Source organism: Salvelinus namaycush, chromosome 24, assembly GCF_016432855.1.
Source record: "Salvelinus namaycush isolate Seneca chromosome 24, SaNama_1.0, whole genome shotgun sequence".
NCBI classification, from domain to species: domain Eukaryota; kingdom Metazoa; phylum Chordata; class Actinopteri; order Salmoniformes; family Salmonidae; genus Salvelinus; species Salvelinus namaycush.
In genome coordinates this window covers 28,204,695-28,276,783 of record NC_052330.1, presented here as the reverse complement: position 1 = coordinate 28,276,783, position 72,089 = coordinate 28,204,695, and the positions used below count along the sequence as shown (strand labels likewise).

Below are 72,089 nucleotides of genomic sequence, written 5' to 3'. Positions count from 1 at the left end.
CTCTTTTTCTAAAATGATCTGCCAAAATTGTTGCAACCCCTATTACCAGCCTGTTCAACCTCTCTTTCGTATCATCTGAGAGGTTCCAGATTGTCTAGCCCAGGTAGAACAAGAAAATAGCTTCAAGTGTTTTGTCCAAATACTGGTGGAGTCAACAAATAAAATAATGGATGACCTGACCAGAGAGGTCCAGAACCTGAAGTTTGCAGTTCTGCCATGGTCAGCTCAAAGAGTTTAAATAGGAGAACAGCAAGGTAAGAGCAATCTGTATGTCATTGAGAGAGGACATCAGTTCTGTATGAGAATCCATGATTACAATGACAGAGAAATCAGATTATCTCGGGGGACAGTCAAGGCGGAACAACATGGTTGTGGACGGAATTGCAGAATCTCCGCATGAGACCTGGACGGAGTCTGAGGACAAAGTGAGGGAAATGATCTCAGAGAAACTGAATATGGACCACAGGAAGATTGAGGTGGAGCCAAGAACTATATCTTCCTCAACGAGGACTATCCTGAAGCTATGCGCCAGAAGAAGAAAGATCTTGTCCAAGACATGAAAGCTGCCAGAGCATGTGGGGACATTGCTTACATCTGCTATGACAGGCTCATTGTCCACCCTCCCTACCTCCCAAAAGCCTGGAAGGGATGTGAGAGCAAAGCCTATGGGTCCCTAGCTTCAACCCCGCAGCACACACTCACACCAACTGACTAATGCACTGCTGAATGTATTTTTTTCTCTTGCTTTATTTGCTCCTTTCCATCAAATCAATAACTTGTTAACATCAGATAACATGAATATTTTAGCCATTTCTGAGATTCACATATAATTCATTTGGTGATACAGCAGTAGCAATACAAGGATATAACATCTATAGAAGAGACAGGAATGCTTATGGGGGAGGTGTTGCTGTATATATTCTGAGCCATTTCCCTGTAATTCTTAGAGAAGATCTTATGTCAAGTGTTTTTGACGTGTGGTTGCAGGTTCACCTGGCACATGTAAAGCCGTTTCTTTTGGGGTGTTGCTATAGGCCACCAAGTGCTAACAGTCAGTATCTAAATAATATGTGTGAAATGCTTGATAGTGTATGTGATGTAAACAGAGAGGTCTACTTTCTTGGGGACCTGAATATTGACTGGTTTTCATCAAGCTGTCCGTTCAAGAGAAAGCTTCTCACTGTAACCAGTGCCTGTAATCTTGTTCAGGTTATTAATCAACCTACCAGGGTGTTTACAAACACTACAGGAACAAGATCATCCACATGTATTGATCACATTTTTACTAATACTGTACCCATTGGACCCATGTATCCGTACCCATTGTATGAAGTGATCACAAAATAGTGGCTATATCCAGGAAAGCAGAAGTTCCCAAAGCTGGGCCTAAAATAGTATAGAAGAGATCATACAAAAGATTTTGCTGTGACTCTTATGTGGGTGATGTTAAAATATTTGTTTGTCTGATGTGGTTAATAAGGAGCATCCAGACACTGCACTTGACGAATTTATGAAATTGCTTCTTCCAATTATTGATAAACATGCACCTGTTAGAACTGTTAAGGCGCCATGGATTAATGAGGAATTGAAAAACGGTATGGTTGAAAGAGATGAGGCAACAGGAGTGGCTAATAAGTCTGGCTGCACATCTGTGAAAGTGGGTGCGTGCTGGTAGCAGGGAAGTAAGGCACAGGAGATCGAACTTGGTATAAAACGGAGCAGTTTAATAAGTGCTCAAAAACTCAGAAAACCAAAATGTACAAAATAATAAGTGGGTACAAAACCCGTAGAAAGAGGAGGAAGGGAAGCGCTACTAAGGTACACAATAGTACATTTTGGTAGATAGAAGGTGCTCTTTGGTAAAAGGGATAAATTGGTCATCAAAAAGAAAGGAGGACCAAGGCACTCTTCATATAATTAATTAAAATGCCTTTATTAGTATGGCATGTTCAATAGAAACAAAGTTATTTTAAACCGACGCATTTCGGCTGCATGGCCTTCGCACACCAGAACATAACTTGCACATAGCTTACAAACAAACAATCACCGACAAGGACATGAGGGGGAACAGAGGGTTAAATACACAGCATGTAATTGATGGGATTGGAACCAGGTGTGATACAAGACAAGACAAAACCAAAGGAAAATGAAAAGAGGATCAGCGATGGCTAGAAAGTCGGGGACTTCGACCGCCGAACGCCGCCCGAACAAGGAGAGGGACCAACTTCGGCGGAAGTCGTGACAGTACTGAACTAGATAGGCTCTAGTTCAATCTTATCTTGATTATTGTCCAGTCATATGGTCAAGTACTGCAAAGAAAGACCTTGTTAAGCTGCAGCTGGCCCAGAACAGAGCGGCACATCATGCTCTTCATAGTAACCAGAGGGCTAATATCAATGCTATGCATACCAGTCTCTCTTGGCTAAGAGTTGAGGAAAGACTGACTGTGTCACTTCTTGTTTTTATAAGAAACATTGTGTTGGAAATTACAAATTCTTTGCATTGTGAACTTAAACATAGCACTGACACACACACTTACCCCAACAGACATGCCACCAGGGGTCTTTTCACAGTTCCCAGGTCCAGAAGAAATTCAAGGAAACAAAGTATTATACAGAGCCATGAGTGCATGGAACTCCCTTCCATCTTATATAGAGCAAGTGAATAGAAAAACTGGTTTTAAAAAAAAACTAATAAAGCAATACCTCACGGCACAAAGCCTCTCCCCCATGTGGCTTACTTGTGTGTATGTACTGACATGTATGTGTAACTGATAGATGCACACAAACACTACATGTTAATGTTTTAAAATCGGTGTAAATTGTAGTCTTTGGACTGTAAAGTATTTTTTGTTATATGTCGGACCCCAGTAAGATTAGCTGTCGCCACAACACGTGTGGCCCTGTAGAAAAGGTCCCTCAGCACATTGCACCATCAATATACAAACACATCCACGCACACACATAATGCAAACCTAGACATGCACATATGCATGTACGTACGTGTGACAGGTTAAAGGAAATACTAATAGCCTGTTATACATTAAAAAGTATTAGTAAATTCCAAGTATGTGAGGATCTTAAAACATCTAAGGTTAAGAAGATCATGCATTCAGTATTAGTTGATAGATTGATAACATTTATATAATTGTGTTAAAATCCGTCAAGCATACAAAGGGTACGAATTGTGAGAGGAATGTGTAAACGTTATGTTGATTACTTTATGTTGTCGTGGGTAAAAGTGTTAATCTGTGATCTACTAAATGCTCTTAATCTATGAGCCTGAGATCGATTGCTCTGGTCTCCACTCAAGTTAACGGAGAATTCGCGGACTTTTTCTCATTGCACTAAAAGTTCTCAATGAGTAAACATTAACCTATCACTCTCGTGATTCTTTCCCTCCTTGTTCAGGTACGTTATTGATGATTAAAAAGAGTAATTTAAATGGAATAAATTGCTAACATGTCAAGAGTGTTTAAGGTGTGTCTTAGTAACATATTGAGGAAGTTAAGTTTGCAGAGAGTAATATGAGCCGTGCTCGGTTGCAGCTAGCTTCGTACTGCTAGGTACTGCTACGTAGCTGCCATTTTATGTCGATTGTGAATGAACATGTGCTTTGTTAATAAGAGATTTTGCGGCGTTATTTGTGTAATGGTTTTTCAAACACTTTATTGCCTGTTGATAAATTGAGTTATGGTTTACTGAGTTAAAGCTTTGTGCTTGACAGTTATATTGAAAATAGTATTTGTTTCAGTGATGTACAGTGTATACTGTTGTGACTTGAATAAGCCTTGTACCCTACAAAACTCTATTTCCTGTAGATCTGTTATTCTGTAAAATGTGTTACTTTTGTAAAATGATTGCACTAAAAGTTCTCAATGAGTAAACATTAACCTATCACTCTCGTGATTCTTTCCCCCCTTGTTCAGGGGTGTAACATTTTTGGAGGCTCCGCTGAGATAGCTGCTCAGATGTCCAGTTTCCACATCCTGGTTGCTGAATTCCGAGCCAGCTAAATCCCCACATAATAACTCAGGCAGGCTGCAGTGAGGAAAGTGTTGCTGTTCGAGGAGAGCTGGAAGTTGGTGGTTAAGTACGTGTCACCTGAGGCCATTGATCGACCATCAGAGACAATAAGGACCATCTAATTCAGAGTCAACTCCTGCACAGTAAAAGTTCCTCCTGTTCTGTCAACATGACAACCGCCTTGGAAGAACTACAGGAAGAGGTAGTAGGGGAATTGCGCACCCTGACTAAAGACAAGTTACTAGAGATATGTGATTTCCTTGACATATCAGGCGAACAGAGAAGAGATGTTCAAGACAAATCCCGCATATCATTGATGACTCACATTATGATGTTCCTTGAAAGAGAGGAAGTTGCAGAGTTAGAAGATGGAGGCATGTCGGAATTGTTGCTACTTAAAGACAAAATGACAGAGATGATCAGTGGCATAGATAACAAAACATGGCAAACTGACCATGATATTGAAACAGCCGGAACACATCACAGAATAGAGGAACTGAGAACTGTAACCCCACAACAAAGGGTGGGAACTGAGCAGATTACTGCAGCCAAAGCCAGTGATTCTCTGCGTCAGCCCCAACCCCATGCCAATCTTCAGGGGAGCGTGCCGCTCTCACCCAATGCACAGCCCAGCTCATACTGGCGCAAAGAGTTTAAAATTTCTGGTCAGATAGGTGAACCGGGCCAGAAAGATAAACTGATTTTTTCCAGCCTTGCCCATCAGATCGAGAATGGACTTAACAGAGGCTATCCTGAGGTAGAAATAGTAGACGCAGTAGTCAGGGCTATTTCTCCAGGCTCACAGCTACGCAGTTACTTGGAAGGTAAACCCCAGCTAACTCTTCCCACACTTAGATGTATCCTGCGTTCCCACTTCCAAGAGAAGAGTGCCACAGAGCTTTACAAACAGCTAGCTTCAGAAGCACAGCATAGCAAGGAGACCCCTCAAAGCTTCCTGATGCGCGTCTTAGATTTGAGGCAAAAAGTACTGTTTGCATCCCAGGAGTCAGAATCAGGGCTTAAGTATGACCCTGCTCTAGTCCAGCGCATGTGTTTACACACAGTCCTTACAGGTCTCCAGAGTGACAGTATCAGGATAGACATGCAGCCTCTCCTGCTAGATAGCGAAACATCAGATGAGGTTTTGCTAGAGAAGCTTAACATTGCTTGTGCTAATGAGATAGAAAGACGAAACAAAAAGCGGTTTCATGCCCCACAGCCTGCTACAACTGTAAGTGTAGTCCAGTTAGAAGATACGCCATCCACAAAGTGTCCTGTGAAGGAAGCTGAAGTTAAGATACCCGCAGAACTGTTAACAGAGTTAGCTGAACTTAAGACAGGTGTAGCTTCTCTAAAAGGTATCAGTGCAGAGATTGCTCAGATTAAGGAGACATTACAGCAGCCTATGTTTCGGTCACCGCCTTGTGCCTATGCCCCACCTCCAGTTAGGAGGCCAGATAGGGACCCCCAGCCACCTGTGTCCCAGCAGCAGTATTACAGCAACTACAGTCAGTCCCAAGCACCTGACCCTGTGCAGCATCAATATGCACCTAACCGGTATGCCAACCGCTCTGCTCAAGCTCCAAGGAGGTGTTTTGTCTGCCAGCCTGCCAGAACAGATGCACGCTGCACACACTGCTTCCGATGTGGGAGTGGAGAACATTTTCAAGCTGGATGTAAAATCCGGGGAGTCAGACCTTCAAGGGAGGCCCCTTTAAACGGGCAAAGGTTACCGCTGAGGGACGAGTGTTAACCGTAGCTACCAAAAAGTCCCAGAAATGTGCAAATTGTGCCAGAGAAGATTCATTTGAGAACCTGAAACAATGTTCATCATGTAAAGAGACACTGTACTGTTCCAAAGTATGTCAAAACCAACATTGGATTAAACATAAGGAAAAATGCACTCACCTGAAAATTAACTCTACCAGTGAAAGGTTTTCCTGCACAGAGGAAAATACCCACTCCTTACCATCCCTAGCTCAAGGTCGCCACCCCCGTAAGGTCACCTCGCTAGTCGGCAGACAGTGCCTTATTGAGTGTCACCTGAATCGCCACCACCTCCAAGCTCTATGGGACACAGGCTCTCAGGTATCGGTCATTGATGAACGATGGAAAGAGGAATCTCTCCCAAACGCAAGGCTGAGAGATGTTTCAGAAATCCTGGACTCACCTGCTGATCTCAGGTTGACTGCAGCAAATGGGACTGAAATGCCGTACCTGGGATGGATTGAAACAACTTTTCGGCTAGCCTCTGAAACTGACGAAACAAAGGAACTGATCATCCCAGTGCTGGTAATGAAAGGCTGTCACCTATCTCATCCCATCATAGGTTTCAATGTTATCGAGCACATCCTGACAATGACTGAAAAGACTAAACGATACAGTACAATAAAAACAGCTTTCCCAAGCCTCAAAAGAAACAAGGTGAGTGCTTTTATACAGGCTGTTAGCGCAGAACAGACAGATGAATACGCTGTGAAAACCAAGAAAGAGAAGGTTGCTATCCCAAAACACAGTAGCATTCAGATTGAGTGCCGCGTAGCTTCCCAGCCTTTCAAAGAGGACATGACAATGCTTTTCCAGCCAGACCTGAACCCGCAGTGGCCAGACGACCTTGAGTTCTTTGACACTAGTCAGAGTCAGGAAAGGTGTTTTTCCAGTTATCAGCCTTGATGTCTCTAACCCCACTGACCACGACATTGCCCTGCTAGGACGGACAATAATCGGTACAGTACAAACCATTATGACTGTGTTACCTGCCCAAGTCTTTGAAAAAACTGTCACCCCAGCCACAGTGAATCACACCAGCGTTCGAACCCCATGTACTGCTACTGAACAGTGGGATCCACCAGTAGGTTTAACTCACCTAACCGAAGAGCAGAGAGAGGTTGTTAGGCAAATGCTTAGAGAAGAGTGTCACTCCTTCTCCAGATCAGACAATGACATTGGCTGCATTGAACGATTGAAAATGACTATTTCTCTAAAGGACTCTGAACCAGTCAAGCGCACATACATGTCAGTGCCCAGGCCACTGTATCAGGAGATGAAGGGTTAAAGTTAAAGAAACTCAGTGGCATGGCGGGGTCCAGAACAACACCCTACCACCCGATGGGGAACGGTCAAGTGGAACGCATGAACAGAACATTGTTGCATATGTTAAAGACACTAACTGAGACACAAAAGTCAAATTGGAAGGAGTCTCTGAACAAACTGGTTTATGCCTATAACTGCACCCGTTGCGAAGTGACTTTTATCTTCTGTTTGGGAGATCACCCAGGCTTCCAGTTGATATGCTCTTTGGATTGTGCACAGAGGCAGGTTCCAGTAACCATCGAGACTACGTGGAGAACTGGAAACGAGGGATGGAAGAAGCATACGACATTGCAAATGAAAATGCTCAGAAAGCCGCTGAAAGAAGTAAGAAGTACTATGACGCTAAAGTTAGGAGTTCAGTGCTACAGCCTGGCGAGAGAGTTCTGATTAAAAACCTGACACCAAGAGGAGGACCAGGCAAACTCCGTAACTATTGGGAAGATACAATTCACACAGTAGTGAGACAAATGGGTTCAGACCTGCCGATTTATGAATTGAGACCAGAAAAGGGTAGGGGACGCTCCAGGGTCCTGCACAGAAACCTGCTGAAGAGGTAAGTGGTGGTCCTGTGACCACTTACCTTTTGAGACACAACCAGAAATGACCAAAGATAACAAAAGTCAGAAAAAAAGGAGACATCAGCCTGCATCACATCCTCTAGATTCTGATGAAGACAGCGGGGATGAATATGACCTTCATCATGAGCCGCTCCCACATCTCCTACAGTACCTGAGGAGAGGAATGCTGAACCAGCGAGAGAGTGGGAACACAGGCCCCCACCAGTGAAACAGACAGTTGTGGTGCCAGTCCCTGATACGCTACCAGCACAGCCTCTTGTTGAAAAGCGGCTGGAGGAGACAATAACAGTTCAAGACCTGCCTGCTGAGGAGATGAACTTGCCTGCTGAAAATTTGCCTGATGATTGTCCACCAAGTGCCTTTCCTTCATTAACTGATGCTGCTGAACCTGAGGAACCAGCCTACCAGCTGCCACAAAGAGAGTGACACCCTCCAAGACGTATCACCTATGATCAGCTTGGTATCCCTTCCTGCTACAGTATCCAGCCACAGTTGTTCCCTGTCTACTCTGCACCAGGACTGGTTCCATGGCTGCCATCACTACAGCAATGTTACTTTCAGCCACCTTACATGTATGGGCTTCAGCAAACATGAGGCTACAGAGTTGACATGTTTGACCATGGACTACTGACTGATTTCACAGACTGTCACAAAAGACAATTTGCAGACTATGCATTTAGATCATTAAAATTGATGGACTGTTGATCAATAGTGAGAAAGGACTGTTTATGTTATACAGCTGGTCAACAGATGTGGACTGTGAATAACTTGTTAGTTATATTTGAACTGTGACCCTTGACCTCTGCTCAAGTACTACCTTACAGAAGAGGATTTTCGAGGTCCAGTGCATACAGACTGTTGAAGACAATGTTGGTAATGTTGGGACAACATTTATTTTGTCGGGGAGAGTGTGACAGGTTAAAGGAAATACTAATAGCCTGTTATACATTAAAAAGTATTAGTAAATTCCAAGTATGTGAGGATCTTAAAACATCTAAGGTTAAGAAGATCATGCATTCAGTATTAGTTGATAGATTGATAACATTTATATAATTGTGTTAAAATCCGTCAAGCATACAAAGGGTACGAATTGTGAGAGGAATGTGTAAACGTTATGTTGATTACTTTATGTTGTCGTGGGTAAAAGTGTTAATCTGTGATCTACTAAATGCTCTTAATCTATGAGCCTGAGATCGATTGCTCTGGTCTCCACTCAAGTTAACGGAGAATTCGCGGACTTTTTCTCATTGCACTAAAAGTTCTCAATGAGTAAACATTAACCTATCACTCTCGTGATTCTTTCCCTCCTTGTTCAGGTACGTTATTGATGATTAAAAAGAGTAATTTAAATGGAATAAATTGCTAACATGTCAAGAGTGTTTAAGGTGTGTCTTAGTAACATATTGAGGAAGTTAAGTTTGCAGAGAGTAATATGAGCCGTGCTCGGTTGCAGCTAGCTTCGTACTGCTAGGTACTGCTACGTAGCTGCCATTTTATGTCGATTGTGAATGAACATGTGCTTTGTTAATAAGAGATTTTGCGGCGTTATTTGTGTAATGGTTTTTCAAACACTTTATTGCCTGTTGATAAATTGAGTTATGGTTTACTGAGTTAAAGCTTTGTGCTTGACAGTTATATTGAAAATAGTATTTGTTTCAGTGATGTACAGTGTATACTGTTGTGACTTGAATAAGCCTTGTACCCTACAAAACTCTATTTCCTGTAGATCTGTTATTCTGTAAAATGTGTTACTTTTGTAAAATGATTGCACTAAAAGTTCTCAATGAGTAAACATTAACCTATCACTCTCGTGATTCTTTCCCCCCTTGTTCAGGGGTGTAACATACGCACACACACACAAATGCAAATCCACCCACCTGCCCACACACACACCCATCTACCCACACACTCAAACAAACACCCACCCCCTCCCTCCCTCCCTTAAGGTGAGTCGAGGCCAGTGTACCCATGTTTGAGGTTTGAGAGCCAGAAGACCATCCTGGCTGTGGAGAGAGGCTCCTCCAAGGGCTGAACCTCTCCCTTGGGCAGCAGAAGGAGGGAAGCCAGTCTGGGGGAAGCCGGGTGAAGTGGGAGGAAAGCCAGCCTGGGGAGGCATGGTGGAGGGGGCCGTGCCTCCCCTAGGCTGGCTTCCCTCCACCAGGCCTCCCCCAGACAGGTAGTATCGTACGTCATCCTCAGCTCTACAGAGTCGTCACGGAACATCATGGTGACCTCCACGGTCGACGACATGTGCACGTGGAAACGCCTGTTGATGGTGTGACGCCTGTAGAATGGATGCTCCGACTAACCTGTAGGCGGATGCAAATGCACTGTAGACAGGGTAGCCACCACCCGCTCCTCGGTTGCGTTCCCCAGTCCCATGACAGTGAGCAGCTCAGTCAGGGTGAGAGTGCCAGAGACCGTCAAGAGGAGACCAAGGGCCGAGACCAGGCCCAGGTGGGACAAGAGGAGGCTGTGGCCGGGCCGGCTGCTGGCCAGGTCATGGTAGGGGCTGAAGGGCAGGGTTGAGGGCCAAGGTGTTCAGCTGCTGCCATTGCCGCTGCCTGGGGCCCTGGTCCTCCTCTCTCTTCTCCACCTCTGGGAGGGTTCTCTGGCAGTGCTGCCACGGCAACGAATAGTAGGCCGGAGAGCCTAGCTAGCGCTGTTAGCCATGTTATGCTATTCATTACTAACACCTCCTACACTATATATACAAAATTATGAGGACAACCCTTTAACTTCTGCCACACATGTTGCTGACGGATGTATAAAATTGAGCACACAGCCATGCAAATCGTTCACTACCGGTTCCAAACTGCCTCTGGAAGCAACGTCAGCACAAGAACTGTTCGTCAGGAGGTTCATGAAATGGGTTTCCATGTCCGAAAAGCCTCCCACAAGACACAAGACTAGCGTTGGCTGGAGTGGTGTAAAGCTTGCCGTCAATGGACTCTGGAGCAGTGGAAATGCGTTTTCTGGAGTGATGAATTACACCTCACCATCTGGCAGTCCGACAAACGAATCTGGGTTTGGCGGATGCCAGGAGAATGCCACCTGCCCCAATGCATAGTGCCAACTGTAAAGTTTATCCTGGAGGAGGATACATGGTCTGGGGCTGTTGTTCATGGTTTGGGCTAGGCCCCTTAGTTCCAGTGAAGGGAAATCTTCATGCTACAGTATATAATGACATTCTAACGATTCTGTGCTTCTAACTTGTGGCAACAGTTTTAGGAAGGTCCTTTCCTGTTTCAACATGAAAATGCCCCCGTGCACAAAGTTAGGTCCATTAAGAAATGGTTTGTCGGAGTTCTTGTGGAAGAACTTGACTGGCCTGCACAGAGCCCTGACCTCAACCCCATCGAACACCTTTGGGATGAATTGAAAGGACGACTGCGAGCCAGGCCTAATCGCCCAACATCAGTGCACAACCTCGCTAATGCTCTTTTGGCTGAATGAATGCAAGTCCCAGCAGCAATGTTCCAACATCCTAGTGGAAAGCCTTCCCAGAATCGTGGAGGCTGTTATAGCATCAAAGGGGGAAGGTACTCCATATTAATGCCCATGATTTTGGAATGAGATGTTAGATGAGCAGGTGTCCACATACTTTTGGTCATGTAGTGCATACTAATCTATTCATCAATGTATCGCCTGGCCGATCCACAGAGGTCCGCGTGAGCTCTCATTCATATATGTAACTCTGTTCAAACTCCAGTCTCTGGTTGTTGTTTTCAAGCGCTGGCTAACTGGGTGGGTGTTGAAATGTATTGATCTCTCCGACCAGTCATTGACCCACAGGCTGACGTTAAACAAACTGCACGTAGCTTGGTTCTAGGAACAAAAGACCCAGGGACACATGGTGGTGGGTGAGTAGCAGAGAGAGGGTACACTCCGGACGTGTCCCCTTCTCATGATCCCTGCCTGCTGTGCTGCTCACACACAGAATTCACACACAAAATGTAATTGTGTACATTGTTTTAAAGTAACAGTCACATCAGTGGTTTATGTGTGTAACTGATGTAACACAAACTCTCAGCCAAAGAAATCTGTGTATCTAAAGTAAAAACGACATCTGTCACATACCATTTACTGTATTTTAAGTGAGGACAATAGAATATTTACCCAGTTTTTTAATTTTCACAATCAAAGGGGTGCTTAAAGTTTTAATGTTCACAGAATATATAAAGTTAATGTAATAAGGGGCGGCAGGGTAGCCTAGTGGTTAGAGCGTTGGACTTGTAACAGGAAGGTTGCAAGATCGAATCCCTGAGCTGACAAGGCACAAATCTGTCGTTCTGCCCCTGAACAAGGCAGTTAACCCACTGTTCCTAGGCCGTCATTGAAAATAAGAATTTGTTCTTAACTGACTTGCCTAGTTAAATAAAGGTAAAATATATATATTTTTAAAAAATAACACCTGATTTCACAGATAAAATAAGTTTCATTTGTAATTAATCCCTAAAGTTCAGCTCATTATGTGAATATGTGTGCAGCTTGTTAATGCTAGTATGTCTGTTGAAATGTCAATGTGCTCATTAATCACTGCTTGCATGAACTCACAATGATACCCATGCTAATTACCTGTCTGGCAGTCTGTTTGTAACCAGGTTTACGGCATTGGAACTAATCTGAGATACACTAGCAAACTACTTACCTGGCCTTGTGTTGCCATCTTGTGGCTAATAATATACTGGTGTAATAGACTTGATTCCGTTGGACTGTGGTTGCTTTATTGAAACTTAAGAGGTCTAGACTAGAGAAAGACAAGCCAGACATCCTGCAGCCCTAAATGAGGACTTAAACTGACAGCTCTCTCAGTTTTTAAGTTCATTTACACATGTACTTTAAACTGACAGCTCTGTTGGTTTTTAAGTTCATTTACACATGTACTTTAAACTGACAGCTCTGTTGGTTTTTAAGCTAATTTACACATGTACTTTAAACTGACAGCTCTGTTGGTTTTTCAGTTCATTTACACATGTACTTTAAACTGACAGCTCTGTTGGTTTTTCAGTTCATTTACACATGTACTTTAAACTGACAGCTCTGTTAGTTTTTAAGTTCATTTACACATGTACTTTAAACTGACAGCTCTGTTGGTTTTTCAGTTCATTTACACATGTACTTTAAACTGACAGCTCTGTTCGTTTTTCAGTTCATTTACACATGTACTTTAAACTGACAGCTCTGTTGGTTTTTCAGTTCATTTACACATGTACTTTAAACTGACAGCTCTGTTGGTTTTTAAGTTCATTTACACATGTACTTTAAACTGACAGCTCTGTTAGTTTTTAAGTTAATTTACACATGTACTTTAAACTGACAGCTCTGTTGGTTTTTAAGTTCATTTACACATGTACTTTAAACTGACAGCTCTGTTAGTTTTTAAGTTCATTTACACATGTACTTTAAACTGACAGCTCTGTTGGTTTTTAAGTTCATTTACACATGTACTTTAAACTGACAGCTCTGTTGGTTTTTAAGTTCATTTACACATGTACTTTAAACTGACAGCTCTGTTGGTTTTTCAGTTCATTTACACATGTACTTTAAACTGACAGCTCTGTTGGTTTTTCAGTTCATTTACACATGTACTTTAAACTGACAGCTCTGTTGGTTTTTGAGTTCATATACATGTACCTGAAACAGTTTAAGTTTCTGAGTTCATAGTACAGGTGTAACAGTAAGTTACTTGAGTCTGAGGTGTCTGTAGAAGAAACTGCAGAAGTTCAGATGGGAAGGATAAAGAGACCGCAGCATCAGCAGCAGCTCCATCGCTGATGTCGTTACACCACAAGGTGAGGCCACAGTCCCAGAAATAACACCATCACTAAAAGACCAGGCAGGTGTAGTGAAATGCTTGTGTTCCTAGCTCTAACAGTGCAGTAGTATCTAACAATTCACAACAATATACACATCTAACAGTAAAATAATGGAATTAAGAAATATATAAATATTAGGACGAGCAATGTCGTAGTGGCATTGACTAAAATACAGTAGAATACAGTGTATAAATATATATATATATATATGAAATGAGTAAAGCAGTATGTAAACATTATTAAAGTGACTAGTGTTCCATTATTAAAGTGACCAGTGATTCCATGTCTATGTACATAGGGCAGCAGCCTCTAAGGTGCAGGGTTGAGTAACCGGGTGGTAGCTGGCTAATGATGGACTCAGCTTTGATGCACCTGTCGTGACCTTGCCTTCTGGATGATAGCGGGTGAACAGGCCGTGGATGATGTCCTTGATGATATTTTTTGGCCTTCCTGTGACATTGAGTGCTGTAGGTGTCCTGAAGGAAAGGCAGTGTGCCCCCGGTGATGCATTGGGCTGACCGCACCAACCTCTGGAGAGCCCTGCGGTTGAAGGCGGTGCAGTTGCTGTACCAGGCGGTGATATAGCCTGACAATATGCTCTCAATTGTGCATCTGTAGAAGTTTGTGAGGGTCTTAGGGACCAAGTCGAATTTCTTCAGCCTCTCGGGCCTTTGGAACAACCTGCTGGAGGATCTGAGGGCCTCAGAAACTGTAGACATTTTTAAGACACCTTATTGGCCAAGCTTTTAGGGTGCTTTTTATTCATACTATTTATTTTAAGCATTAGTCTCTCAGGTCCACTGTTTATTGTTTTACTATTTTAATTTGTTTCTTTTTAGAAAACATTTCATTTTTATCTTTCTCACCTGGTATTTTTTTATTTGTTGAGCACTTTGTAATGCATCTTCTGTAAGAAATGTGCTCTATAAATAAAGTTTGATTTAATTAACCTAGAATTGACTGAAGGCAACTCCCTGAGACAATTGCAGTGTTTATGTAATGTTCAGAGTAAAGAATATTCACTGTAAATTAACATAACATGATGCCAGTGAATTTCCACTGTTTGCAGAAATCTATTTTTCTGGAAGAGTGAAGTCACTTTGTTGATGAGAAGGATGTCTGTCCAAATTCTCCATACTGTCTCCATGTGTGCCCTCCCTGAGATGGACTCCCTCTGTAGCCTCCTTCTCCTTTACAACTTCCCCCTCTTCTGTCTCAGTCTCTTTCATTTCCTCCAGCATAACCTCATCCTCCTTTTTCTCATCATTCTCCTCCTTCACAACTTTATCTTCTTTCTCCTCTTCGTTCACAACTTCATCCTACTTCATCCTCTCCCTCTTTCACAACCTCATCCTCCTCTTTCTTCTCTTCTAAGTCTTCATCTGCATTGACTTCTTCCTCCATAGCTTTTTGTTCCTCCACAACCATCCTCTCTGTAATCTCTACCATAGCTGTTTGTTCTTCCAAAACCATGCTCTGTAATCTCTACCATAGATGTTTGTTCTTCTAAAAACCATGCTCTCTGTAATCTCTACCATAGATGTTTGTTCTTCTAAAACCATGCTCTCTGTAATCTCTACCATAGATGTTTGTTCTTCCAAAACCATGCTCTCTCTAATCTCTACCATAGATGTTTGTTCTTCCAAAACCATGCTCTCTGTAATCTCTACCATAGATGTTTGTTCTTCCAAAACCATGCTCTCTGTAATCTCTACCATAGATGTTTGTTCTTCCAAAACCATGCTCTCTGTAATCTCTACCATAGATGTTTGTTCTTCCAAAACCATGCTCTCTGTAATCTCTACCATAGGTGTTTGTTCTTCCAAAACCATGCTCTCTGTAATCTCTACCATAGATGTTTGTTCTTCCAAAACCATGCTCTCTCTAATCTCTACCATAGATGTTTGTTCCTCCACAACCATCCTCCCTAAAATCTCTACCATTTATCTGGCACCATCTAACTCTACTCCATCTTCCTCCTCTGTCGTGAACTCTGCCCTCTCCTGATCAGGGACTGAGACCATTTCCTGTTGCTTCCTTCCTTCACTACCCCATACTTTTATTTTTCCTCTTCCTCCACCTCCTCCTCTTCAAAATTCTCTCCTGCTATCACTTCTTTATCTCTTCCCGCTCCTTGTCACTGTCCTGTACAATCTCCCTGAGATCCCTCTATACCCTCATCCTCCCCCTCAACTTCCATCTTATTTCCCCTCCTTATTCTCCTCCTCTCCAAAGTCCTGTGTACTCACCTCTTCCTTCACAACCAATGTCTTTCTAACCTCTGTTATTATTTCCTCTGTCACACTCTCCTCCATCCTGAACTCCAGCCTCCCCTGTCCAGGGACTGTGAGTGTTTCCTGACCTCCTCCTTCACAACGTCCTGTTCTTTCTTCTTCTCCTCCTTTACTTCCTCCTGTTCTTTGCCACTGTGCTGTTCATGCTCTCCTGAATACAGCCCAGTGTTCTTGTTTTAAGACTGGGCTCCCTCCTCTCCTTCCAGCTCAACAGCACCATTCCTCAGGGTGACTGACGACTCTATAAACTGGGGCTCACATTCAGATTCACTGTCTTCTATCACCTCTGATTCAGATCTAATAGCAACCGTGGATTTGTCTCCAAACTGCTCGCTGTCAGCTCTAACCCTGATACTACTCCTTAGTGCTGATTAATGATGGGGGGGGGGGGGGGGGGGGATATTTTTGATCATGTATCGTTTTGACAGTATCGCAATATTATTTTTGCAGTAGTTGGCTGTACCTGCACCAAAACTCCTGTATTTTTCCTTCATAGCTTGTTCTCTGTCGTCTTTTAAATTAGGGAGACAATTTGTTTTCAGCACTTATTTACATGCCTGTTCAAAACTTGTTTTCTTATGCCTCTCTTTGTCCCTCTGCAGCAGAAATATGCTGAGCAATATGTTTGGAACATCGAATCGCAATAAAATCACAGTATTGAATCGCAATACATATAGAATCATGATAATCACAATACATATCATACTGGCACCGTGAGGTCCCTGGCAATTCCCAGCCCTGGTGCTGATCAGAACATACTGACTGATGGCTGGCATCTTCCTTGTTCAGGTCCAGGATGTAACCAGATTTAACCAGCCATTTGGCTCAGGGGCACTCAAAGAGCTCCAAGAATCTTTACTCAGACCCAATGGTCTATCTGACATACTGGGAATCATTATATTCATGATATTTAAATTCATAGTGATGTGGCTGGCACTGATTCCAATCTCCACTATGGCGCTCTGAGGGGTGGTCTGGTTAGGGTTGGGAACAGTGGTTTCTGCTGGGGTGAGGGTCTCTGGTGTTGGTTGGTAGTACGGTCTCTGAACAGGATTGAGCTTATTTCAAAGTCAGAGGCACTGTCCTAATGAAAAATAAAGACAAGAATTGAAAGAACCCATTGTATTATTGTATAAAGGGGCACAATGTCTTGTCAAAAAAAAAATTAAGACATGACACTCACCTCATCCATTTGGAAATGTGGTTCAAAAGATTGGGGTCCCTTAGAAATGTCCTTGTTTTTGAAAAAGCAAATGTTTTGTCCATTTTAAAAGAACATCAAATTGATCAGAAATACAGTGTAGATGGGCCTCCCAAGTGGCGCTGTGGTCTAAGGCACTGCATCGCAGTGCTAGCTGTGCCACTAGAGATTCTGAGTTCGAGTCCAGGCTCTGTCGCAGCCGGCCGTGGCCGGCAGGCACATGGGGCAGCGCACAATTGGCCCAGCGTCGTCTGGGTTAGGGAGGGTTTGGCCGGCAGGGATATCCTTGTCTCATCGCACACTAGTGACTCCTGTGACCGGACGGGCGCAGCGCATGCTGACACAGTCGCCAGGTGTACGGTGTTTCCTCCGACACATTGGTGCAGCTGGCTTCCGAGTTGGATGGGCATTGTGTCAAGAAGCAGTGCGGTTGGGTTGTGTTTCGGCGGACGCATGGCTCTCAACCTTCACCTCTCCCGAGTCCGTACGGGAGTTGCAGTGATGAGACAAGACTGTAACTACTACCAATTGGGGAGAAAAATAAATAAATACAGTGTAGACATTGTTAATGTTGTAAATGTCTATTGTTGCTGGAAACAGCTAATTTCTAATGGAATATCTACAGTTGAAGTCGGAAGTATACATACACCATAGCCAAATACATTTAAAAACTCTGTTTTTCACAATTCCTGACATTTAATCCTAGTAAAATTATTAAAATTCCCTCATTTTAAGAATGTAAAATGTCAGAATAATATTAGAGAGAATTATTTCTTTCATCATTTATTTCTTTCATCACATTCCCAGTGGGTTAGAAGTTTACATACACTCAATTAGTATTTGGTAGCATTGCCTTTAAATTGTTTAACTTAGGTCAAACGTTTTGGGTAGCCTTCCACAAGCTTCCCACACTAAGTTGGGTGATTTATTGCCCATTCCTCCTGACAGAGATGGTGTAACTGAGTCAGGTTTGTAGGCCTCCTTGCTCACACACGCTTTTTCAGTTCTGCCCACAAATTGTCTATAGGATTGAGGTCAGGGCCTTGTGATGGCCACTCCAATACCTTGACTTTGTTGTCCTTAAGCCATTTTGCCTCAACTTTGGAAGTATGCTTGGGGTTAATGTCCATTTGGAAGACCCATTTGCGACCAAGCTTCAACTTCAACTTACATCTATTTTGTGAAGTGCACCAGTCCCTCCTGCAGCAAAACACCCACACAACATGATGCTGCCACCCCCGTGCTTCACGGTTGGGATGGTGTTCTTTGGCTTGCAAGCTTCCCCCTTTTTCCTCCAAACATAACGATGGTCATTATGGCGAAACAGTTCTATTTTTGTTTCATCAGACCAGAGGACATTTCTCCAAAAAGTACGATCTTCATCCCCATGTGCAGTTGCAAACTGTAATCTGGCTTTTTTATGGCAGTTTTGGAGCAGTGGCTTCTTCCTTGCTGAGCAGCCTTTCAGGTTATGTCGATATAGGACTCGTTTTACTGTGGCTATAGATACTTTTGTACCTGTTTCCTCCAGCATCTTCACAAGGTCCTTTGCTGTTGTTCTGCGATTGATTTGCACTTTTCGCACAAAAGTATGTTCATCTCTAGGAGACAGAACGTGTCTTCTTCCTGAGCGGTAGTACGGCTGCGTGGTCCCATGGTGTTTATACTTGCGTTCTATTGTTTGTACAGCTGAACGTGGTACCTTCAGGCGTTTGAAAATTGTTCCCAAGGATGAACCAGACTTGTGGAGGTCTACCATTTTTTTTCTGAGGTCTTGGCTGATTTCTTTTGATTTTCCCATGATGTCAAGCAGAGGCACTGAGTTTGAAGGTAGGCCTTGAAATATATTTTTTTAAATACATCCACAGCTACAACTCCAATTAACTCAAATTATGTCAATTAGCCTATCAGAAGCTTCTAAAGCCATGACATCATTTTCTGGAATTTTCCAAGCTGTTTAAAGACAGTCAACTTAGTGTATGTAAACTTCTGACCCACTGGAATTGTGATACAGTGAATTATAAGTGAAATAATCTGTCTGTAAATAATTGTTGGAAAAATTACTTGTGTCATGCACAAAGTAGATGTCCTAACCGACTTGCCAAATCTATATTTTGTTGACAAGAAATTTGTGGAGTGTTAGAAAAACGAGTTTTTGTAAACTTCCGACTTCAACTGTACATAGGCGTACAGAGGCCCATTATCAGCAACCTGTGTTCCAATGGCACGTTGTGTTAGCTAATCCAAGTTTATCATTTTAAAAGGATAATTGATCGTTAGAAAATCCTTTTGCCATTATGTTACCACAGCTGAAAACTGTTGTCCTGATTAAAGAAACAATAAAACTGGCCTTCTTTAGACTAGTTGAGTATCTGGAGCAACAGCATGTGGGTTCGATTACAGGCTCAAAATGGCTACAAAGAACTTTCTTCTGAAACTCTCAGTCTATTCTTGTTCTGAGAAATGAAGGCTATTCCATGCGAGAAATTGCCAAGAAACTGAGAAAAAAGTGATTCAGTCACGGATCACTTATTTCTCAGATACATGCTTCCGTTCCAAACAAATTGGCTTTTGTGTGCCTTGTCATCGGAACACTTGGAGATGTTGAAGATGTCCAATGGGAGGAATATCCACCTTTCACCTAGCCATTGCATTTGTTTGTTATTAGTAGGACTGACAAAATTCGAACTAAGTAGTGAAATAACTTGTGTGTTAGTTCCACATCATTAAAAAAACAAGGTGGTGTTGTTTCAACCAGAGAATCCTGTCTCAACACACTAGAACTCCTAGTGCGCAATCTGAAATAACCTGGCTAGTAAATTTCAGGGTTGGGGAGTAACGGATTACATGTAATCTGTTACATGACCCTCTCTAGTAACTGATTACAAAAAAACGAACTAATGTTATATTGTAATAAGATTACAGATATTTTTGAGGAACTAAATTATTACTTCTAAGATTACTTTTAATTTCAGATAAGATGTTTTGCAGGGAAGAAATACATTGACACTTCAGTTCTTAATGACATTCATCTCAGCATTGAACAGGGCGCAAGTTTAATGTAGTTTTTCCACCTGAGCAATTCTGACCACACTCTGAGAAGACCATTCCAATTATTAAAATTTGACAAGACTTAGGTTTATCCTAATCGTATTATCTGTATTGAAGTAGAAAGCAATGGGTTAGAAGCCTACATAACCACAAGTAAAATGCAACATCCATTTATGTCCAGCTATGTAAACACCAACATTGATTTATCCTGCAATAAAAATATGTTGTTCGCTTTGAGGACAATACAGTGCCACTGACACGGCCCGCTACCAAAGCCTGTGGGCTCTGCTTCACCGTGGCCAACGTGAGTAAAACATTTAAACGTGTTAACCCTCGCAAGGCTGCCGGCCCAGACGGCATCCCTAGCCGCATCCTCAGAGCATGCGCAGACCAGCTGGCTGGTGTGTTTACGGACATATTCAATCAATCCCTATCCCAGTCTGCTGTGCCCACATGCTTCAAGATGGCCAGCATTGTTCCTGTTCGCAAGAAAGCAAAGGTAACTGAACTAAATTACTATCGCCCTAGACCCACTCCAATTTGCTTACCACCCCAATAGACTGTCGTTGCGCCAACGTGTACCTAACCATAAACATCAATGCCTTTCTTAAAAATCAATACACAGAAGTATATATTTTTAAACCTGCATATTTAGCTAAAAGAAATCCAGGTTAGCAGGCCATATTAACCAGGTGAAATTGTGTCACTTCTCTTGCGTTCATTGCACGCAGAGTCAGGGTATATGCAACAGTTTGGGCCGCCTGGCTCATTGCGAACTAATTTGCCAGAATTTTACGTAATTATGACATAACATTGAAGGTTGTGCAATGTAACAGGAATATTTAGACTTATGGATGCCACTAGTTAGATAAAATACGGAACGGTTCCGTATTTCACTGAAAGAATAAACGTTTTGTTTTCGAGATGATAGTTTCGACCATATTAATGACCTAAGGCTCGTATTTATGTGTGTTATTATGTTATAATTAAGTCTATGATTTGATAGAGCAGTCTGACTGAGCGATGGTAGGCACCAGCAGGCTCATAAGCATTCATTCAAACAGCACTTTTGTGCATTTTGCCATCAGCTCTTCGCAATGCTTCAAGCATTGCGCTGTTTATGACTTCAAGACTATCAACTCCCGAGATTAGGCTGGTGTAACCGATGTGAAATGGCTAGCTAGTTAGCGGGGTGCGCACTAATAGCGTTTCAAACGTCACTCGCTCTGAGACTTGGAGTAGTTGTCCCCTTGCTCTGCATGGGTAACGCTGCTTCGAGGGTGGCTGTTGTCGATGTGTTCCTGGTTCGAGCCCAGGTAGCGGCGAGGAGAGGGATGGAAGCTATACTGTTACACTGGCAATACTAAAGTGCCTATAAGAACATCCAATAGTCAAAGGTATATGAAATACAAATCGTATAGAGAGAAATAGTCCTGTAATTCCTATAATAACTACAACCTAAAACTTCTTACCTGGGAATATTGAAGACTCATGTTAAAAGGAACCACCAGCTTTCATATGTTCTCATGTTCTGAGCAAGGAACTTAAACGTTAGCTTTCTTACATGGCACATATTGCACTTGTACTTTCTTCTCCAACACTTTGTTTTTGCATTATTTAAACCAAACTGAACATGTTTCATTATTTATTTGAGGCTAAATTGATTTTATTGATGTATTATATTAAGTTAACATAAGTGTTCATTCAGTATTGTTGTAATTGTCATTATTACAAACAAATAAAGAAAAATCGGTCGATTAATCGGTATCGGCTTTTTTGGGTCCTCCAATAATCGGTATCGGTGTTCAAAAATCATAATCGGTCGACCTCTAATCCTGAGTCCAACTATGGGTCTGGTAGTCTGCACAGTTATTTTCACCGTGACCTTGTAGGTGTGCAGGAAAGAGATGCTTTCAGCTCCTCCTCTATGGCTGTGATTGTAACTGAAAGTGATGACATCTCTCTGTTCATCCTTTCAATCTTAATATACACTGCCGACTTATAGCAGGTCTGTTTCACTTCAAAGGACATCAGCTTCTTCTTTAGTGGCTCCAGTGAAGTTGACTGTCTCCTTACAATCAAGTACAGCTTCGTCAGTCAGGCAGAAGTTGTGATCTTTATGTAGGTACAAGGACTGATACCACACAGATGAGCTGTTTTCCCTCCACACAGAAAAGCATGAGTTTCTCCTCCCTGTGCAGACTGCAGAACACCCCAGACCCAGCAGTCTCTGAAGCCCTCCGACTCCTCTCCTGGAGAAAGGCGTCGCACAGGTTTGTTACGACCAGGTTACAGAGTGGATTGTATTTCTTAAATATTTTCCGACACACTGGTCATTCCCGAGGTCCCTTATGTCTCCATTTTTCCTACAGACATGCTTTACACACTCTGTGACTACAAAAGAGGATAACGGGATCCCTGAAGATGTCAACACACAGGACAGATCTTTCCCTGTGACACCGGCCATGCTTTACAATACCTGTTCAGAGAGACACAGAAACAACAGAGTTTATAAAACGGTATGACAAAGGTAATTAAATTCAAAAACAGGGACAACCAACAGCTGTTGAGGGCCAAAGACTGAATCCCAGCTCTACAGGTATAGATACTAGAGAATGTGGCAAATCCAGTGTTCGACAGGAAAACCTTCCCCTTCCAAACAATAGCTGGTTACCACACAAGGCTTTTTCTTCCTGCTTCAAGAAAGGTGAGGGTACATGATGGTCCGTCACCGCCGTGGAAAGCAGGGCTCTCTGAAGACAATCTGTCCAAGGAACATCGCATGTAGAACTCCTCAACCTCCAGAAGTCACGCCTTAGCTTCCTTGTTTTGCTTTATGTAACCGTGTTTCGCCACAAGCAATTGTCCTTGCAAGAGGCTGTATCACAAGGTTACAAATTATGAGCTATGACAGAGGACGACTGTGTATCGTTTGGATGTTGCAGGACTCGACCAGCATGCCACAGCTAACTAGCTAACGTTAGCTAACTACTCACACACAAACAATCTCAACTTCTTTCTAACCCCAAACCTTCTTATCAACTGTGTTGTTAAATATATAACGCACGGTTTTCATTGCAATACAATTAGTAGCACTACTCATAATATGTTACAAACCTGTGTTGTATGAATGATTGCACGTTTTGATCGTCGGATGAACAACTCTTTTGTTTGTTTTTTACGCTAAAAGTGGGAAGCCACTAATGACATCACAAAACCGGAAGCTAATGTTCACATGTTATGTTAAAATTTTTAACAAAGACAAATTGTCTGACGTTTCTGTTTTATAATATATATATTTTTATCTAGGACTATTTATTATTATCAAAGTAAATATTTTGGCATGCTATTTCATCACCCACAATTGTGTAATTTACGTAATTGGTGTTAACTTGAACGAATGACACGCGTGCCGGAATTTATGCTGTCCAATCAACATTCAGATCTAGTTGCTTCCATCTTGTCACATGACATCGAGGTTGATATTTGTCTCAACTATAAATGTGTTGCCCTGCTCCCGAGCAGTGATGCAAACTTAGCAATTTTGTTGCTAGATTTAGCAACTTTTCAGAGTACCCTGGCAACTTTTTTTTCAAACAGCACATAGCAACCAATTTAGCTACTTAAAAAAATGTATTTGAAACTTTTAGCAACTTTTGAAAAGTGACTCAAATGCTAAAATGCACACATTTCCCCTCTAAATGACACAAAAACGACTGCAGCAGCAGTAGTATGCGTTCGACAAGACAACCCCATTGAATATAGTTGGTCACAAGTGTTTGATCTTGAACAGAACTTACAACATCAATTAACATGTCTCAATCAAAATTGAACAGACAGAAGTACAGAAAAGAGTGGGAGTCTGTACCTGAATTTAAAGGGTGGCTGAAGCCAGTAATTGGGGATGATTGTCGGGCATACTGTGTGTACTGCAAATCAGATATGCTTGCAAAAATGTATGACATCAAAAAACATTGGGCTACAGCAAAGCATATAAATAAATCAAAACCATACAACCCCACAACGCAGTCTACATTACCACAGTTGGTTAAAAAAGTGGATAACTGCAAAAGCACAGAAGCTACTATGGCAATGGCCACTGCAGAGCATTGTTCGCTGCTAGCATGCAACCATTTAGGTATGGCTTGCAAAGCTGCCTTTTCAGATTATGTGGCAGCAAACTTCCAAATGCACCGAACCAAGTGCACAGAAAAGATTAGGGGAGTACTGGCTCCTTATTTTCTCAAAAGGGTAACATCAGATGTGGGGGGGTGAGAAGTTCAGTCTCCTTTTGGACGTCCACTGATGTCAGTGTCTCGAAATACCTGGGTGTGGTGATTCAGTATTTCAGTGCTAAAAAAAGAACCGTTGTGTCCACATTTCTCAGCCTGGTTGAATTGGAGGGGGGCGATGCCAGATTAATAGCAGAGGAGGTAGTTGAGTTTCTTGAGAAGTGTAGCCTTACAAAAGAGAATCTTCAGGGTATTGGCACTGATAATGCGTCCGTGATGACTGGGGTGCACAACGGGGTGCACAAGATTTTAAAGGAAGAATGTGCATTGCCCAATTTGGTACTCATCTGCTGTGTGTGCCAGTCTTTACAATTGGCTGTCTGTGCAGCATCCAAAGAAACCATCCCTAGGAGTGTTGAGTACCTAATCAGGGAAACCTACAACTGGTTTTTGATTTCCCCAGAACGGCACGAGGCGTACAAAGCAGTGTATGCACCAAATCCATTTGAAGAACTGTGCAAAGCTGCACTCGCTGCCCTCTCCTTGCCACACTCAAATGCGGAGGTTGAACGGCTGTTCAGCCAAATGAGTGTGGTCAAGTCAAAGTTAATAAATACAATGTCACTGCACACTCTCAACTCCATACTCCTGGTGTGGTATGGACTGAAGCTGGCTGGTGATACCTGTCACCAGCATAAACTACCAAATGAAGTTCTGCAGCAGTTTGGCACCACAGCAGCATACAGCTATAAGGCCACTCCATCCTCTTCTGCTGGTTCCAGCTCCGTGACAATGCAGTTGGACAGTGAATATGAAGAGGATTTCCTGACCAATCTATGATTCATCATATTTACAGTACGTATGCAAGGAGTGGACTTTCTGGAACTGACGGAGACACACAGCTGATGGTGGCAGTGTGCACTGCAGTGTGTGCGAGAACAGTGGCAATATCTGGAGGAAACCATTGAGCAGCTAGCCAGCCAAGCAGCACAACAACCTGGAGAGAGATGCCTAGCGCATACATCATTATTTGAGTTAAGTTGCTTGTTCAATAAGATAGCATATATACCTTGTTATTAGCCTGTACCTATAATCGTTGATCAGTTAGGTAGCATGTTAACTAACTACCAATACACTGCTTAAAACTATAATTGTTCAGAATGTGTAGGTTTACTAGTTAAAAAGAAAATAAATAAAATGTAATTGTTCAATAATGTGTAATTGTTCAATAATTCAATGTGTTGTCTTTAAAAATAAAAAAGTGGTCATAAAAAAAATGATATTTTTATTTGTAAAATTAATAAAAACACATGATAATAAACAAACAAATCTAAACTAACAAATGTCAAATCATATTTTTCGCCGAGATGGCCAGTCAATTTGAGTAACGTTATTGTGTATTCTACGTAATGACGATGTTTTACGTTTTTGCGTAATGACTTCACACGCAATTACGTCTCCCCGTCATTTAGCAACTTTTAGCAACAAATCGACCTGTTTCTAGCAACTTCCACTGAAAATTATTTGGTAACACTGCTCCCGAGTGTCTCTGTCTGTTTATAACTTCCTTCAAACGAAGACAATGAACAACCTAATTCGGTCTACAGTTCGCTGTCTTCGGTTGAGTTCTTCGGTCTATCCACCGAAGCAAGTTGATGGACAACATGCATCGTTGGTGTCCTCGGCCCGGCTTATGTGTTCTGCGGCCTTACAGAAAGACCTTGGTGATATGGTGAAGAAGGACAAGGTGGTGGTGTTTATAAAGGGGACGCCTGCCCAGCCAATGTGTGGTTTCAGTAATGCCGTGGTTCAGATACTGAGGATGCATGGTGTGAATGAATATGCTGCATATAACGTGTTGGATGACCAGGATCTCAGACAAGGTCAGTACAGCTCGCTACTTTTTACTTCAAAATACTAGCCTACATTTTATCCCGATCGTTTTTAACCTTGTAGTTAGTAACAATAGTTTCATTAAGATGACAGAAATTAACTATATGTGGCTGGCTGGCTGGCTGGCTGGCTGGCTGGCTGGCTGGCTGGCTGTATGTATGTATGTATGTATGTATGGTACATCAACCTGTCCAAAAGTAGTTGTGCTCCTTTTCAAATCTAGCTAACTAAGTTAGGTTCACAGTAATTTTTTTATCAGTGTTTTGCAGCAAGGACAAAGAGGGTGTGGTTCATGTCAAACATTATACTACTTATGTACTGACATTTTATTAGGCTTGTTATAGCAATATGTTACTAGGTAGTCCCCTTAATTTTTACTGTGGCTGTTGCTATACAATGGGACTAGTAGAGACAACGTTGTGTAACAGTCTATGAACATAAGGAAATGCTAACTTGCAACACAAGTGCATCAAAGGAATGTCAGTTGAGGAATTGTTATCTTACAGCACCAGCATACTGCTGAAATTGGGCCATGATGAAAATGTTGTATGGATATTGTTAATAGTTACACATGTTAACTCTTTCTGTCTCTCTCATAGGAGTGAAGGACTTCTCCAACTGGCCCACGATCCCACAGATATTCTTAAATGGAGAGTTTGTGGGCGGCTGTGACATCTTCCTACAGATGCACCAGAATGGAGACTTGGTAGAGGAGCTCCAGAAGCTTGGGATCCGCTCTGTGCTGCTGGACGCTGAGAAAGAATCCAAGTAGACAAACCAGTCGGTCGCTTTCCAGTTTAGAGAAAGCTGGTGGTTGACTTAGCCCCATAACCCCCTAGGCACTTGTGTAGATCTTAGAAGATTTGTTATATGTACGTGAAAGCGCACCTTTTTAAGCCACATAGTGAATGTTTTCAGAAGACACTGGCAAGGTGGAACTACAAGCATGTTGTGCAGGTAGCTTAGTGGTTAAGAGCATTGTAACCCAAAAGGTTGCTTGTTTAAATTCCTGAGCCAACTAGGTGAAAAATCTGTCTATGAGCCCTTGATTGAGCAAGGCACTTAGACCTAATTGCTCCTGAAAGTCGCTCTGGACAAGAGTGTCTGCTAAATGACTAAACTGTTCTGTACATAACCATTTATTTCAGATCTACAAAAGAGCCTGGGGGCTAAGGGTTGATTTGGGATTGGGCGTATTAAATGTTGTCCCTTCCACAAGTCCTATAAGAAGGTGTGTAATACAATAGAACCTGCAGAAGACCAAACTGCCCTCAGGTGACTAGGATATGAGATATCAAACCAGCCAGGGGATCCCTTCAAAATGTACTGCCTGTATACGTTTACTGTTTGACTGCATTATTCCACAAAAGTAATCTCGCTAAAGCATTTAGAGCCGCTCAAATGCAACAATCCACATCTTTCCTTTCTTCCTCAATATGATCACTGATCCAGTTTAATTATATAGCGAGAAGTAATGTGATGAAGCTTGCTTTTGTCAAGTCAATAGTCTCTTGTGGAGGAAGGGAGAGTACACATTGAAACAATATTCAAACAGGACTACTAGACTTCCTGACAATCAGTACATCAACATTTCCATCTGCTGCATACATACATTTGTGTTATCTAATGCTCATGTAGTACACTGTATATTTAAGATATTGTACATTGAAATATTATTACATGTATTTTAGGTGCATGTAAACTCAATTAAATATTTTCCCACACAAATGGTCAGTGTTCTGGAAATTCTAGATGGTGAGTATGTTGCACTCTTTCCTCAGTGTGAGGAAAGTATTTTGTAGTTGTGTGTATGTGCAGCAGTCTAGTGCCCTTAACTATTGATGCTCATTTTGTTGGAGCTGGTTGTTGCTTTAGGGGTCATTGTGCCCTGCCTGGAAAATGATCTAGCCTTACTTGGCCTATTTTGTCCACCTGCTCTCTCAGGAGGGTTTTCTCATTTGGGCAAAAGTCCATCTTTTCGCCGTGAACTGAAAACTGAAAAGATAAGTGGTTGAGTGTGTCAATTAGTTGGTAGGCAAAAAGTGTCTTCCTCGATAGCCACCTTTCATTGAGAATACTTGTATCCTACCGTGGAAGAGTTTTGAAAGCTGACACTTCCTCTTTGAATCAGCTTTTTTGTCAGAGGAGTCCTTTTTATGTCACCTTTACTTAACCAGATAGGCTAGTTGAGAAGTTCTCATTTACAACTGTGACCTGACCAAGATAAAGCAAAGCAGTGCGACACAAACAACACAGAGTTACACATGGAATTAACAAACATAGTCAATAACACATCAGGGGGGGAAAGTCTATATACAGTGTGTGCAAATGAGGTAAAATAAGGGAGGTAAGGCAATTTAGCAATTAAACACTGGAATGATAGATGTGCAGAAGCTGAATGTGCAAGTAGAGATACTGGGGTGCAAAGGAGAAGAAGAAAAATAACAGTATGGGGATGAGGTAGTTGGATGGGCTATGTACAGGTGCAGTGATCTGTGAGCTGCTCTGACAGCTGGTGCTCAAAGTTAGTGAGGGAGATATGAGTCGAGCTTCAGTGATTTTTGCCATTCATTCTGGAAGGAAAGGCGGCCAAAAGAAGTTGGCTTTGGGGGTGACCAGTGAAATATACCTGCTAGAGAGCGTGCTACGGGTGGGTGCTGCTATGGTGACCAGTGAGCTGAGGTAAGGCGGGGCTTTACCTAGCAAATACTTATATCATCTGAAGCCAGTGGGTTTGGCGACGAATATGAAGCGAGGGCCAGCCAACGAGAGCGTACAGGTCGCAGTGGTGGGTAGTATATGGGGCTTTGGTGACTAAACGGACGGCACTGTGATAGACTGCATTCAATTTGCTGAGTAGACTATTGGAGGCTATTTTGTAAAGGACACTGCCGAAGTTAAGGATCGGTTGGATAGTCAGTTTTACGAGGGGATGTTTGGCAGCATCAGTGAAGGATGCTTTGTTGCGAAATAGATAGCCGTTTCTAGATTTAATTTTGGATTAGAGATGCTTAATGTGAGTCTGGAAGGAGAGTTTACAGTCTAACCAGACACCTAGGTATTTGTAAATGTCCACATATTCTAAATCAGAACCGTCCAGAGTAGTGATGCTGGACACTAATGACAGAGTCGAAAGCCTTGGCCAGGTCTATGAATACAGCTGCACAGTATTGTCTCTTATCGATGGAGGATATGATATTGTTTAGGACCTTGAGCGTGGCTGAGGTGCACCCATGACCTGCTCGGAAACCAGATTGCATAGCGGAGAAGGAATGGTGGGATTCGAAATGGTCAGTGATCTGTTTGTTTACTTGGCTTTCGAAGACCTTAGAAAGACAGGGTAGGATAGATATACAGTGGGGAGAACAAGTATTTGATACACTGCCGATTTTGCAGGTTTTCCTACTTACAAAGCATATAGAGGTCTGTAATTCTTATCATAGGTACACTTCAACTGTGAGAGACGGAATCTAAAACAAAAATCCAGAAAATCACATTGTATGATTAAGTAATTCATTTGCATTTTATTGCATGACATAAGTATTTGATACATCAGAAAAGCAGAACTTAATATTTGGTACAGAAACCTTTGTTTGCAATTAAAGAGATCATACGTTTCCTGTAGTTCTTGACCAGGTTTGCACACACTGCAGCAGGGATTTTGGCCCAGTCCTCCATACAGACCTTCTCCAGATCCTTCAGGTTTCGGGGCTGTTGCTAGGCAAACGGACTTTCAGCTCCCTCCAAAGATTTTCTATTGGGTTCAGGTCTGGAGACTGGCTAGGCCACTCCAGGACCTTGAGATGCTTCTTACGGAGCCACTCCTTAGTTGCCCTGGCTGTGTGTTTCGGGTCGTTGTCATGCTGGAAGACCCAGCCACGACCCATCTTCAATGCTCTTACTGAGGGAAGGAGGTTGTTGGCCAAGATCTCACGATACATGGCCCCATCCATCCTCCCCTCAATACGGTGCAGTCGTCCTGTCCCCTTTGCAGAAAAGCATCCCCAAAGAATGATGTTTCCACCTCCATGCTTCACGGTTGGGATGGTGTTCTTGGGGTTGTACTCATCCTTCTTCTTCCTCCAAACACGGCGAGTGGAGTTTAGACCAAAAAGCTCTATTTTTGTCTCATCAGACCACATGACCTTCTCCCATTCCTCCTCTGGATCATCCAGATGGTCATTGGCAAACTTCATACGGGCCTGGACATGCGCTGGCTTGAGCAGGGGGACCTTGCGTGCGCTGCAGGATTTTAATCCATGACGGCATAGTGTGTTACTAATGGTTTTCTTTGATCCTGTGGTCCCAGCTCTCTTCAGGTCATTGACCAGGTCCTGCCGTGTAGTTCTGGGCTGATCCCTAACCTTCCTCATGATCATTGATGCCCCACGAGGTGAGATCTTGCATGGAGCCCCAGACCGAGGGTGATTGACCATCATCTTGGACTTCTTCCATTTTCTAATAATTGCGCCAACAGTTGTTGCCTTCTTACCAAGCTGCTTGCCTATTGTCCTGTAGCCCATCCCAGCCTTGTGCAGGTCTACCATTTTATCCCTGATGTCCTTACACAGCTCTCTGGTCTTGGCCATTGTGGAGAGGTTGGAGTCTGTTTGAATGAGTGTGTGGACAGGTGTCTTTTATACAGGTAACGAGTTCAAACAGGTGCAGTTAATACAGGTAATGAGTGGAGAACAGGAGGGCTCCTTAAAGAAAAACTAACAGGTCTGTGAGAGCCGGAATTCTTACTGGTTGGTAGGTGATCAAATACTTATGTCATGCAATAAAATGCAAATTAATTACTTAAAAATCATACACTGTGATTTTCTGGATTTTTGTTTTAGATTCCGTCTCTCACAGTTGAAGTGTACCTATGATAAAAAATTACAGACCTCTACATGCTTTGTAAGTAGGAAAACCTGCAAAATCGGCAGTGTATCAAATACTTGTTCTCCCCACTGTAGGTCTGTAGCAATTTGGGTCTAGATTGTCTCCCCCTTTGAAGAGGGGGATGACTGTGGCAGCTTTCCAATCTTCGGAGATCTCAGACGATACGAAAGAGAGGTTGAACAGGCTAGTAATAGGGGTTGCAACAATTTCGGCTGATAATTTTAGAAAGAGAGGGTCCAGATGTTCTAGCCCGGCTGATTTGTAGGGGTCCAGATTTGGCAGCTCTTTCAGAACATCATCTATCTGGATTTGGGTGAAGGAGAAATGGGGGAGGCTTGGGCAAGTTGCTGTGAGGGGTGCAGGGCTGTTGACCAGGGTAGGGGTGGACAGGTGGAAAGCATGGCCAGCCGTAGGAAAATGCTTATTGAAATTCTAAATTATTGTGGATTTATTGGTGGTAACAGTGTTTCCTAGCCTCAGTGCAGTGGGCAGCTGCTAGGAGGTGCTCTTATTTTCCATGGACTTAGCGGCCCTGCTGCTGGGTTGTTGCCCTCCTACGGCCTCCTCCACGTCTCCTGATGTACTGGCCTGTCTCCTGGTAGCGCCTCCATGCTCTGGACACTACGCTGACAGACACAGCAAACCTTTTTGCCACAGCTCGCATTGATGTGCCATCCTGGATGAACTGCACTACCTGAGCCACTTGTGTGGGTTGTAGACTCCGTCTCATGCTACCACTAGAGTGAAAGCACCGCCAGCATTCAAAAGTGACCAAAACATCAGCCAGGAAGCATAGGAACTGAGAAGTGGTCTGTGGTCACCACCTGCAGAACCATTCCTTTATTGGGGGTGTCTTGCTAATTGCCTATAATTTCCACCTTTTGTCTATTCCATTTGCACAACAGCATGTGAAATTTATTGTCAATCAGTGTTGCTTCCTAAGTGGACAGTTTGATTTCACAGAAGTGTGATTGACTTGGAGTTACATTGTGTTGTTTAAGTGTTCCCTTTATTTTTTTGAGCAGTGTATTTTGACTAAATGGAGCCTAGTCTCTAGCAGTGTACTATGGGAGCATGAACAAGCTGGTTTTCATGGCCTCCAAGTGGCAGTATTCAGGAACTGCAATGATCAATAATAATGGAATCTCCCCAAATGACTTCTGTAAAGCATTGTCACTTACTCCTTGGTGGAATAAACAATCACCTTCTCACCTTTTGTTGATTTTCCCTGGAGAGGCTAGAACAGGCTGGTGGGAGGAGCTATAAGACAGGGTCATTATAATGACTGGAATGTAATCATTGGACTTGTACCAAACACATGGAAACATTTGACTTTGTTGCATTAGATTCCAGTCAAGACAATGAGCCTGTCCTACAACTCCTCCCACCAGCCTCCTCTGGACTAGAATGAACAGTGTACATTTTCTACTGAATACAGGACTCTTCAGAAAGGATTTGAATATTGGGAATGAACATTTTCTTCTCTCAAATTGATAAGTGACTCACTTTTTTCCTAAATGTAGTTTATTACAAAATACTATTTTACACATTGGTATTACAAAAAGCACTATCTACATACAAGACAAAAATGACATCACTAGCTGTACAAATGAGAGGAGTAGAGAAAGCCACTTCCAACGATTGGGAAAGTGAGTGTTTGAGATTGGTAAATCAGCTAACTGAACTGTGGTCAATCATAATAAGTAGTCATTCAGGATGCGAGCCAGATTTGTAGAACAGTCATTCTGTAGTCGCTGACTAATGTAGTCAATCTCAAACACGCACATGGATGAATGGAAGCGGTGGCGTTGAGGTCAGAGTTAGGAGGTTAAGGTTCATAAGGAAGCGCAGCACCAGATCCCTGAGAGCTGTGCGGAGTGGCTCGTTGTTGTCACACACGATGTGAGTCCCGTCCTCCTCCAGCTGGATCAGAGTGTCCTCAGCCTGCAGGTGCAGAATGTGGCCCTCTGCAGTCTCCTCCACCTTCACTTCTGTGATGCCGTGCTGGCAGGGAACAGGACACATTGATGCTAAGTCCCAAAATGATTAACCGTAAGCCTAACTACATGGTTGCATATGTGAAAAGACTGAATTGTAAGGCCGAATCTCTCCTAAGCCAATTGGAAGCTTGGAAGGAGAGCTATCGCCATATTGTTGACATCAACCCCATCTCTTCAGAAATGCTGACGCCAATCAGTGTCCAGCGCTTTGAAGGTGTCACTCTCACCTTATGTAACATGGCTAGGAAGGTTTCCAGGGGTACAGCTCCACTGAGCAGGGGTTTGGGTGCCAGTACCTCTGGGGGCTCCTCCACTACACGCTTCCTCTTTTTATTGGGGGGCAGCGGAGGGGGCTTCGGAACCAGCTGGTATCACACAGACAAGATAGTTAGTGGTGTGTGTGTCTGACATTTCCTTATTCAACACGGCATACTCTCACACACTGACCTGTAGCGTATGCTTGTTATCCTTGGACTGCGGACACGGTTGCCACGGAGATGCCAGGTTTGATCTCAGAGGGCACTAGGGATTTGGCCAGCTGCAGAGGGACGACAGGTAGGGGTTTAGACTGTTTGGACTTGCCTAATTAAATAATGGTTAAATAGAATTTAATAAAATATTGTCCTGCTGAATGGTGGATTTATCTCCCAGTGTCTGTTGGAAAGCAAACTGAACCATGTTTTCCTCTCTGACTTGGTTTTCCTCTATTCCTTTTTTTACTCTCTAGTCCTTGCAGACAACAAGCATACCCATAACATGATGCAGCCACCACCCCGCTTGAAAATATGGAGAGTGATACTCAGTGATGAGTTGTATTTGCGCCAAACATTATGCTTTGTATTCAGGACAAAAAGTTAATTTCTTTGCCCCATTTTTTGCAGTATTACTTTAGTGCCTTATTGCAAAAAGGATGCATGTTTTGTAATATTTTTATTCTGTACAGGTTTCCTTCTTTTCACTCCGTTTAGGTTAGTATTGTGGAGTAACTACAAGGTTGTTGATCCATCCTCAGTTCTCCTATCAAAGCCATTAGCCTCATGGTGAAATTCCTGAGCGTTTTGCTTCCTCTCTGTCAACTGAGTTAGGAAGGACACCTGTATCTTTGAAGTGACCAAAGTGTATGTGATAACTTCACAATGATCAAAGGGATATTCAATGTTTGCTTTTTTTTTTTTTTTTTTACCCATTTACTAAAAGGTGCCCTTCTTTACGAGGCATTGGAAAACCTCCCTGGTCTTTGTCGTTGAATATATGATTGAAATTCACTGCTGGACTGAGGGACCTTACAGATAATTGTATGTGTGGGGTACAGAGATGGGTTAGTCATTTTAAACACCATTATTGCACACAGAGGTAGTCCATGCAACTTATTATCTGACTTGTTCAGCAAATGTTTACTCCTGAAGTTATTTATGCTTGCCAAAACAAATGGGTTGAATACTTATTAGCTCAAGACATTTCAGCCTATCAATTTTTATACATTTGTTATGGCAAGCCTAAAACATAATTCCACTTTGGCATTATGGGGTATTGTGTGTAGATCAGTGACACAATCTAAATGTTATCTATTTTAAATTCAGGCTGTAACAACAAAATGTGGAAAAAGTCAGGGGGTGTGATAACTTTCTGAAGGAACTGTATATGTATAATAGCAGTGCCTTCCTTATAAAAGTTCCAGGTGTGTAGAGTACCTGGACCTCCTTGAGCAGCTTGGAGACCTGGTGGAAGTTGAGGCGCGTATCGATGGGACAGTACACACACTTCATGGCCAGTGACTGGTACGGGGCTAACGCATCCAGGTAGGAGAAGTCTGGTTCTGTGGGAGTAAGATAGAACCTTTAAAAAAATAAAATAATCATAGTTCAGTAGACCACATATTTGGAACCATGGGATCTAACCTTCTGTTTTATATAGTCTAATGGTATTCGAACAATGGAACAAAGTTTTAATGACAGGTCAAGTCTCTTGTGACAGACTAGCTAGCGCAGGATTTGGTTTTGGGTTCTGAGATTAGGGACAGGCTACCATGGTTGGTAAACTTGCCATGTTCTGGTACAGTTGTGCTCACCAGTGAAGATGATAGTGTTGAGGCTGGATTTGCCCCACAGTTCCATAAAGTGCACCACGTCCCCGAAGCGAAGAGACAGGTGCCCGGTGAACACCACACACGGCTGCTGGAACTCACTACTGAAGTCGCCATGGATACTAGGGTAGTGCTTCAACTTGTTGTGCTGGATCAACTGAGAGATACATAGACAGAAAGACAGACAAGTGTCTGAGATAGGCCAACATACAACTATAGCTAAATTATCAAATGAACAGTGTCCAAAATTCTGATAGATTGAGTAAATTAAAGATAAAACTGTAAAATATGGTGCAATGTAATTTCAATTGGCAGCAACTCTCTTTAAAACAAATCAATTTAAAGACCAGCAGCCTTACCTCAGCGTGAGGGAAAGGAGGTTCTGGAAGGTAGACCTTAGACTGCTTATTGTGACAAAGCCTTCCGGAAGATAAGGAAAAGGGGAAAAGACTGGGTGTCACATCTCCACAGGCCAGCGGCAGGTCTGCTACCAACAGTAAGTTTTAATCTAACCCATTTATGCACAGAGCCCACTGTAATTATTGGGACAGCGAAGTCTTCTTTTGGCTCTATACTCCAAAAGTTTGAATTTGAAACGATGACTATGAGGTTAAAATGCAACCTGGGAACTTTCATTTGAGGGTATTTTATACATATCAGGTGAACCGTGTAGACAATACTGCACTTTCTGTACATAGTCCACCCATTTCAGGGGACCAAAAGTTTTGGGACAAATTAACTTATGTCTGTTGAAGTAGTAAAATGTATTTGTTCCCCGTTTCTACTGGTAAATAAATGTTGTGTCATTTTGGAGTCTCTTATTGTAAATAAGAATAAAATATGGAGCATATGCTACAGATGTGCGTGTAGGTTGTGTGTGTGAGAGTATGCAGTGATAAGTCAATTGTCCAGAAAGGCAACGTAAGACACATATCAAATCAAATTTTATTTGTCACATACATATGGTTAGCAGATGTTAATGCGAGTGTAGCGAAATGCTTGTGCTTCTAGTTCCGACCATACAGTAATATCTAACAAGTAATCTAACAATTTCACAACAACTACCTTATACACACAAGTGTAAAGGAATTAATAAGAATATGGACATAAAAACAAATGGATAAGCGATGGCCGAACGGCATGGTCAAGATGCAGTAGATGGTATAGAGTACAGAATATACATATGAGATGAGAAATGTAGGGTATGTATACATTATATACAGTGGCATTGTTTAAAGTGGCTAGTGATACATTTACTACATCCAATTTTTAATTATTAAAGTGGCTAGAGATTTGAGTCAGTATGTTGGCAGCAGCCACTCAATGTTAGTGATGGCTGTTTAACAGTCTGATGGCCTTGAGATAGAAGCTGTTTCAGTCTCTCAGTCCCAGCTTTGATGCACCTGTACTAACCTCACCTTCTGGATGATAGCGGGGTGAACAGGCAGTGGCTCGGATGGTTGTTGTCGTTGATGATCTTTTTGGCCTTCCTGTGACATTGGGTGGTGTAGGTGTCCTGGAGGGCAGGTAGTTTGCCCCCGGTGATGCGTTGTGCAGACCTCACTACCCTGTGGAGAGCCTTATGGTTGTGGGCGGAGCAGTTGCCATACCAGGCGGTGATACAGCCCGACAGGAGGCTCTCGATTGTGCATCTGTAAAAGTTTGTGAGTGTTTTTGGTGACAAGCCAAATTTCTTCAGCCTCCTGAGGTTGAAGAGGCGCTGCTGCGCCTTCTTCACCACGCTGTCTGTGTGGGTGGACCATTTCAGTTTGTCCGTGATGTGTACGCCGAGGAACTTAAAACTTTCCACCTTCTCCACTACTGTCCCGTCGATGTGGATAGGGGGCTGCTCCCTCTGCTGTTTCCTGAAGTCCACAATCATCTCCTTTGTTTTGTTGACATTGAGTGTGAGGTTATTTTCCTGACACCACACTCCGAGAGCCCTCACCTCCTCCCTGTAGGCCGTCTCGTCATTGTTGGTAATCAAGCCTACCACTGTAGTGTCGTCTGCAAACTTGATGATTGAGTTGGAGGCGTGCATGGCCACACAGTCATGGCTGAACAGGGAGTACAGGAGAGGGCTGAGAACGCACCCTTGTGGGGCCCCGGGGTGTAGATGTTTCCTACCCTCACCACCTGGGGGCGGCCCGTCAGGAAGTCCAGGACCCAGTTGCACAGGGCGGGGTCGAGACCCAGGGTCTCGAGCTTAATAACGAGTTTGCAGGGTACTATGGTGTTAAATGCTGACCTGTAGTCGATGAACAGCATTCTTACATAGATATTCCTCTTGTCCAGATGGGTTAGGGCAGTGTGCAGTGTGATTGCGTCGTCTGTGGACCTATTGGGGCGGTAAGCAAATTGGAGTGGGTCTAGGGTGTTAGGTAGGGTGGAGGTGACATGGTCCTTGACTAGTCTCTCAAAGCACTTCATGATGACGGAAGTGAGTGCTACGGGACGATAGTCATTTAGCTCAGTTACCTTAGCTTTCTTGGGAACAGGAACAATGGTGGCACTCTTGAAGCATGTGGGAACAGCAGACTGGGATAAGGATTGATTGAATATGTCCTTAAACACACCAGCCAGTCTGCGCATGCTCTGAGGACGCGGCTAGGGATGCCGTCTGGGCCGGCAGCCTTGCGAGGGTTAACACGTTTAAATGTTTTACTCACGTTGGCTGCAGTGAAGGAGAGCCCGCAGGTTTTGGTAGCGGGCGGTGTCGGTGGCACTGTATTGTCCTCAAAGCGAGCAAAGAAGTTGTTTCGTTTGTCTGGGAGCAAGACATCGTCGTCCGCATCGTGGTTATATCCCCTCAAAATGCTAACCTTCCCAGTTATTGTAATGGTGAGTGGTTAGCATATCTAGGGGAAAATGATATTTTTCCGTCTAACTTTCTCACTCATAATTATCCACGATTCATTCAGAATTATCGGTAATCATGGTAGCATCCACATTAATGTAGAAGTGTTTAGAAACATTCTATTTACAATAAAAGTTACTCCAAAATGACACAATATATTATTTACCATTAATTTAGTTACAAGCTTGATGTAGTCATTAAATGACATGAATATGGGACCAAATACTAAACTTTTTACTACTTTAATACACATAAATTAATTTGTCCCAATCATTTTGGCCCCATAAATTGAGGGGGGGGGGGCTATATACAAAAACTGCTGGTATTTCTAAACTTCTATCAAATTAAAGTAGACATTCTGCACTTTAACTTCATTATCATTATTTGATTTTAACTTTTGGAGTACAAAAGAAGAAAAAAATGCTGTCTCAATAATTAAGGAGGACACTGTAGGTTAGTCTCATTAACCCTGTTTTCACCCAGTTTTTATGAGTAAAGTCATTCCATATAAAAAATCACGACAGCTGTGATGGAAACAGGAAGTCTCGGTACAATTTTATAATTGCCGACAGATAATTTGTTCATTTGAAATGGTGGGATCTTTTTGTATCAGTATAATGTATACGAGAAATGGCGGTGGAAATTATTTTATCAAATATTGATTTATTGAACTATCATATCGATGTAAACTTGGTGTGTGGTCCTCCCACTAGGACTCGGGAAACCATGCAGTTTATTAAGCTACAGATAAAATAAGTTATGATGAACTTCACAGGGTGGTGAAGTGTACGGTGATCTTGATGCTCCTTTCCAATAAATATCGAGGGTCTGATTCTTGTGACATGATGATCGATGCTTGACTGCTGTTTCACAAGTAAAAATATTCTGTTTCTTCTCCATAATAATGTCATCATGTAGACTAACCTACCTGCACTGTATCTGCCAGCTGTTAGCTAGAGTGCACATACCAAGACCAGAGAAAGGCACATTTGCTACAGTTGACAAACAGTTGACAAAAACTATCGGTAGAGTTTACTTTTATTTAGTACACGAAAACTTCAGCATAAAGTACATTGTGTGTGCACTATGTCATGCACTATGTCATGCACTATGTCATCGCGCACTAATTGTTATCCGGCAACAAGTCTGTTTGGTGGAAACGCCACTGGTGGGGAAATTAGCATTTTTTCTTTATGTGGATCTTTTAATATTCGCATGAAAATCTGTCACCAATTGGATCGAAACCAAGCTAGTGAGATTAAAAAATCTATTTTACAAGAGACCTGTTTGAGATAGGAGTAGTCAAATCCACAGATGGCTCAAAAATCACAGGTCATAGAAATAGAATCATTTTAATTCTATGGCTCTCTAACTCACCACTCTGCAAAAATCTGTGAGAACTCTAGAGAGCTGTTGGCCACAGGCGAGATAAAGTAGAAGGGGGTGTAGCCCAGGTTGGCGTTCTCTATGAACTGGTAAAGACACTCCAAGAGATCATAGATCACCCCTGAGGAATAGCATGGCACCAGCACGTTGCCCTCCTGCACGGATCGTCATGGCTACTAGCACAACAGACTGTTTGGTCAGACACAACGCCATATGTCAACCTGTAATTCGTTTCATGTGTACCTGTCTAAAAACATTCCATTTCTATACATTTCAAACCTGTTTCTATACGTTTTTAGTCTTCACTTCTATCTTACATATGAATTCAAATTTGAATGCACCGTGTTTTTATGGGTACTATGCAAGATTCCAAAGATTAGGTAATTGTACTATTGATAAAGCTATGAACATATAGCCAATGACTATAGGAGTTGGCAAGACCGCACAAACAGACTTGGGACCAGGACACCACATACCTAGGTTACTGCAGAAGTCCCCTAGCATGCCATCTGGGTTGGCATCTGTGTGAGGTCAGTCAGAATAAGAACATCACTGTTCTTCAGGGCGCTCTGATCCATGAGCTGTGGATGTGTGGTGAGGAGGGAGGAGCCAGAGACATAGGAAACCTTCTCATAATGTGATTGGATGATCCAGTTAGAGCTACCCAATGAGTAGCCAGAGCTCAGTGGTGTGACCTGCACGGCAACAAACAGCTCCTGGAGAGAGAAATGATAGAAGACACACGTTAGCTTCAGTTATTAGGTGAATTAATGCGTATGTGTGTTTGAATTATAGTGCACAAGACAGACTTCTTACCACTTTCTGCGAGTAGCCCACGAGTTGCACCTTGCTGAGAGCAGAGTTGACATCCTGAATACTGTAGCATCTCTTCCAAGTCGACACTTCTACAGCATCCTTCAGTGGGCTGGGAAGCAGCCTAAAAATAAATTTATGTCTGTTTGGTTTTTTTCTCATGAAAATAGCGTGCTCTCAGTTTGTGAATTACAAGTATAACATAAGTTGACAAATCCTAAACTAATACATATCCTAAACTAATTTGTGCAGGGCGTTGGTCTGGCAGGTCACCTTTGGATTTCCTTATTCTTCCAGCAGGTGGCAGACTGGGCCTTGGGAACTCTCTCCATAAAGTTCACCAGCTCCTCCATCAGAAGTCTAAGGGCAGATAGGTAGAATCAGTCAGATGCTAACCAGAACAGTTCTTAGGCTTATTCAATCCCTTCTAAGATCCCCTTGTCATTTTTTCTGGAATGTTGACATTCTAATGATTTTAGAATCTGAATTGCTAGAATCACATTCTTGAATCATTACATTTTCCTGCAATGATGCTAATCCAAGTGATTCTAGAATGTGTTTTTAAAATGTCAATTGGATTTTTCTGGAATGTTGCCAATTCTGGTGATTCTAGAATGTCGCAGATGATTTTAGTCACATCAAGTCACCCTCTCTACCTGCCGATCTGCAGAATTGGCTCTGTGGCATACACAGTCCCAGTGAAGCCTGTGTGCTCCGTGATGTAAGGCAGGGCCATCATACAGTGGTAGTTGGAGATCAGGATGATGTCTATGGTGGACAGGTCCAGCAGCTCTTTCTGAGTGAGGAGGATGGAGAAGGATGTGAAAAGCAAGACTAATATATCACCACATTATCAGACGATGTTACCCACAGTGGCTTCTAGTGCCCAGGTTAATTTAATGTACAGGTTGATGGTTGGAATTATATCCAGGTATACATTACCTCAGGGAGACAGAACTCTGGCTGTGAGTCCACAAAGACGCGCCCTGCACACTCCTTCAGCTCCTGAAGGTAGACGTGTGCAGGAATGTTGGTATACTCAATTCATGAATAAATCCACAATAGACAAACAAAATGTGACCTCATACCTTCTCAAGGTTAATCGTGTTGTCTTTAAACACTCATCCTGGGAGTTTGGAAAGCCTTGGGCTGGAAAATATACAGGGTACTCTCATCATCATGGCATGGCACTTGTTGGGGCAAATATGTCTATTCACAGTAAATGTCTTTGCAACGTCAACCTAAGGAAGACATACAGTATAAAGGAGGTATAACCCCGATGCATACTGCTGTGTGGCCGATGTTAACAAGAAGGCAGCTAGCTGTACATCACTTCTGTCTCACCTGTGTACCAGAGGCAGTGGTAGAAACTGTAGCACAGATGTGGTGTCCAGTCCACAGTCCAACATGATTGTGGAGGATTTTAATTTTAGGACATTGCAAGGCAGTGTGGGGTGACCTGACAGACAGTACTGAAAGGAAGAGATGCTTAACATGTCATCTCTCAACAGGCATGATACCAAGTTAGCTAAAACAACAATAGCAACTTGCATAGCAAATGCAACAGAATAAAACGCTGCGATACTGTCTTGTCAATGATTGGTTGCTGGCTTGTCAGTGTTCAAAAACTTGCAAATGTATGACAGCCATGGCTACCACGCTAGCTAGCTAACAACAAACGATACAAAAAAACTACTGTAACGTTAGTTGGCTAGCCTAGCCAAGTAACGTTTGCCATATCAACTACATTACTTAGCATACCAAAAAAATAGCGTATCAGTTATGGTGTAAATTCTCCCCTCCCCGTGTTATATCAACTCATCAATTTCATATTTATCGAGTATAATGACAAATCAAGTTAATCTTCAGGGTGTCAGCATTGTGGACACAAACGTCGAGTTTACAACGGAGTTTCTAAACTCAGAGGCACAATAACGCGAGGCTTCTGGAACAACTTGCAAAACAAGCCAAGCAGACCAGACCGGGGTTTGGGGTTTTAGAAGTCAACGAGAGAAGTAAAACATTCTTCCTTGGTTGATAATTTTCTCGAAATCTATATCCACAACCTAGATTCTAACCAAGGTATTAAGTAGGTCAACATGTTATTACTCCAATCTCGTGAAAAATACAAACTGCGTTGTTTTCATTTGAGTAAAAAACAACTTAATATCGAAGGAGTGCCTTTGATTTGAAAGTCTGTGCATGCGCAGTTCGGCGCGAGACGACCGTTAGACTCGAATGTTTCTGCATGTCTTCTTACTGTACTGTCTTTGGTCTTAATTCTGGACTACCCACATATAGTGATAGAGGCCTCTAGTGGCCAAAAGGCAGTTATAAACTGGGTGGTTCGAGCCCTGAATGCTGATTGGCTGACAGCCGTGGTCTATCAGACCGTATACCATGATTATGACAAAACAATGCTTTTTACTGCTCTAATTACTTGGTAACCAGTTTATAATAGCAATAAGGCACCTCTGGGGTTTGTGATATATTGCCAATATCCCACGTCTAAGGGCTGTATCCAGGCACTCCGCATTGCGTTGTACATAAGAACAGCCCTTTGTGGTATATTGGCTATAGACCACACCCCCTCGTGCATTATTGCTTAATTTTACCATAGTCAGCACAATTGAGGGCTTCCACCATGCATTTAAAGTAGTCAAAGTAGTCAACTGGGTGGGGATTCCTACGGGTTGTAGCCTCAATGACACTGCCCATGCTGTCACAGACGTTATAATGGCACAGATATAAAGATGAGTTCTCTAACTCAGCGTTTCCCAACCCTGGTCCTCCAGTACCCCCAATAGTAGGCATTTTGGTTGTAGCCCTGGACAAACACGCCTCATTCAGCTCATTGAGGGCTTGATGATTAGTTGACAAGTTCAATCAGGTGTGCTTGTCCAGGGTTACAATAAAAATGTGTACTGTTGGGGTACTGGAGGAGCAGGGTTGGGAAACGTTGCAGTTGGATCTATGGGATTACCACTTTGTTGAAAACTTCATGACATCAATTGTTAAATTTACAGCCCCCTACAAGTGTTCTTGCATGAAAGAGTTCATGGCATGCCAAAGGTATACGCCATACAATGAATTATTAGCCAGAAAAACGTTATGTTGTGTAAGGAATATGACATTTTAATGAAAGCTATTCCCATTGTAATCCTTACTTTACTGAAGGAGTGGTCAAGCTTTTCATTACATGCACTAATATATCACTAATATATATACAGTGATAGTGTAGAAATATTTTAGGTAGATGTGAAAATATGTATCAGTGATAAGGTGGGTAAACCTGTAAGCATTGCCAAATTTGATATTCATTTTTATTTTACATACACACACAGTGACAGCCAATAATTTGTGAATTTATTGTGAGATATTTTCTAATTTATTTAGAATATTAGGTAACATCCTTGAAATGTATACATAGCAAATGATCAAAAAAGTATCTACAGTATTTGTCAAAATCGAACTTGTCTAATCGTGTAATATATACTTTTCAGTGTCTCTCTGGTTTTAGTTATTTACTTTTCTATGATATTTGCATATTGATCTGTACAATGTTTGTGTCATGCAATAAATATGCAAATATTCACAAAGCGATTGCCAAGCATACTATTACCACCGACAGAACAATGAGACAGATATTTCACCAGATGTATAAATGTGAAGCATCTGCTTGGCGTTTCCACTCACTACCAAATATGATAGTTAGAGGAAATCCAGTGGCCTGCAGTGGGAGAAGATGGAACGAGATGGATTTTCGCCGAAATTCTTCACATTTTCTCATCGTCTAAACATTTGATCTCAATACAGTTTTCTGTTCCCAAAACTAGAATATGTTACGAACAGAGTGGACTGGTTTTGTAGACTTTGCCTTTTGCCAAAGGTTTTAAAAATTACGTTGTTTAGAACGAGTGCAAAGGCGAATTGAGTTTTTGCACACGCGCACTTTACAGAGTAGACGTTCCCCAAAAGAAATATGCAAATATAAAATTGTACGCGTCAATAGGATCTTGCTAGCTCGTGCTTGGCTCTGCCCACCTCCTTGCTTGTTCTGCCCACTATGACTCATTTGTTCCCGTTTAAAACGACAGGTTGTGGTGTATCTTAGTTTAGTGGTTTAGCTATACAGGCATCTTTGCTACTGCTGCAGACAGAAGCCATGAATACACATGAGACCATGCTTTTTGAAGGCAGTCTGTAGCTAGCAAGTGCTAATGCTAAGCTAACCAGCTAGTAGCTACGTCAGTTGGTGCATCACTAGTCCCGATGTGTCTAACCCAACTCCTACTAAATGTGTGTCCACAGACAGTGAATGTACTTAGGAAGCCGCTCCCGAATGACATACTTTTAAACAGGTTTCACCTGATAATGTTGACCTAGCATCCGGTACGTCTTTCTAACTAACTTTATCAGGCAACCTAGAGGTCGATGTTCGCTAATGGTGGACTCATACAGTTATTAGCTAAGAAGACTAAGAAGATTTATCAGTGGTCAAGGACAGGATCAGGTATGGATACGTTACTGAATTGAATCGAACTAATTTGTCATTTGTAGTTGTTAGCTTTAAAAGGAAAATAATATAAAAACTAAAGAGTTATAACTAGCATCACAAAGCTAACAAATCAACCTTTTAAACTTTTGGCATCTATCCATTCCTAGTTACTCATGATAGCTAACGTTAGTCAATTTCGTTCATACATTCTAACGTGAATTTATTAATGCCATGATGTAGCTGGTTGTAACTAAATCAGTCTTAACGTCGTGGCTAGTTAGTTAATGATTTATGTAATGTTTTAACTGTCAGCTATATATACACACATTGAGGATCCAAAGACAGCTTGCTAGGTGCTGTCTTTCATAACATAATTTGACTTCATGCTCCTTTGTTGGGAAACTGTAGTCTCACATGTAATATACGAAGACTGTTGAAATACACTTCCTACGCCGTATCTACCATCTAGATATGTGCTTATTCATGCTGACTCACTGACATTCTAATGCGTTTACAGATCAGAGGTGCACATTGAGTCTCTTAGCAGCTATGGGAAACTCCTGTAGCAACAACCTGGGAATCCCACCAGCAAAAGGGCCTAATGCAGTGGGATGTTCAGATTTCATGATGGATCACACTGTAGAGGTAAACAGTGTTGTTATTTTTGTCATTTTCCTACTAGCTAGGAAAAAGTATCTTTCCTAAATACCAAACCAACTGGTAACAATCATTTAAACTGTCTGTCACCAGGGAACATTCTTTAGGTTATACTATCCATGTGTAGCGTCCGACAATGCTGAAAAACCAGACTGGATCCCATGTAAAGGATATTTCTATGGGCTTGCAGACTTCCTGAAAATCAACAGAGGCCTGAGTGAAAAGATTTTCAATTACCTCTTTGGTAAATACTTTTATTCTATGGTACACATTACCATTTAGTTATTTTAGCTATAGTGATCCTGGAACATCAAAATCAGGTGGGCTAGATTTACAATGTTTTATGTAGTATACAGTAGAGGTTATTAAATCACAAACTGTGCTTGAGTTGTTATAACATGTTGTTTCTGGTGTTTTATAAAGGATCTTTTAAGATACCTGCTGCCCTGAATGGCTCATATAAACAAAATGGGAAGTATCCAGTAGTCATCTTCTCTCATGGACTTGGAGCTTTCAGGTACAAACAGAAGTTTATTGTTCACCTTACATGTACATTCTCCATTATATGGACATTATATTATGTTATTATATGGACATGATCTTATGCCTCACCTCTTTTCCTCCCAGAACGTTATATTCAGCCATATGCACAGAACTGGCCTCACAAGGCTTCATAGTAGCATCAGTGGAACACAGGTACTCCACACTCTCTACACACACACTGTAAACACAGTCTCTGTCCACTTCATTTATGAAAAGAGACTTTGAAAAGCGCTCCCTAATCTAATGGACAGAGGAAGGGATGAGATTCCAGTCGACAGTTAATGTTCTTAAGCTAACAATGACATAGGACTCTCCATAAATACACAGACAGTCGCCCTCGTATAGGCAGCAGGCGTGAGCGGCCTGCCTGTTTATCTCAGGGTAGGAGTGGTACAATGGTACAAACTAGGTCATCACATTTTTATCAGTATGGACTGCTGGTACTATATGGATAGCATAATGGCTGGTCTGTGGCCTAACCCTGTCTGTCATGGGGTTATGGCCTAAAGCCCACCACAGCCTATACAGGTTAAGCTTGCTGCTGTGGACTTCTGTGAATTTCAGCGGCACTGAACTGGCTATTGTGTTGTGTTACTACACAATTGTGTTGTGTTAAAGATGCAGTTAAATATATTGTCACTCTTGCACCTAACAATGGAATGCAATGGAGCAGAATTGTCTGTTTTCTCTTTTCAAAACGGGTTCAATTGCTATTTTTTACCCTGTAGGCACCTGCAACTTACCACAGATCCGATATATTACACATAAACGAGAATCACTTGCCTCCAACCAAATTAATTTGAATTTAGAATAATTTAGTCTTGAAAGTTTTGGACTTTCAAGTGAAAAATCTCTATTTCAGTTAAGATGATTTTATTTTTTGTTCCTGTGCAGTTGTAAATCCAACAAATACACGTGTTGACACCAAACGTTTTATCAATCTGTATGAATCTGGTTGGTTTGTCAGCCGTTTTATCAATCTGTATGAATCTGATTGGTTTGTCAGCCGTTTTATCAATCTGTATGAATCTGGTTGGTCTGTCAGCTGTTTTATCAATCTGTATGAATCTGATTGGTTTGTCAGCCGTTTTATCAATCTGTATGAATCTGATTGGTTTGTCAGACGTTTTATCAATCTGTATGAATCTGATTGGTTTGTCAGCTGTTTTATTAATCTGATTGGTTTGTCAGCCGTTTTATCAATCTGTATGAGTCTGATTGGTTTTTCAGCCAAACGAGTGAGTGTGATAACGGAAGTGTTAATGATATATGTTTTAGGCTTAGATAGACAATCTCTGACTAATGTACAACATTACTGTTTATCGACTTTTAATATGTCATATTATATTTATGTATGTATGTATTAAGGACATTTCTGTTTATTTACACTTAATATGTCATATGATATGTATGTATTAATGACATTTCTGTTCATTTACACTTAATATGTCATATTATATGTATGTACAGTACCAGTCCCAAGCATGTGCAAAGCTGTCATCAAGGCAAAGGGTGGATACATTGAAGAATATCAAATATATTTTGATTTGTTGAACACTACTACATGATTACATATGTGTTATTTCATAGTCTTGATGTCTTCACTATTATTCTACAATGTAGAAAGTAGTACAAATAAAGAAAAACCCTTGAATGAGTAGGTGTCTTAACTTTTGACTGGTACTGTATGTATGTCATTACTGTTTATTTACACTTAATATGTAATATTATACATGCACTCAAAGTTTTCCTATATCCTATTCATTAAAGCAGACTTGTGTATTTTTTTAAAGAAAACACTTTTTTCAGATATCTGTCAGCATTGTACAACAACCGAAAGGATATAATGTCAGTATTGGTGCCGCTGAACGATAGCTATTTGGTGTTTTCCTCTAGGGATGAATCTGCCTCTGCGACATACTTCTACCATCAAAAGCCTCAAGAGCCTGAGAAAGATAAGGCTTCGCCGCTTAAACCCAACCCTGAGGCCCCAGAGAACCTGGTAGAGGAATGGATGTACTACCGATCTCTGAAACCAGGCGAGAGTGAATTCCCCCTTAGGAATAAACAGGTACACATTGAATATGTCACATACAGTGTAATCATGTGTAGACCCTTTTATCGGCTTGTCTGAGCCATTCCTCAGGACCATACCTTTGAGTAATACATTTGTTTTATGAATGTGATATCACTACTGCCATAACATGGAATATTGCATTTGTATTATATTTTTACATTTTAGTCATTTAGAAGATGCTTTTATCCAGATACTGGTCCCCTGTGGGAATCAAACTCACAACACTGGTGTTGCAAGCACCATGCTCTACCAACTGAGCCACACTGGACATATTACTCCGCATTGCATTCTGTTAGGAAGACAATTTCATGTGTTTGAGAACTAAGCATAATATTGAAGTGTCTATTTCTAGGTGAAACAGCGAGCTGACGAGTGCATAAAGGCTTTGGATACACTCATCCAAATCAACTCAGGAAAAACGATGGAGAACGTGCTTCAGACAGAGTTTGACTGGACGACTTTGGAGGTGAATATTTTGTCTCAAATGAAACAATCAGTGACCAGTGGCTTTTGCACCCTTTTGTGTTCTCTGCCGCTGGGAATGGCTAAATTAACTGCTTTTAGACAATACTCTGCCTACTCACAGCATCACTTGAACCCTTTATGTAGAGCAGGTGTTGCCAAACTGGGGTAAGCCAAATGCCGTCGGGTGTACACCAAATAAAAATATAATTCCCATTTTAAAAATTCAAACAGTCCATTTATATTTTCCAACGGGGCTATACATTTGGGTGAGTTTTCTTTCTGCCCGAGTAGCCTTGTTTCACAGGCAAAATAAAATTAAACCATCTAGTGTTCAACGAAATAACAACACAATGTCAAATACAGGTAGCCTAGTCAAATAATTAACATCCAATCATATTAACCGTTACTCTCTCGCGGGAATTCCACTAACGGTCTATATGTAGCCAAACGTAGCTGCTGCTCATTCCGTTTGCTCAAAAATTTATAAATGGTTAAGAAAAGTAAGGCCCGCGTCCATAGAGACATACCAGCTCTACTGGTAGTACTGCTACTACCAGCAGTACTACATCTGCTCCTGTCGACGACACAAGTTGTTCTGCTTCCACGAGCCCATCCAATGCTAGCATCAGTAATTCTACATTTGTTGTTAGCCCAGCTAGCATGGACACTGACAGTTGTGAATCTGATGCAGCCGAAGAGCTGCTGCCCCCTTACCCGGGAAAGTACCGAATAACAGACAGGGACGTTGGACCATCGAAGAGGTGCAAATATGATGAGAACTACATTGATTTGCGGTTCACTTATATTGGGAGTAGTGCCTTTCCTCAGCCACAGTATGTTATATGTGCAAAAGTACTATCTCACAACTCAATGAAACCTTCACTCTTGCGCAGACATTTAGAAACAAATCATGCCAATTTGAAAAATAAGCTACAGGAGTTTTTTGAGCGAGAATTAAGACGACTTTCGAGTAGTGAGATATGTATAAAAGCAACAGATACCATTAATAAGAAGGTGCTAGAAGCGTCTTATATGGTGAGCTACCGAGGGGCTAGGACAGGCAAGCCCCATACTATTGTGGAGGACTTAATTATTCGTGCTGCCGCGGATATGGCTGGGACAATGCTGGGGTAAAAGGCTAAAAAACTATACTGACAATGCCTTCATCAAACAACACTTTTTCACGACGCATCAGTGACATGGCAGGAGATGTTTTGAAACAATTATTGTTTCGCATACAAGCCAGTGAATTCTATGCGTTACAGCTGGATGAGTCAACAGATGTGGCGGGCCTGGCTTAGCTCCTGGTATATGTCCGTTACTTTTATGGGGGGGTCAATTAAGGAAGACATCCTCTTCTTCAAACCACTGGAAACCAGGACTACAGGAGAGGGTACTGGACAGCTTTGTGACATCAAATGGACTTTGAAGGTCAAGATGTGTTGGTATCTGTACTGATGGCAGGGAGACATAGTGGAGTGGTAACGTGCGTGCAAGCAGTTGCTTCTGACGCCACTTGGGTACACTGCAGCATCCACCGAGAGGCTCTTGCTGCCAAAGGATTGCATGACAGCTTGAAAGACGTTTTGGACACTACAGTGAAAATGGTTAACTTTGTTAAAGCAAGGCCCCTGAAATCTCATGTATTTTCTGCACTATGCAATGATATGGGCAGCGACCATGTAACGCTTTTACAACATACAGAAGTGAGCTGGTTATCAAGGGGCAAAGTATTGACACATTTTTTTTAAATTGAGAGACGAGCTTAAAGTTTTCTTGACTTACCATCATTTTCACTTGTATGACCGCTTGCATGATGACGAGTTTCTCACACGACTGGCCTATCTGGTTGATGTTTTTTCTCGCCTGAATGATCTGAATCTAAGATTACAGGGACTCTCCGCAACTATATTCAATGTGCTGGACACAATTGAGGCTATGATTAAGAAGTTGGAGCTCTTCTCTGTCTACATTAACAAGGACAACACACAGGTCTTTCCATTGTATGATTTTTTGTGTGGAAATAAACTCAAGCTTATGGACAATGTCAAATGTGACACAGCGAAGCACCTGAGGGAGTTGGGTGCGCAATTACGCAGGTACTTTCCCGAAATGGACGACACAAACAACTGGATTCTTTATCTCTTTCATGCCCTGCCTCTAGTCCACTTAGCGATATCTGAACAAGAGAGCCTCATCGAAATTCCAACAAGCGGTTTTGTGAAAATTGAATTGAATCAGAAGCCACTGACAGATTTTTGGATTGGGCTGTCCTCAAGAGTATCCTGCCTTGGCAAATCGCGCTGTTAAGACACTGATGCCCTTTGCAACCACGTACCTATGTGAGAGTTGATTCTCGGCCCTCACTAGCATGAAAACTAAATACACGCACAAACTGTGTGTGGAAAATGATTTAAGACTGAGACTCTCTCCAATACAACCCAACATTGCAGAGTTACAGTTGAAGTTGGAAGTTTACATACACTAGGTTGGAGTCAATAAAACTCATTTTTCAACCACTCCGCAAATTTCTGGTTAACAAACTATAGTTTTGGCAAGTCGGTTAGGACATCTACTTTGTGCATGACACAAGTAATTTTTCCAACAATTGTTTACAGACAGATTATTTCACTTATAATTCACTGTATCACAATTCCAGTGGGTCAGAAGTTTACATGCACTAAGTTGACTGTGCCTTTAAACAGCTTGGGAAATTCCAGAAAATGATGCCATAGCTTTAGAAGCTTCTGATATGCTAATTGACATAATTTGAGTCAATTGGAGGTGTACCTGTGGATGTATTTCAAGGCCTACCTTCAAACTCAGTGCCTCTTTGCTCGACATCATGGGGGAAGAAAAAAAATCAGCTAAGACCTCTGAAAAACAATTGTAGACCTCCACAAGTCTGGTTCATCCTTGGGAACAATTTCCAAACGTCTGAAGGTACCACGTTCATCTGTACAAACAGTAGTACGCAAGTATAAACACCATGGGACCACGCAGCCACACTACCGCTCAGGAAGGAGACGTGTTCTGTCTCCTAGAGATGAACGTACTTTGGTGCGAAAAGTGCAAATCAATCCCAGAACAACAGCAAAGGACCTTGTGAAGATGCTGGAGAAAACGTATAGATACAAAAGTATCTATATCCATAGTGAAACGAGTCCTATATCGACATAACCTGAAAGGCCGCTCAGCAAGGAAGAAGCCACTGCTCCAAAACCGCCATTAAAAAAGCCAGACTACGGTTTGCAACTGTACATGGGGACAAAGATCGTACTTTTTGGAGAAATGTCCTCTGGTCTGATGAAACAAAAATAGAACTGTTTGGCCATAATGACCATTGTTATGTTTGGAGGAAAAATGGGGAGGCTTGCAAGCCAAAGAACACCATCCCAACCGTGAAGCACGGGGTGGCAGCATCATGTTGTAGTGGTGCTTTGCTGCAGGAGGGACTGGTGCACTTCACAAAATAGATGGCATCATGAGGATGGAAAATTATGTGGATATATTGTAGCAACATCTCAAGACATCAGTCAGGCAGTTAAAGCTTGGTCGCAAATGGGTCTTCCAAATGGACAATGACCCCAAGCATACTTCCAAAGTTGTGACAAAATGGCTTAAGGACAACAAAGTCAAGGTATTGGAGTGACCATAACAAAGCCCTGACCTCAATCCTATAGAAGATTTGTGGGCAGAACTGAAAAGGCGCACACGCAAGGAGCAAGGAGGCCTACAAACCTGACTCAGTTACACCATCTCTGTCAGGAGGAATGGGCCAGAATTCACCCAACTTATTGTGGGAAGCTTGTGGAAGGCTTCCCGAAATGTTTGACCCAAGTTAAACAATTTAAAGGCAATGCTATTGAATACTAATTGAGTGCATGTAAACTTCTGACCCACCGGGAATGTGATGAAAGAAATAAAAGCTGAAATAAATCATTCTCTGTACAATTATTCTGACATTTCACATTCTTAAAATAAAGTGGTGATCATAACGGACCTAAGACAGGGAATTTTTACAAGGATTGAATGTCAGGAATTGTGAAAAACTGAGTTTAAATGTATTTGGCTAAGGTGTATGTAAACTTCCGACTTCAACTGTATGTGCAACCTTTCAAACACACCCTTCTCATTAACCTGTGGTGAGTTATTCACAATTTTCGATGAACAAATAAAGTTTTATATGTGAGATGGCTAAATAAAGAGCAAAATGATTGCTTATTATTATTATTTGTGCCCTGGTCTTATAAGAGCTCTTTGTCACTTCCTATGAGCTGGGTTGTGACAAAGACTCAGTCATTGTTATGTTTAATAAATGTATTGTATAGTGTGTGTGTGGCAGGCTTACAATGATGGCAAAAACAACATTTGAGAGTGCGCTGACCCTACGCAGCTGGAGGTTGAATGTTTGAAGGGGTACGGGACTATAAAAAGTTTGGGAACCACTGATGTAGAGCAAACTAAAGAAACAGGGCCACCTGTTTTTAATTTGTTGAATGACAGTTTTGATAACTGTTTTGACATATTCCTCCACATTGGATAATTAACAGGCCCTACAAGTTGTGCATGTTGGCTGAAAATTCGATTGGTATTCAGTCAATTTGTGTTCAAACTTTTAGTACGATTACCTTTTCTGCTGTTTGAATCAAATCCAGTGTTACTGGTAATGAATGACATCACCCTGTATCTTCCCTCTTTCCCAGAACTCTATGGACTTGTGCCGGATAGCGGTGATGGGCCATTCTTTTGGGGGAGCAACAGTGATAGAAGCCCTCTGCAAAGACGTCAACTTCAAGTAAGAGTTACACCTCTCAATTTCATCACATTCAAAGTCGCTTCAGTTTTCACATTTTCCTCTCTCTACTAAAGTCTAATCAATTTCATCAAATGGCACATTAAGGTGAGATGGTTCAAAATGTTTCCTTGGAACATGGTGCTTGAATCAAATCAAATTGTATTTGTCACACGCACAGTGTAGACTTTATCGTGAATTACTTACGATCCTTTTCCCAACAATGCAGTTAAAAAGTAAGAGAATAGAACAAATAGAATAGAACAAATAGATAAAAGTAAATAGTAACACAATTAAACACCAGAGTTGTGAGTTTGATTCCCCCACAGCCCCATATTTTATACTGAAAATAATACACACTATACAGTGTCGCTTTGTATAAAAATATCTACTAAATTAGTGTTTCTTAAACCTCAATGTGATGTTGCAGACCAGTCCCCTGTCGTGGAAATTCAACACCTTGTCGTGGAAATTACCACCAGGGACACCTGAAATCAATCTTGAAGGAATCATTGTTTATTAACAGCAAGCTGGAGAGGTCACAGTCAACCTTAGATGCATAAAGTACCGGTTTGAAGTGAGCTCTGTGGGCGCAGTCCTGTTTGTTCTCTTATATACTGCTGACACAGACAAGTTATATTTGCATGGTTCATATGGTTGGTTCCTGCATGTGTCTGGCACTGTCTCCTATCTTAAAGAACATATTCTGGCCATTCTGACAGATGGTTCTAAGGAGGGGGTGATGTCACCTCTCATATCTTTACCAAGCACAGGCAGGAACCAAGGATTTTTTATGACACGAAAAACAAGATGAACATTTTCAAGGCTGTCTCTTCAAACAATAACATTTTTCCATCACATCCCTCAGATGGTTGTTGGCGTACATCAATTAAGTCTGTTTTTCTAGTGCTGGAGATGTACCTAGCTCTCTTGCTAAATTAACCCAGTGGCGTAAAGTACTTAAGTAGAAATACTTTACAGTACTACTTAAGTAGTTTTTTGGGGTATCTGTACTTTACTTTACTATTTATATTTTTGACAACTTTTACTTTTACTTCACTACATTCCTAAAGAAAATAATGTACTTTTTACTCGCTACATTTTCCTTGACACACAAAAGTACTCGTTACATTTTGAATGCTTAGCAGGGCAGGAAAATGGTCCAATTCATGCACTTATCAAGAGAACATCCCTGGTCATCCCTACTGCCTCTGATCTGGCAGACTCACTAAACACAAATGCTTCGTTTGTAAATTGTGTCTGAGTGTTGGAGTGCCCATTACTATCCGTACATTGTGTCTGAGTGTTGGAGTGCCCATTACTATCCGTACATTGTGTCTGAGTGTTGGAGTGCCCATTACTATCCGTACATTGTGTTGGAGTGCCCATTACTATCCGTACATTATGTCTGAGTGTTGGAGTGCCCATTACTATCCGTACATTGTGTCTGAGTGTTGGAGTGCCCATTACTATCCGTACATTGTGTCTGAGTGTTGGAGTGCCCATTACTATCCGTACATTGTGTCTGAGTGTTGGAGTGCCCATTACTATCCGTACATTGTGTCTGAGTGTTGGAGTGCCCATTACTATCCGTACATTGTGTCTGAGTGTTGGAGTGCCCATTACTATCCGTACATTTTTAAAACAAGAAAAGCGTGCCGTCTGCTTTGCTTAATATAAGAAATTTGAAATGATTTATACTTTTACTTTTGATACTTAAGTATATTTAGAACCAAATACTTTTAGACTTTTACTTGAGTAACTTTTTATTAACGTGTCTATACTTTTACTTAAGTATGACAATAGGGTACTTTTTCAACCACTGAAATGACCATAATATTGTAGCGACCTTAACATAACACCTAGAAACCTCGTCAAGAGGTTCAGATCTCTTGGCGTAACAGATAAGATGTTGGGTTGACAGTTGCTGGACCCAGGTTTGAGTCCTGGTTGGGGCACCCCCCGAACTCACAATATTATTTGTATATTTATGTTGATCTCCTCAGGTGTGGCATTGCCCTGGACGCATGGATGTTCCCCCTGGATGAAGAGATCTATGTCAGGGTAAAGCAGCCAATCTTCTTCATTAACTCTGAGAAGTTCCAGTGGGCCGGGAACATCAGTCGCATGAGGAAACTGGACTCCTCCTCCACCTCCATGCAGAGGAAAATGATCACCATCAAGTATGGACAGAAAATACATTCACTGTTACTGAGATGACAATGTGAAAGATGATAGATTAGTAGATTTTGTTTCCACACCTATAGACTGGTTGGTTGTTTAGCAACAAAACCAATCCGTGCGCAACTATGGGGCAAAAAAGACACAGTTAGCTTAAATTGTTGTAAGCTATCTTTGGTCTCCAATGTTTATTGAAAACATAAATACATTTGCACCGTCTAAAATACATCGTACAATTGTTGGTTAGCTAGCTAGCAATTTTTTGCCATTTAGCGCTGTGGTTCCCTTTTGATTAGCCATATTAGCATTGACATGAAATCAGTCAAAACAAGAGAAGGTATCAAGAACAAGATGAAATGAGCTACTTTCTTGTCATTCTTGCGAGTAATCTGGCTGTCCAGAATCACAACAACCTCTCCCTCAACGTGATCAAGACAAGGGAGATGATTGTGGACTACAGGAAAAGGAGGACCGAGCACGCCCCCATTCTCATCGACGGGGCTGTAGTGGAGCATGTTGAGAGCTAAGACAGTCGTGAAGAGGGTACGACAAAGCCTATTCCCCTCAGGAGACTGAAAGGTTTGTCATGGGTCCTCAGATCTTCAAAAGGTTCTACAGCTGCATCATCAAGATTATCTTGACTGGTTGCATCACTGCCTGGTATGGCAACCGCTCGGCCTTCCGACTGCAAGGTACTACAGAGCGTAGTACGTACGGCCCAGTACATCACTGGGGCCAAGCTTCCTGCCATCCAGGACCTCTATACCAGGTGGTGTCAGAGGAAAGCCCTAAAAATTGTCAACGACTCCAGCCACCCTAGTCACAGACTGTTCTCTCTGCTACCGCACGGCAAGTGGTACCAGAGCGCCAAGTCTAGGTCCAAAAGGCTTCTTAACAGCTTCTACCCCCAAGCCATAAGACTCTTGAACTAATTATCAAAGGCCCCTCTTTTCCGCTGCTGCTGTTAAGTTCATGTTTTAAGTATCCCTATACTCCTGTTATTACGGGGCTATCACGGAGTCAAGAGTGCGCATGCGCTGGAAGTCTGTTCGTTGTTGGACCTAGCCTGGAGTGTAATGGCTACCTTGTAGTGTGTTCATATAGTAGAGTAAACTTTGTTAAACTGGAACCTTGTCGTTGTGTCATTTCGAATTAACATTGGTAGCAGACGATGGCTTCTAACTACAACGTGCCACCTCGCTTCGACGAGAAGAGGTCGTACGAAAGTTGGAAAAATGAACTGGGAATCTGGACACGCGTTACTAATCTGGACGCGAAAAAGCAAGCACTTGCGGTGGTATTATCGCTCGAGGGAAGAGCGAGAGATACAGCACTGGAGATATCCGTTGAGGATTTGAACAAGGATGACGGTATGGGAACTTTGATCACAGCACTGGATTCTGTATTTCTTAAAGAAGAGAAAGACCGTGCCTACGAGGCATATTCAAACTTTGACAGTGTTACGAGAGATATTTCGGTTGCAATGGCGGACTACATCATTGATTTCGAACAGAGGTACAATAGAATGCGCAAGTACGACATGGTTCTCCCAGATGCAGTGTTAGGGTTCAAGTTGCTAGACACTGCTTGTCTAGATGGTAGGGAGAAACAGTTGGCGTTGACTGCTTGTACTGTGCTGACTTTTGCATCTATGAAGTCGGCACTAAAAAGAATATTTGGTGAAAAGACGTCTGTCGCGCCAATAACAGATGGAATGCAAGTGAGTGACGCAGCATATTACACCGAGCAGCACAGAAAAGGCGCCAAAAAGTCACGTTCTCAAGATAACCAGAAGAGGGCGCCATTTCCCGGCACAAATCCACTGGACACATATGGAAGGAGATCGAAATGTGCTATTTGTCAAAGCACTTACCATTGGGTTAAAGACTGTCCTCATAAAAATGAACAAGTTAAACTAACAGAGGAAAATGTAAACACAGAGATAGAGCAGTGTAACATTACACTGTTTTCAAATGAATCTGCTTCTGATACTGAGATTTTTATAGTTGAATCCTTAGGATCTGCTGTGATTGATACTGCATGTACACGGGCAGTGTGTGGTGCAAAATGGCTTGATAGCTATGTCAGTGAACTAAATATGAAGGAAGTACAAAATATGATTGACACACCAAGCAACAGAGCTTTCAAATTTGGAGACGGGAGAATTGTCCATTCTACCAAGAGAGTTAAGATACCAGCAAAAATTGGTCAGACTAAGTGTCACATTGAAACAGAGGTGGTCCCTACAGATATCCCCTTACTATTAAGCAAAGCTTCCCTCAAGAAGGCAGAGGCTGTACTAGACATAAAAAATGACAAGGCAGTGATGTTTAAACAACCAGTGACTCTTGAACTTACTACCTCAGGCCACTATTGTGTAAACATTTTAGACAAAGACATCACACAGTGTCCATGCAAAAATGAGATTCTGACTGACACAGAGCACATGAAGATTCTGACAGTCACAGAGAACATGAGCACTAAAGAAAAACACAAAGTATTGTTAAAGCTTTACAAACAGTTTGGACATGATACAGTTAACAGACTTCAAAGTTACTCAGCAGTTCAGGGAATAATGATGATGAGAAGTACGAGTCTGGAGACAAAGTGTACTACAAACGAGTTGACTGTCAAGAGTGGAAAGGACCGGGAGTAGTCATTGGTCAAGATGGTGTGGTGATATTTGTGAGGCACGGAGGCATGATTGTCAGGGTGCATCACTCAAGATTGCGGAAAGTAAATGATCAACAAGATAGAGGGGCTGTTGCTGAGAATCAGTCTCCTAATGAAAATGACAAAAAGGACACAGTAACAGACACAAACCTACCAGATGTCGCATCCAATGATATGGACACCGAAACTGACATAGGAAATGGAGCAGAGACCTTCAACCATGCCACAGGTAATACTGTTGAGCGTTCAAATGAGGAAAACATTCAACAGCCACATGTGTTAAGAGAACATGGTTGTTCCAATCTGAAAACTGGACAACCTGTTAAATACACGGACAGAGAAAGTGGTATTCCACATACAGCAACCGTCATTGGACGAGCAGGAAAAGCAAAACACAAGAACTGGTACAACTTGCAGTACTCTGAACCAGCTACACTTTCTGGTACAACAGGGTCAGCTGACCTGCCACTTGTAGATAATATCAGAATTGAACCAATGGAAAATCGAGAAAAACAGAATGACATTCAAAATGATGATGTACTTGAAACAAAGGACGTGTCATTTGACTCAGCTAAGCTAGATGAGCTCAGTAATTGGAGGAAAAATGGAGTGTTTGAGGAAGTCAAAGACATTGGCCAAAAGTGCGTCTCAACAAGGTGGGTGTGTACCCTTAAAGAATCCTTAACTGGAATAGTGCCCAAAGCACGTCTAGTGGCTAGAGTTTTTGAGGAGCTGGCTGCTAAAGAACTCCCAAAAGACTCACCGACATGGGCCTCAGAGTCACTCAGATTGCTGATGTCAGTGATCTGCCAGAAAAAATGGAAACTTAATTCCATAGACATCAAATCTGGATTTTTGCAGGGAACAGAGCTGTCAAGGGACATTCACATCCGACCTCCGCCCGAAGCTAAAAGTGAAGGAACACTGTGGAAACTAAAAAAGTGTGTGTATGGACTGGCAGATGGATCACTCTACTGGTACAACAAAGTCAAGGCAACAATGCTGAATACAGGTGGAAAAATGTCACAAGTGGATCCTGCAGTCTTCTATTGGCTTGATCAAGACTGCAATGTGACTGGAGTACTTGCCTGTCATGTTGATGACTTTATCTGGGGTGGCTCACAGACCTTTGCTTCAACTGTGATTCCACACCTCAAAGCTGTTTTCTAGGTTGGCCGTGAGGAGCATGATCATTTTTGTTATGTTGGCATAGAGTTTATTACAGTTGATGGAAAAATACTGATGCAACAGGAGAGCTATATCAAGAATCTTCAACCTATCCACATGGATTCTTCAAGAGCCGTACAAAGGAATTCCCCTCTGTGGAATTGAAGCTGGTCAATTGAGGTCAAAGATGGGACAAATTTTATGGGCTGCGAGACAGAGTAGACCTGGTTTGATGGTTGCAACTTGGCATCTAACACAAAACACGCCACTGTACAAACCATTCATGAGGCAAACAAAGTTGTTCGTAAACTGGAATCACAACAAGTGACGTTAAAGTTTCAGCATGTTGGAAAAGATGACTCTTTGAAACTAGTTGTCTTCAGTGATGCTTCGCTAGGTTATCACTGGTGGGACAAAACGGCACTTCCTACCTGTAGTTTGTGTCACTGACAACTACTCATTAGTTGATGCTGTGAAGTCAACCAAGTCTGTCACAGAGAAAAGACTTTGAGATTAGCAGCATCAAGGAACTTATTCAAGCACAGAGAATCCAGCGGATTCTGTGGTCGACCACAAAGGAACAGCTTGCTGACTGTCTGACTAAAAAGGGAGCATCCGGTCTTGTGCTCCTACAGGCTCTCGCTCCTACAGGCTCTCAGTAATGGAAAGTGGCAGCCTGTAACACAACCCATTTGTAATGGGGATCTTGAATAATACTTGGACCTTTAATTATGTTGTTGATGTTTTATTTGTCTTTAAAGAAAAGGGGGAGATTGTTAAGTTCATGTTTTAAGTATCCCTATACTCCTGTTATTACGGGGCTATCACGGAGTCAAGAGTGCGCATGCGCTGGAAGTCTGTTCGTTGTTGGACCTAGCCTGGAGTGTAATGGCTACCTTGTAGTGTGTTCATATAGTAGAGTAAACTTTGTTAAACTGGAACCTTGTCGTTGTGTCATTTCGAATTAACAGCTGCTACTCTGTTTATTATCTATGCATAGTCACTTTAACTCTACCTGCATGTACATATTACCTCAATTACCCGGTGTCCCGGACATTGACTCTGTACCGGTACCCCCTGTATATAGCCTCGCTATTGTTATTTTACCGCTGCTCTTATTTATTTTTTACTTAACACTTTTTTTCGTAACTTCTTAAAGCATTGTTGGTTAAGGGCTTGTAAGTAAGCATTTCACTGTAAGGTCTACACCTCTTGTATTTGGCGCATGTGACAAATCAAATTTGACTCCTGTCCCATGGAAGCACGCACATCGTTTTCGTGATGTTGTCGGCTCAGCCCTCTCTTTGGTTGAGTTGTGCAAGCGAACAAACTTACAATGCCACTTCCTGATTTTGAAACCAGAATGGGTACAATAAATACCTGTTTATTGCCTTCCAAGGAGGATCTTCTTTTCAATCTTTAAATGGTTTCAGTTCACCATTCAAAGAACACAGTTGCCTCAATTATGTGAGGGGCACATGACATTAAAAAATATATATTCTGTAGCTGACCCTGGCATCCAACTTCAGTGTGTTTCTCAGGGGGTTGGGTTAAGAATTGTTTTATTTATTTGATCTGAAAATGACAATGGACACTTGAGTAATCTTATATTCTCTTCTTCCCGCACAGGGGAACCGTTCACCAGAGCTTCCCAGACTTCACCTTCCTGACTGGCAACTGGATAGGGAAGATCCTGAAGCTGAAAGGAGAGCTCGACCCTCAGGTCGGCATCGATCTCTGTAATAGAGCATCGCTAGCATTCCTGCAGAGACATCTAGGTAAGGATCTGTACAGAGTTCATTTGATTTGTAAACAAGGGTTGGTTGGTTCAACAGACATGTCCTAATGGCATTCTGTGTGCGGAAGCTTTTTTCAATTTGATAAAACAGGAATGTGTCCAACGGGTTTGCCTTTGTTTTGCAGGTTTAGATAAAGACTTCAATCAATGGGACCATCTAATAGAGGGCAAGGACCACAACCTCATTCCAGGCACCAATGTTACTGAAATATCTTAGTTCAGTTCCATCTGCGCTATGGACCTCAGAGGGATGCATGGTTTCCAGCCAATTCCACTAACTCAAAGTGCCAATATTTATTGCACTGAGCCTTGAATGTAGTTTCAATCATGGATATGTCAAATAGAGCACAGTGATTTCTACTACAGTCAGACTTCACCAGTACCAAATTATGATTGCTTGGAGAGGTATACTGTATCTCCAAGTAATGTCAAGCTATACAGTTTTGTAGGAACACTGCACTCAACAGTATCTTTGTACCTGAACTAATTATGGTTGTAGTGTATAACATTTTACACCTGTATGGGATATTAAGTCAATTTTGAAAAGGCAGGAGTCTTCCAAGACTTTCAGTTTATGACCCATAGATGGTTAATTTATGTATCTAGCATGATTGCACAGATTGATAGAATGTAGCAAAATACTAGTCACAAAGATGAGATGTTTGATTCCTTTGAACCAGCGCCATAAATGTGCCTTAATCTACCTGTATTTCCTGGGTCATATTCATCAGGCACTAAAACAACCTGAACTTGTCCAATGAGGAACACACATTTCAGTTGTTTGGCACACAAATACAGCCCTGGATCATTCAAACATATCACCTTCTTTTCCATGTGTTTCAATTCTGAAATATTTTAATTTGTACACTACTGTAATCAATGCATCTGATTTGTATACAACTATAAATGATGGATACTGTGAGTCCTTGATCAATTTTTCTGTGGGGAGAAACAACCATAATGGCCTATGTGAAGATTATGAACCATCTCTGTAGTAATGTTCTGGAATGTCATCAAATAGCATTGACACTAGACTGCTGAGGACATTGTAGTAGTGGTGGAGTGACAATAAGATTGTTTTTAATCATAGCTGCTGGTAGGACAAAGAGAACGACGCGTGGAAGGAAGTGCAAGATTATGTATTGTGTAAACAAAAAAATTCTCAGAACATTGCACATTTCTTTACAGGAACAACCATCTTGTGAAAGCCTTTCATCACATTGAATATGGACAGAAAGTGTGTCCAATGTTTAAACGTCAACAATAATTGAATAGAACTTGGGCAAAATTACTCAAACTAAACAGATCAATTGTGCAGTGTTCCATAAATACACTAGGCTGACAGGAGTTCCGTTTAGAATACTGATGCAACAATCATCCAAAGACAGTGTCATGGTATTTCAAAGATTGTCAATCTTTCTAAACTTGGTATGGACAGAGTAGTATACTACAAAGCAGGATTAAGGAGTTAAAAAAAATATATATATTTAGCTAAATCATTGGCATAATCTAATTGATTCAGCCAACTCATATCTAAATTTCACATTTTTTATATTCCAGAAAATCAATAGCTATTTCTGGTTGCTTATCAAAGTTAGCTGGCTAACTCGTTGAACCTGCTTTGTAGTATACGTATTCCTGATCTAGAGACAAATGGCTAACTTGAGGTGAAGATGGGTGCTTACAGCTAAATAAAGGAAAAAGCAAAGCAAATTACCAAATAAACTGGACACAGAATGCAAACAAAATGCCACTGAACAGATTGATTTAACATCCCAGATTACAACATGGAATAGAACTGAGTGTGTGCCTGCACAACAACACACTAGTCACTGGACTGGCTTTGTTCCTGGGTGGTCCGAATCTCTGACACAAAGATGACGTCATCATCGGAGTTCTCCTCCACTCTCAGGCTGAGATGAGTCACCTGTGACATCACAACTTCTGTATGGGAGAAAGGTGAGGGCAGAGAGATGTGATGAGAAAATCAGAAATACAAATATCCTATTTTTCTGGTTATGAATGGTTGATCATATCAATGAGCTCTAGGCCCTCTTTTCTTTTCACCAATGACCTGCCACTGGCAATAAACACAGCATGTGTATGTCCATGTATGATGATGATGCCCTTTTTCCCCACATTGTTACTTTACAGCCTTATTCAAAAATGTATGAAATAAATGTTCTCAATCTACACACAATACCCTATAATGACAAAGCGAAAAGTTACCTTATTTATATAAGTATTCAGACGCTTTGCTATGAGATTCGAAATTGAGCTCAGGTGCATCCTGTTTCCATTGATCATCCCTTCAGATGTTTCTACAACTTGGCGTCCACCTGTGGTAAGTTCAATTGATTGGACATGATTTGGAAAGGCACACATCTGTCTATGTAAGGTTCCACAGTTGACAGTGCATGTCAGAGCAAAATCCAAGCCATGAGGTCAAAGGAATTGTCCATAGAGCTCCAAGACAGGATTGTGTCAAGGTAAAGATCTGGGGAAGGGTACCAACAAATAAAAACAGAACATTGAAAGTCCCCAAGAACACAGTGGCCTCAATTTTTAAACTGGAAGAAGTTTGAAACCCCCAAGACTCTTCTTAGAGCTGGCCGCCCGGCCAAACTGAGCAATCGGGGGAGAAGGGCCTTGGTCAGGGAGGTGATCAAGAAGCCGATGGTCACTCTGACAGAGCTCCAGAGTTGCTCTGTGGAGATGGGAGAACCTTCCAGAAGGACAACCATCTCTGCAGCACTCCACCAATCAGGCATTTATGGTAGTGGCCAAACAAAAGCCAATACTAAGTAAAAGGCATGACAGCCCGCTTGGAGTTTGCCAAAAGGCACCTAAAGGACTCTCAGCAACCACAGCTAATGAAGTCACTGAAACCCTTAAGAGTTGCATTTTGTTTTGGAATGGGTGGCCAGTAATAAACTGGTCCTGAACATCTCTTAAACTAAGAGCATTATATTTGGTACAAATAATTCCCTAAGTTCTAGACCTCAGCTGACTCTGGTAATGAATGGTGTGGCAGTTGAACAAGTTGAAGAGACTAAATTACTTGCCGTTACCTTAGATTGTAAACAGTCATGGTCAAAAGAGATGCAATGGCTGTAAAGATGGGGAGAGGTCTGTCCTCAATAAAGAGATGCTCTGCTTTATTGACGCCACACTCCACAAAGCAAGTCCTGCAGACTCTAGTTTTGTCTCATCTTGATTATCGTAGTTGTGTGGTCGAGTGCTGCAATGAAAGACCTAAAGCTGCAGCTGGCCCAGAACAGAGCAGCATGTCTTGCTCGTTATTGTAATCAGAGGGCTAATATAAATACTATGTATGCCAGTCACTCTTGGCTAAGAGTTGAGGAAAGACTGTTTCTTATAAAGATAAGTGATGTGTAAGTGAACTTACACAGCTCTGACACACACTTACCCCACCAGACATGCCACCAGGAGTCTTTTCACGGTCCCCAAATCCAGAACAAATTCAATAAAGTGTACAGTATTATATAAAGCCATTATTGCATGGAACTCCCATCTCATATTGCTCAAATGAACAGCAAACCTGATTTAAAAAAAACAGATAAAGCAACCCCTCACGACACAACGCCTCTCCCCCATTTGACCGAGACTAGTTTGTGTGTATGTATTGACATGTAGGCAATGCGAGCCATTTTTAAATTGATGTGTTCTGTCCTTGAGCTGTTCTTGTCTATTAATGTTCTGTATTATGTATTATGTTTCATGTTCTGTGTGGACCCCAGGAAGAGTAGCTGCTGCTTCTGTAACAGCTAATGGAGATCCTAATGAAATACCAAATGAGTGTCAGAAATGAATATATATTTTTTTTAAGTAATATCCCTTCATCATTGGCCTGTTTTATCAGACAGTATTATTGACCAACTAGTAACTATGAATCCCGAAGATGAGCACATACCTGCAGAGTCTTCACCAGGAAAAGACATATCTTGCTCATGCTGCACATCATTCTTAAATTGAATAGAAAATCATTAGTGTCATTCAAAGTTCAGACAATGAGTGTGGTTACATGCACACAATAATGTGATTATGGATAGTCAGATTATTATAATAGTTTAATTAAAATGTTTGCATGCTTTCAAGAAGAACGATGTCCCTAATAATCCTGTTTACATGGAATCAGGCTATCACTGATGTCACTGATAAATGAAAAAAATATATATAATAAATAAATCACTCCTCAAAACAAAATGTACCACAGTGAACATGTTATTTTTGGGAAGCATATTTGACTCCGAGTTTGGACATATAAAGTTTGTATGTGAAAACTAAGACGCATACATTGTTGTTCCGAACACTTCTACACGCGCTAGAGGAGGCTCACTTGGCTGATGCACATGTGCAGATCAAATACACCGCTGGAACACCGATTAAAGTCCTAACATTTCTTAACAATTCGAAAGATTGCTCAGAAAACCAGGTGTTTTAATCGACGTATGCCAACTTCGATTTTGATCTTACGAGAAGCAGAGTAAGGCGTTTACATGACTATTTCATAATCTGACTACTGCCATAATCAGTTTAATATTTAAATATTAGTGTGCATGTTAACCTACTCACTATGAAGAAGCACCCCTCTCTCCAGTGTTACTCTACAGTTCCGTTACCTTGTCCTGTGTAGCAGCACTGGATACTACCTCCACATCGGTCGCCTCTTCAATCTCAGCAAACTGTTCTGCACAATCTACAAAGACATTTACACTGACAATTCACGTCAACAAGTCACTACATAACACATAAACAGTCATCCCACAATTGAGAAAATGTGTGAGTTAGTGTTTTCAGTCTGTTGTGTAAAGAGAAATCTTATACCTGAACAGACTTCTTCATGACCGAGAAGATCATCCTAAAATGGCATAGAATATTAGTGCAAGTTTGTTGCAGAAAATGTTAAGATTCCCCTCTACCACAACTCAAATAACTTGTGTGTGTGATTATATATAATCACACACATACATACACACACTCAGCAAAGAAAGAAACGTCATCTCACTGTCAACTGCGTTTATTTTCAGCAAACTTAACATCTGTAAATATTTGTATGAACATAACAAGATTCAACAACTGAGACATAAACTGAACAAGTTCCACAGACATGTGACTAAGAGAAATGGAATAGTGTGTCCCTGAACAAAGGAGGGGGTCAAAATCAAAAGTAACAGTCAGTATCTGGTGTGGCCACCAGCTGCATTAAGAACTGCAGTGCATCTCCTCCTCATGGACTGCACCAGATTTACCAGTTCTTGCTGTGAGATGTTACCCCTCTCTTCCACCAAGGCACCTGCAAGTTCCCGGACCTTTCTGGGAGGGAATGGCCCTAGTCCTCACCCTTCGATCCAACAGGTTCCAGACGTGCTCAATGGGATTGAAATCCGGGCTCTTCGCTGGCCATGGGAGAACACTGACATTCCTGTCTTGCAGGAAATCACGCACAGAACGAGCAGCATGGCTGGTGGCATTGTCATGCTGGAGGGTCATGTCAGGATGAGCCTGCAGAAAGGGCACCACATGAGGGAGGAGGATGTCTTCCCTGTAACGCACAGCGCTGAGATTGCCTGCAATGACAACAAGGCTCAGTCCGATGATGCTGTGACACACTGCCCCAGACCATGACGGACCATCCACCTTCAAATCAATCCTGCTCCAGAGTACAGGCCTCGGTGTAACGCTCATTCCTTCGACAATAAACGCAAATCCGACCATCACCCCTGGTGAGACAAAACAGCGACTCGTCAGTGAAGAGCACTTTTTGCCAGTCCTGTACCCATACGCGACGTTGTTGCCAGGGATGTCCGGTGAGGACCTGCCTTACAACAGGCCTACAAGCTCTCAGTCCAGCCTCTCTCAGCCTATTGCGTTTAGTCTGAGCACTGATGGAGGGATTGTGCGTTCCTGGTGTAACTCGGGCAGTTGTTGTTGCCATCCTGCACCTGTCCCGCAGGTGTGATGGTTCAGATATCCCGATCCTGTGCAGGTGTTTATTTTTATTGAATATCCGAAACATACAATATACTGCAGTGAAGCCGTTCAACGACTACATCATACCAGTCATCCAACAGACTCCCATGCAGAGCGACACACAGAAGCATCCAGTGTCAATGCCCTGCTCAAGGGCACCAGGCCAAACCCCCCAGTTCCCCAATAGCTGTCCCTCAACCATTCGAGACCCCTCCCACAGCCCCCCCAAAAGAAAAATTAAAACAATTCCATTCCCCACCCCAAGAACCCCCAGATGCACCAACAACCAAGAAAATGAAAAAAAGAAGACAGAAGAAAACAGCAAACAATGGAGAAAAAATATATATATATTATTTTTAAACAAAGAGCATCAAGGACAACTAAAATCCTAACAGCAATGTCAACTGTATATGTTTGTGTGCATGTCTGGTATTATTACATGCATTTGTGTGTTGTATGCGTTTATTGAATGAGAGTGTGTGTATTTGCATGTGTACAAACACCTGCATGGCATCAACCTCAGCCAAACCGGCACTAGTTGTAAAAACACTGCTCCTCAGTGTCATTCAAACATACTTTTTATTATGTTTTATTTTGACTTTATTTTTTACTTTTATCTTTGACCATCATTCTAACTCCACTCGCACTTGTCTCCAATTCCACATCCCAACCCTCAGCCCATTCCATCTATCTCTGCTGGCCACCCACTTCGGGTTTCTACGCAACACATATTTTGCAACTATGCTGTGATGTTTAATGTACAATTTCAATCTATCTAATCGAATAGAATCCACAGATTGCAAGTTGAAAACAAATACTTTTACTAAGAGTATTAGTATATTAGTAATTGACTGACCCGGTCTCTCCAGATCTCCTAACAGTACTATTTATAGGGTTAATTTTAGATCAATGCTATGCATTTTCAGCCATTCCTGAACCTGAGACCAGAAATAAGCTACCTGAGGGAAAAACCAAAATATATTGTCTATTGATTCTGTATCCTCACAAAATCTACAGAGCTTCGATGATTTTATGCCTCAAATATTCAACATTTTGTTGGTGGCAAGAAGTCTATATAATAATTTCAGCTGAAAAGCACAAAATCTTGAATCTTGCATTGTTTTATATATCAACTCATACCATGGAATCAGTACAAAAATCTCTTCCCAACTATTTTGCAAGTAGTCAACATCCTGGTCCTCAAATGAAACTGGTATACTTTCCTATTTATAATATTTGTATTCCTCTGCAAGTTTTGATCCTTTACATTGGGCAGACAGACCAGTTCCCTACCTCCTCCCGCTGCCACCTGCCTCCTCCATTTTTGGGGTAATGCTGTAATCAATTGGTTGTACTCTTGGATTGAGCAGACCTTCCTGTACAATTCTGATAACTCCATGAAGGACATAACTCTACCATTCCAATTTACAATATCATTTAAGAACAAAATACCCTTTTCAAACATCTTTCCAACAAATACAGGTATTTTATCAACCAGCACGAGTTCAGCCATAATATTTGTTGTAATATTTGTTCGATCTTTTCAGGGGGATGAAATTGAAATTGTAGCTAGCTCTGCAATGCTTGTTTGAAAAAGAGATACTTTGAAAAAAATATTATTTTCAATTAATCGAAAATGAGACATGGCAATCTGCAAAGGCAAAAAGGCAATTCTTTAGGCACGTTTTATTTTGTCTGGTTTAGCATCCCAGATAAAGCTAAATATTTTTTGCTCATATGATTTGAAAAACGAATCATCAGGAGTAGGCAGCGCCATAAGTAAGTGAGTAAACTGAGATATGACTAAGGAGTTAATCAGGGCAATTTTTTCATAAATAGACAGGTATTTACCTCTCCATAGTTGCAGGATCTTGTCTATTTTTACAAGTTTTCTATTGAAATTCATTGTGGAGAGCTTACTTATATATTTTCTGACATGAACAACAAGTATGTCTATTTCACCATCAGCCAATTATATAGGTAAACTGCAGGGTAATGTAAAAGTTGTATTTTTTAAAGATCCAATATGTAATATTGTACACTTATCATAACTAGATACTATTCTCAGTCTAAATTGACCATTATTAGTGCTTGTAAAAAGTTACTGCCATCAGAGGTATTATGACAGTCAAAATTAGAGCTTTCAAACGTCTGATATTTAGAATTCAAGTAAAAGGTTCTAGCAATATTTGTTTATTTCCTTGCCTGTTTGTCTGTGAGCCAATGCCACAGATTTTAGAAAATTGAGACAAGACATTGTGTGTAGTAAATCTGAGTAGGTTGATGTGTATGATATTGGATGTGATTTAGTGAGAGTGTGTACGATGCCTGTATAAGAGTAAGACTATAATGTGTGATGTCCAAATAAATATTAACTTCGCCAATTTGCATGGTTGAGTATCTGTGTGTGTAACATGTATTGCGTATAGCCTTAATATTCATGATGACAATTGTAATCCATATCGTATCACCATCATAGTTACATCATAATTACATTTAACATCATTGAACACATCCCAGCATTTCCATAGCAATTGATGTTTCACATGATCATGAAAGAGACCTTGCATAACTCTAGAGACGGCGTCACTACAGTACAAATGTATTCCGTACAATGTTATTATTCCCCAATGCCCCTATTCTGGTATCTTCCCCTTGCTTGTTTTAAATATATATAAACTTGTAGACAAATACATAAAAAAAGATAGACAAACAAAACACATTAAATTATAAAACAGTTCGACAGAGAGAGAGGAGAGAGTGAGAAAAGAGAGCAAGATCAGGTGTGTGTGTGTGTATGTGTAAGTGAACATGTAATTGAGTACCTGTGTGTTCATATCCACTTCATAGTGTTCAGATATTTTTACAGTTTCCATACTTTCTTTTTTTCGTAACCTGAAGTCCCTGTAGAATTTAGTACAGCCATGATGTTATGGAGCTGTCTCAGAATAGCTGTCCATCTATAAAGAGTTTGTCCACAATGAGAAAGGCAGGCCTACCCTTCTCCCTCTGTTGCCGGTTACAGTCTCTTATGACGTTTGTTTATCTCCCTTGGAAATTGGTCATTGAGACCAAATTTGGTCCCTTTAAGCACTCTTCCCCTGCTTTTGATCAGCTCCTTTTGTTGGTTGTGTTCATTTTACAATGATCGGTCGGGGACCCTTGGTCTGCCGCTCCGAGCTCCAAGTCGGTGTACTCGGTGGACAGACACCTTGTTTGCAGTCTCTATAGGAAGTTTCAAGGCGGATTGCATGAATTCTCTGATCTCACCTTCTGGATTATTGGATGCGTCCTCAGGAATCCCAGAAAAAAAATATTTTCACGCATGTTACAACTTTGTATGTCTAGTAGCGTCTCCATCACCCTGTTTTCCCTGAGTAGACAATCCATGTTGGAATCGTGGATTTTTACCTTGGCTGTCAGTGCCTTGTTCTCTCCTTGGAGCGTAAGAATTTCACTCTGGCTAAACTCCAAACTCCCCTTCAGCCCTGCTACCTCACAAAACGTTTCCAGTGTTGCATGGATTCCAGCCAGAGCACTAGCCTCTACATCATTTGTAAGTAAATCGTCCGTGTCTGTAGATAAATATTTTTTTATTTTTTGTGTTAAAGTTCATTTGTGAGGTAGTTGAATCTTTCCATGATGGAGTATGTTGTTCCTCCATAGAGTAAAACTGTTGGCACTCATCGATTTCCCTCAGGCTCTCCTGGGAATCCAGGTAGGCTCTACACTGTAACCAGTTGTTTTACGAAAAGATAACAATGAGTCTCTCACGACGACGACAGGTGTCTGTAGTACAGCGAGCTAGCACTCGCGGAATCCACGCAAAAAAATGGAACACAAACTTGCAGTCCCGGGCGTAAAGGCTAACCGCGTCGTGGAATCCTTAGCAACAAAACTTTAGTTCTGATTAAAATTGATTTAATGAAAAAAATGTAATAAACAACAAACCGAGTGTAGACAGTACACGCGCTCTGATGACGTATCTTATCCTGTGCAGGTGTTGTTACACATGGTCTGCCACTGCGAGGGCGATCAGCTGTCCACCCTGTCTCCCTGTAGCGCTGTCTTAGGCGTCTCACAGTACAGACATTGCAATTTATTGCCCTGGCCACATCTGCAGTCCTTACAGCATGCCTAAGGCACGTTCACGCAAATGAGCAGGGACCCTGGGCATCTTTCTTTTGGTGTTTTTCAGAGTCAGTAGAAAGGCCTCTTTAGTGTCCTAAGTTTTCATAACTGTGACCTTAATTGTCTACCGTCTGTAAGCTGTTAGTGTCTTAACGACCATTCCACAGGTGCATGTTCATTAATTGTTTATGGTTCATTGAACAAGCATGGGAAACTGAGTTTAAACCCTCTAAAATGAAGATCTGTGAAGTTATTTGAATTTTTACAAATTATCTTTGAAAGACAGGGTCCTGAAAAAGAAACGACCCTTATATATATATATATATATATATATATATATTAATACAAAAAAATGTACTGCAATGAGGTCACTAGCACACAAACATTTCACTGCACCTTTTATACCTTTGTAGAGTGTGTACGTCACAAATATAATTCGATTTGAAGAGTTCTGTTACCTTGACCTGTGTGGGAGCACTGGACGTAACCTCCACAACAGTTGCCTCTTGAGCATCAGTTCTCTGTTCTGTGGACACTACAAAAGGCATTTACATTGGCATCAATAACTACACAGAAATACACTGCTCAAAAAAATAAAGGGAACACTTAAACAACACAATGTAACTCCAAGTCAATCACACTTCTGTGAAATCAAACTGTCCACTTAGGAAGCAACACTGATTGACAATAAATTGCACATGCTGTTGTGCAAATGGAATAGACAAAAGGTGGAAATTATAGGCAATTAGCAAGACACCCCCAAAAAAGGAGTGATTCTGCAGGTGGTGACCACAGACCAATTCTCAGTTCCTATGCTTCCTGGCTGATGTTTTGGTCACTTTTGAATGCTGGCGGTGCTCTCACTCTAGTGGTAGCATGAGACGGAGTCTACAACCCA

The 72,089-nt window shown here is 41.7% G+C and overlaps 2 protein-coding genes, 1 non-coding gene and 1 pseudogene across 5 annotated transcripts; 2 read left to right on the top strand and 2 right to left on the bottom strand.

Moving 5' to 3' along the window:
* Window positions 1-22,674: 22,674 nt before the first annotated feature.
* LOC120019781 lies at window positions 22,675-22,959 on the bottom strand. The gene has a single exon (XR_005472391.1).
* A 2,785-nt stretch (window positions 22,960-25,744) lies between these two features.
* On the top strand, window positions 25,745-27,914 carry LOC120019144 (glutaredoxin-related protein 5, mitochondrial-like). The gene is made up of 2 exons (XM_038962424.1): window positions 25,745-26,176; window positions 26,786-27,914. Exons 1-2 carry the CDS (start codon window positions 25,876-25,878, stop codon window positions 26,956-26,958), a joined length of 474 nt encoding a protein of 157 aa, XP_038818352.1. The 5' UTR covers window positions 25,745-25,875; the 3' UTR covers window positions 26,959-27,914.
* A 4,648-nt stretch (window positions 27,915-32,562) lies between these two features.
* Window positions 32,563-42,393, bottom strand: LOC120019380 (annotated as a pseudogene).
* A 1,969-nt stretch (window positions 42,394-44,362) lies between these two features.
* Window positions 44,363-61,988, top strand: LOC120019143 (platelet-activating factor acetylhydrolase-like). Of its 3 annotated transcripts, none has more exons than XM_038962423.1 (11): window positions 44,363-44,725; window positions 45,228-45,355; window positions 45,461-45,611; window positions 45,791-45,884; window positions 45,995-46,063; window positions 47,807-47,981; window positions 48,340-48,453; window positions 53,159-53,250; window positions 55,254-55,311; window positions 60,898-61,046; window positions 61,192-61,988. In XM_038962423.1, the coding sequence occupies exons 1-10, from the start codon at window positions 44,647-44,649 to the stop codon at window positions 61,009-61,011; spliced, it is 1,074 nt and encodes a 357-aa protein (XP_038818351.1). In that variant the 5' UTR covers window positions 44,363-44,646; the 3' UTR covers window positions 61,012-61,046; window positions 61,192-61,988. The 3 variants fall into 3 exon arrangements, with proteins under 3 accessions (XP_038818351.1, XP_038818350.1, XP_038818348.1); XM_038962420.1 differs by having other exon boundaries at window positions 44,366-44,725; window positions 55,254-55,430; XM_038962422.1 differs by lacking the exon at window positions 45,995-46,063 and having other exon boundaries at window positions 44,365-44,725; window positions 55,254-55,430.
* The last annotated feature ends 10,101 nt before the right edge of the window (window positions 61,989-72,089 follow it).

Excerpts from the sequence above, each read along its gene's own strand:
- LOC120019144 (XM_038962424.1), top strand. The coding sequence starts at position 25,876 with ATGAACAACCTAATTCGGTCTACAGTTCGCTGTCTTCGGTTGAGTTCT. Across the intron at positions 26,177-26,785 it reads TGACCAGGATCTCAGACAAG|GAGTGAAGGACTTCTCCAAC; the intron begins GTCAGTACAGCT and ends TCTCTCTCATAG.
- LOC120019143 (XM_038962420.1), top strand. The coding sequence starts at position 44,647 with ATGTTCGCTAATGGTGGACTCATACAGTTATTAGCTAAGAAGACTAAG. Across the intron at positions 45,885-45,994 it reads CATGGACTTGGAGCTTTCAG|AACGTTATATTCAGCCATAT; the intron begins GTACAAACAGAA and ends TTTTCCTCCCAG. Across the intron at positions 46,064-47,806 it reads GTAGCATCAGTGGAACACAG|GGATGAATCTGCCTCTGCGA; the intron begins GTACTCCACACT and ends GTTTTCCTCTAG.